Raw genomic sequence first — 65,291 nt, 5'->3', positions numbered from 1 at the left:
TTTTGAAACACGCAGCATATGGTTTTATTATGAGATACTCAGTCTCGTGGTTTTGTTATAATAAAAATCGAAATTTTTGGGTGGTATTTTTGGGTTGTTTCAAGTTGGTATCAGAGCCTTGGTTTGAGGGATTCGGATATACCTCCGGGTGCATCTGAACTCAAACTAAGGGAAAGATAAAAAGATTTTCAAAAAGAAAAATGTTTTCGAATGAAATTTTGAAAAGCACTTAGAAAGAAACGAATTTTCAAACAAGATAAGGGTGTGGTGCATGCGATCAGCCGAGCTCAAGTAAGTACCCCCAAATTACCAATACAAGTTTTATTATTATGATTAATTGTTCCAGTTTCAGTAGAACAGCATGCTAGCATAGGACTAAGGATCTAGGAGGATGCCTTATGTGCCTGCTATATGTGTTACAGCTTTATGAGAATTGCATGCTAGTATTGAGTAGACAGTAGTAGGATAGCCTGTTTAGGTTATGCCTGGTAGCGCAAGCTTAGCATTGTATGCTAGAGTAGCTTCTCGTTATTAGAATAGTTTTGCCTGAGTATGTTTCCTTTATCCGAATGCGGCTTGCTTTGTGCTTTGTGGGACTCTGAGTGGTGGGAGTTAGCCATTAGGTGAATACGTCACATCACATGTGACCAAGGTTGAATAATCTCGGAGTGCTGGATTTGGCCCTATTGCGCAGCTCTTGTCTGAGTCCAACCGTTGTAGGGACGAGTCTTTTACTCGAAGGATTATCCGAGCCTCATTGCATGTGATGGTATTCAGGTGGTGGCTAATTAGCATTACAAGGAGGCCTTTAGCAGCTGAGGACTGGTTTGAGTGGAGTCAGAGATTTCCCTAGGGCAAGCCTAGGATGAGAGTAGCAGAGATCAGTAGTAGTAGAAGTGACTTGGTGGAGTCAAGGCAGTTCTTGAGGAAAGTACGGATAGATGTGGAAGGTAGTATGGGCCCGTACTACTGAAAGTAGAGGATCCGTACTCGAATCAAGGAAGGCCGAGACAAGACCAGGAAGCTAGTAGTAGTATCAATGATCCCTTGAGATATTTCAGTTTTCTGATATTGCTATGATGTGTTTCAGAATGGTGGTTTTGCGTCCGAGGACAGCAGCCGACAGTGGAGGTGCCGGGGAGGGATCAGGATCAGGCTCGGGGGACGAGCGCATGGATGAGCAGACCAGAGAGTTTCTTTCTTCAGAGATTACTCGTATCATTTTGGAGCAGACTCCTGTGATCTTCGGTTCGATCAAGGAGGGTATCCTAGAGCTGATGGATGAGAGATTGGGCACCTTCCGTGCCGAGATGGCGGCCATGATGGGGTCGTGTACACTTACATTCAGAGAGTTCAGGGCATGTGGATCTCCAGACTATCACGGGGCGTGGAACCCCATAGCGAGTACTAGATGGTTGGTGGATGTGGCCAACACGTTCCGCACTAGCAGGTGTCCCGAGGGGGACAAGGTCAGGTTGGCGTCCTGTCTTCTGAAGGACAAGGCACGGGATTGGTGGGAGGAGGTCGGACATACCATTGGAGATGATGCAGCGTTGGATGCCATGACCTGGGCTGATTTCTCTACCAGGTTCAGGGTGGAGTTTGCACCAGTCATTGAGGTGCAGCAGTTAGCCAGAGAGTTTCAGGACCTCACCCAGACTACAGAGACCGTGGCGGAGATCACCGCCAAGTTCAGGGAGAGGGCTCTTCTTGTTCCTCGGTATGCAGCCGATAAGGAGATGAAGAAGGCCCGCTATCATGAGATGTTGCGGAGCGATATTCGCCAGTTTGTGAGCCGGTCCAGCTGTAAAACGTTGGACGACATGATTGCTAGGGCTCGAGAGAGGGAGATTGATCTTGAGATGGAGAAGAAGAGGAAACCGGAGACGGTTTCGGGTTCAGGAGGTTCGGGCAAAAAGCCCAAGGTTTCAGATCACAGATCCAGGTTTCAGCCTAGCCACAGCCGATGTGGCAGGTGTGGGAAGATGCACGATGGGGTGTGCAAGGCAGGGAGTTCCGGCTGCTTCAAGTGCGGTCGGACTGGGCATTTGAGCAGGGATTGTACGGCCCCTGCTACTGCCGTTGCAGCATCAGATCTGATTTGCTTTCAGTGCAATCAGAGGGGACATAAAAAGTCCCTGTGTCCGAGTTTAGCTGCAGTAGGGAAGGTGGTTGCACCTGCCCCTGCTACTTTGAGGATTACAGATGGCCGGCAGGGCCGAGCCAAGGCGCCAGTGGCGAAGAGTAGGGCGTTTCAGATGACAGCAGAGGAGGCGCGAGCGACTCCTGATGTGGTGACGGGTATGTATCTTCCCTTCATCTTTATATTATTATTGATTGATTATTGCTTATGATTGTATGTTTTATATAGGTTCGTTCTATGTGAACGGCATTTCTGCTATGGTATTATTCGATTCGGGGGCTACCCGATCATTTGTATCGCTTGCGCTTAGCAAGAGATTTAGCAGAGCTCCAGGGGAGCTGGATTGTCCACTAGAGGTTGAGATAGCAGATGACAGGACCGTGAGGGTCGCCAGAGTGCATAGAGGGTTTTCTCTTCAGTTGTTTGACGAGCAGTTTTCGGTGGACCTGGTTCCTATTCCCCTGCGAGGGAATAAGGTTATTGTAGGCATGGATTGGCTAAGCCCCAATGGGGCGGTGATTGATTGTGAGCTTCAGCTAGTGAGGGTTCGCACTCCCAGTGGGGGAGAGTTAGTGATTCAGGGCAAGAGGCCACAGCGCGGACCGACCTTTTGTTCCGCCGCAAGGGCGAGGCGCTATTTTCAGCAGGGTTGCGCTGGTTATGTAGCTTATGTCTTGGATGCCCGGGAGAAGGGCAAGACGACAGTTGATGATGTTCCGATAGTGCGAGACTTTCCGGATGTATTTCCCGAGGATTTACCGGGAATACCTCCTGAGAGGCAGGTTGAGTTTGGGATCGACCTGATTCCTGGTGCGGTTCCGATAGCCAAGGCACCGTATCGCCTAGCTCCCCCTGAGATGCAGGAGTTGTCTATGCAGCTGCAGGAGCTGCTAGACAAGGGTTTCATTCGGCCGAGCAGTTCGCCTTGGGGAGCGTCGATTTGTGTTTGTGAGGAAGAAGGATGGGTCGCATCGTATGTGTATAGACTACCGGGAGTTGAATAAGGTAGCGGTGAAGAACCGTTACCCACTTCTGAGGATGATTTGTTTGACCAGCTTCAGGGAGCGTCTTGGTTCTCCAAGATCGATCTACGCTCCGGGTATCATCAGATGCGGGTTAGGGATGAGGATGTGCAGAAGACTGCTTTCAGGACCAGGTATGGTCATTATGAGTTTGTGGTGATGCCATTTGGTCTCACTAATGCCCCAGCCGCGCTCATGGATCTCATGAATCGCGTGTAGGCCGATGCTGGATCGGTCAGTGATAGTATTCATAGATGATATCTTGGTATATTCCAAGACGCAGGAGCAGCACGAGGAGCACCTAAGGGAGGTGCTGGAAGTTTTGAGGAGGGAGAGACTTTTCGCAAAGTTCTCCAAGTGTGAGTTCTGGTTGCGCGAGGTGCAGTTCCTTGGTCACCTCGTCAACCAGAAGGGTATTTTGGTAGATCCGGCCAAGATAGAGGCCGTGATGCAGTGGGAGGTCCCGAAGTCTCCATCTGAGATTCGGAGCTTCCTAGGGCTGGCAGGGTATTACCGGAGGTTCATTCAGGATTTCTCCAAGATAGCAGTGCCGCTCACCCGACTGACCAAGAAGTCGGTGGTATTTCGTTGGGGGCCTGAGCAGCAGGCGGCGTTCGAGACCCTCAGGCAGAGATTATGCGAGGCTGCGATCCTTACCTTGCCAGAGGGAGTAGAGGACTTCGTAGTCTACTGTGATGCCTCAATCACAGGTATGGGAGCAGTGTTGATGCAGCGAGGCCATGTGATAGATTACGCCTCGAGACAGTTGAAGCCTCACGAGGCTAACTATCCTACCGATGATTTAGAGCTGGGGGCGGCTGTGTTTGCCCTCAAGATTTGGAGGCATTATCTTTATGGGGTCCGTTGTACTATCTACACGGATCACAAGAGTTTGAGGTGCCTTATGGATCAGCCGAGTCTAAACATGAGGCAGAGGAGGTGGTTGGATGTGCTGAAGGATTATGATTGTGAGATCCTTTACCATCCAGGGAAGGCCAACATGGTGGCCGACGCCCTAAGCAGCAAAGTGTCGGCAGCCCCTATCAGAGATTTGTGTTTGAGGATGACAGTGATTACTCCGTTGTTGGAACGGATCAGGGAGGCTCAGGTTGAGGGCCTCAAGGAGGAGAGGCAAAAGTGTGAGAGGATAGTGGGCCGAGTATCTTCGTTTGATTATGATAGTCGGGGATTGCTGACACTTCATGGGAGAGTGTGGGTACCGTACTAGGGAGGAGTACGGCAGGTGTTGATGGACGAGGCTCATAAGTCTCGATTTTCTATCCATCCAGGGGCGACGAAGATGTATAGAGATCTTCGACCCGATTATTGGTGGCCCTGCATGAAGCGGGATGTCGCTTGGTATGTTGAGAGGTGCTTGACCTGCAGGAAGGTCAAGGCGGAGCACTAGAGGCCTCACGGCAAGATGCAGCCGTTAGGCATTCCCGTGTGGAAATGGGAGGACATCACCATGGATTTTGTCACCAAGCTTCCCAGGACCGCATGAGGAGTAGATTCGATATGGGTAGTAGTGGATCGGTTGACGAAGAGTGCTCATTTATCCCGATCCAGGAGAGTATATCAGCAGAAAAGTTAGCCGATATCTATGTGCGTTAGATCGTGGCACGTCATGGAGTGTCGGTATTGGTAGTGTCTGACCGAGATGTCCGTTTTACATCCAGATTCTGGAAGCGGTTTCTCGATGAGATGGGTACTCGTCTTCATTTCAGCACCGCTTTCCACCCTCAGACGGACGGGCAGAGCGAGAGGACGATTCAGACTCTCGAGGACATGCTCAGGGCGTGTGTTCTAGACTTCGGTGGCAGTTGGGATACGTATCTTCCGTTAGCGGAATTTTCGTATAACAACAGTTATCATGCGAGCATTGATCGACCTCCCTTTGAGATGCTTTATGGGAGGAAGTGTAGGACCCCGATTTCTTGGGGCGAGGTTGGGCAGCGAATCGTTGGGAGCACAGAGGTGGTGCTCAAGACGACCGAGTTGATTCAGCAGGTCCGTAGTAGACTGCAGACTACGCAGAGTCGGCAGAAGAGCTACGCCGACAGGAGGCGTTCAGACTTGGAGTTCCAGGTGGGCGATATGGTCCTCCTGAAGGTCTCACCCTGGAAGGGTGTCATCAGGTTTCGGAAGAGGGGCAAGCTGGGCCCCAGGTTCATTGGTCCTTTCAGGGTTTTGGCCCGAGTGGGTCGGGTTGCTTATCGGTTGGATCTTCCTGTAGAGCTTAGCCAGATCCACAACACTTTCCATGTGTCTCAGTTGAGGAAGTGTTTGGTGGATGAGTCAGCAGTTGTTCCCCTAGAGGATATCCATGTTGATAGCAGCCTGAGTTATATTGAGAGGCCGGTCGCGATTCTGGACCGGAAGACAAAGACCTTGAGGAACAAGGAAATTCAGTTAGTGAAGGTGCAGTGGCAGCACCGGAAGGGGTCTGAGTGGACGTGGGAGGCTGAGGAAGAAATGAGAGAGCACTACCCAGAGTTATTTGCAGATTCAGCCGTAGCAGACTTCGAGGACGAAGTCTGAGACAAGTGGGGGAGAATTGTAACGCCCCATCTCTGGTATGTTGTTCCTGTGGTATTTATTTAAAAGTTTTATTGAGGGACTCGGCGAGTCTATGGCCTGACTCGTCGAGTAGGGTCGAGTTTTCGTGCACGTGTTAGTCGGCGACTCGGCGAGTCCATATTCGGGACTCGGCGAGTCTGCCTGCCTGGAAGAAACCCTAAATCCCCGGGTTGCTCACTATTTAAGCAATGCTATGTGCCCCAAACTCGCCTCCTTCACCCTCAGAGAGCTGTGAGAAAACCCTAATCCATCCCTTAGTTTGTTTTAAGTGCTTTTGTGTGTGGATTTTGAAGGCTTGAAGAAGAAGAAGAAGAAAGGAGCAAAGAGAAGAGGTGTAGAGCAAAGATCCAAGGGCAAAATCAGAGTTCATTGAGGTATTTCTCGGATTCCTTCCGTTTTATGCTTTAGACCTCCATTAGAACTCTTCTAGGGCTAGTTTGATGCTTTTTCCAAGCCTTATAGTTGTATGGATGCCTTAATAGGTCGAGATATCCTTAGATCTGTTCATTTAGGAGTTGTAGAGCCCGGATCTATTGCCTTTTTGATGATGCTTTGCATAAGAACCCTAGATCTAGCCTTTATTATGCTTTTTGAGCCTTATTACCTTCTTGGTCGCTTATGGGCACGTAAAGATAGAATCTTTACGTGCTAATCGAGTTAAGGAAGTCCAGATCTATAAGTTTCAGACACTGGATTCAAGCAGAATCGAGTTTAGAGTAACTGCATGGATGTGACTCGGCGAGTCGGAAGAACGACTCGGCGAATCAAGTCGCGAGTCCCGTTTTCCCCTTTTGAGTGATGTCGAGTGGAAGCCTGTGAGTAGTAGAGTGGACTCAGTGAGTTGGAGGGCAGACTCAGTAATGTTGGGACTCGACGAGTTGTTCATACAACTCGGCGAGTCCAAGGCAATCTTCTTAGATCGAAGAATAACTCGTCGAGTTGTTCATATGACCCGGCGAGTCGGATGAAGATTGTCTGAGTTCTTGGATCGAGAGGGTACTCGTCGAGTCGATGCCATACTCGACGAGTAGCCACGAGTAGGGTTGAGAAGTGAGACTAGAGACTCGGCGAGTTGGCGGCCCAACTCGGCGAGTCAGGTCAACTGTGGATTGACTTTGACCGAGAGAGTTGACTTTGACCAAGGGTAAAAGAGTCATTTTACCCCAGTGCAATGTTTAGCATTTGATTGAGTGTGTTTATGGACTTGTAGCCGGGGAGATACCGGAGCAGCAGCAGTTAGCTTCCAGAGCCATTCACACAGCATCCAGTTCACGAGGTGAGTTTCCTTTCAGTAGGAACGGGTCTAAGGCCACAATGCCGGCCCGTTCAGTTAACTGTAGTTTCTGGACTTCGGTCCAATGCAGTAGCTAGTATGTTTGACGCCTCCGTGGCTCAGACAAGATTTTATGTGTTTATGCTAGTTGATATGTTTATGCTATGTTCAGTCAGCTTCGAACTTCGGTACGATTTAGGGGACAGAGGTCCCAGTCAGCTTCGGACTACGGTCCGATGTAAGGGACGAAGGTCCCAGTCAGCTTCGGACTTCGGTTCGATGTAGGGGACAGAGGTCCCAGTCAGCTTCGGACTTCGGTCCGATGTAGGGGACAGAGGTCCTAGTCAACTTCGGACTTCGGTCTGATGTAGGGGGCAAGGCCCAGTATGTGCTTATATGTTATTATGTGGTATGTGGTAGTTTGGAGGAGCTCACTAAGCTTCGTGCTTATAGTTTCAGTTTTGGTTTCAGGTACTTCCGCAAGTAAAGGGAAGAGCTCGGGATGATGGCATCGCACACACCACAGCTTCAGTTTTGTCCTGGGAGTTGATTTAGTTTTCTTGATATGTTTGGATACAGTTGTGATACAGTTTTTCTCACAGTATTTTATTATGGTTTTTGAAACACGCAGCATATGGTTTTATTATGTGATACTTAGTCTCGTGGTTTTGTTATAATAAAAATCGAAATTTTTGGGTGGTATTTTTGGGTTGTTTCAAGATAATTGGTGGAGGAGATTTTGATAGTGAGCATGTGCAGAATCGTATTTAGAGGAAGAGTGCCATCTGTGGGTTTAGAAGTAGAAGAGGCGTCGCCTGCCATGAAGAGGAGAAGAAGAGAAGGAGGCGTGACCTAGACTGATACCATATAAGGATTATAATGTTTGTCTTGAATACTTTTAATTATTGTTCACATATATATAATACAGATGATACAAGGATATACATGCCAATAAACTAGCCTAAACATAAGGAAAATAAATGTTATCAGATTATCTTAACAGATGTCAAGAGTTATCGCTAATACGCATACCATATAGTTTTTACTGATGGGTTCAATGAGGTATACCGGTCATTATGTTAGTTTCAGTCACCTGCACCTTCCCGACGACATTGGTTGCATATGCCTTTGACTGGTTACTTGATTGCCAACAAGTTTGGTGTAATCGTTCATTGCTTAAGCCACGAACAATCTACGACATGCTTCCCTCTTTGGAGAGGTCCCGAAGAGTTTCAACCCCATCGAGCCATTACGTTGGTACTTATAAACGATATTCATTATATGTCGGTGTTCTTGAAAGGAAATTATCCAATGCCTCCTAGCACAACATATTGGAATGCCTATAGAAGTCTGTCTACATCTACACGACAAACTATGTATTGGTCGCGTTTTGATTTATACAATCAACTTACGTCTCGTACTTCTGAAACACATTTGATACATATTAAAGACTAAGTGCAAATGTATTTGAACCTTTTTATTATTTTTTGCATCAAATATTATTTTATATTTGAACTTTTTTTATTATCTGTTGCGTTAAAATCTTATTTTATTATTGTTGTGTCTTGTTTTAACTTTATTTTTTTAAAATTGAATAAAAAAATATTTACATATATTTTATAAAAATAGTATTATAAATCATCTATTTAATAAATGAAATAAATAATATTTTAGTAAAAGAATATTACATCGACGATAATATATTTTGTAGTAAGCTGATACAAATGAATTATATATATTATTATGTATATATTGTAAGCTTAATAAAAATGAGAGTGTTAGAATTGAAATAAAAATAATATATTAAAAAACTATTAATAATAACTATGTAATCATAATTTAATTAGTAATGATTAGTAAAGAAAAGTAAAATGAATAATAAAAATAATAATTGAAAAAATGAATAGAAGGCAGATATAAGAGATAAGTGATAAAGGTGCAGGAATAAATGAAGTCCTAAATATACTAGAACAATCATTTTGTTTTAACAACTTTACCATGACCGAGATATTATTGCAACAATCATTTTCTTTTGACTTTTCACCATGATTTGAGGGATTACACGCATAGCATAACACTGTCTCAAGTTTAGATAGTGTCCATTACGATAGGTTATTAATAATTTGACTTCAAGAAAATACATGAAGATATGGCTTTAGATTTTTTTTTGAACTACAAGCAATTAAAAATAAACAAACGGATAATAAGCAAGAAGCTCAAGCTAGGGATGAGCAAAAGGACCGAACCGGTCGGAACCGGCCCGAACCGAACCGGGCCCGGGAACCGGCTTCGGCCAAAATCAAGAACCGAACCGGCCCGGCGGTTCTACCGGTTCCCGGTTCTTGTCGTGTCGTCAAATGTTGGAACCGGTCCTCGAAAAATAGCATCATACGGTTCCGGTTTTTGCCGGTTCTACCGATTTTTGCCGGTTCTACCGGTTCCGGTTCCTATCGGTTCCCGGTTCCAAAAATCCACAAAAACAACGTCCCGGTCCCGGCCCGACCTGTTCCATCGGGGGTTCTGGTTCCGGTGCCGGTTCCCAGGTCCATATGCTCATCCCTAGCTCAAGCTATATTACAACAAGAAGTTTGATAAGGGGTGCATACATTATAACGACCAATCAAGCCTCGAATAATTACACCTATTTTTAATCCAGTTATAGGTATTAATACTAATATCATCTTCTTTTACACCCAGTACTCAAATTTAGAATCTCTAATAACTCCAAATAGGAAGAAGGTTGCTTAACAAGAATGCCAGACCATTCCACTGTGTATAAATTTGAGTTTATCGATAAAATAAATAAATAAATAAACAAAGCATTGTTACATGATTGCTTTAGAAAGTTATTTCTTATATCCGTTAATTGTGGTTCATCGGTGTAAAAAAGGAGACATTTTTATGATGTTTTGCCACGGGCATTAAATTTTTTAGGATGGACCATAATTGTTTTAAACATGCTTGATAGAAGCTACTACAAAAAGGTTAAAAAAACCGTGTTTAACGCAAATTTTATAACTATAATGATTCGAATAAATTTTCAGTTATGATTTTTTTTGCTAAGAGACATGAATTTTTTTTTTGTCGACCGGTGGTATAATTGTCTCTATTATCTACAGAATAAAGAGCTTTTGGTGCTATCTATTTTAAAAGAGTTTGAGGCATTTATACTTATAAACTCGCTTCTCCAACCCCGTGGGATGATATAAACATAATAAACTATCGTATCTAATTCATCCAACTACCTAACTTTAATGATTAAATTCTCATTCATTCCGAGTCCATTGGACATGTGATATACTAAAACAAAGGTATTATTCTCCTAGGAGACACAAATATATAGCCGATCATCTATGTCCATATTGAATTAGGTTATGAATTTGTGTTCAAAACGAGGAAATCCATTTTTGGAAAATGGGTAAACCCTTTTTTTCCAACAAGAGGATTAGGTTGGAATATGTGTACAAGTAATTGTTCGTGAACCAGTCACGTCACAGGAGTGATAGGAATGGAAACAAGGAGCGGAGTTTTATTAACTTGCAAGTTTGGGTCATGTGAGGTGATCATTAATTTTTCGATGTTATGCTGATGAGTAGTCACCAAAGCCACAACAATAATTGTCATGATATATCTAGGCTCCAGCAGATAAGGCTTTGTTGAAGCCGGGTTTAGATCCAAGTGATTTTTCCATCAATAACTTCATTAATGGCTGAAAGAGAGAGGGCCGTTTGGTTGGATGCTTTTTTCTGGTGAAACTTGAGATCCGGCTGAGAGCTTTATGAACTTTCTGGCTAGAAGGAGACAATGACATTCATATGTAAGCATAAAAGAGAAGAGATATATAAAATCGAAACGAGTCTTTCACGCATGATTTTGGTTATGTATGATTGTATTTATGATGTCTAGTTCAAGGAATATAACGGATTGGTATTTTGTTGTTGAAGTTACTTCTTATTTCCATGGTGTTACTGAGTTATATTTAAAGAGAATTTGGTTATGAGAGGACTTCTCTCTTGCATCGTTATCTTGTTGTTTTATCTTGAATATATTTGATTATCTATTTATATATAAAAAAGGATCAAAGATGACACAACCCTATTAAAGAAAGGAAAAATATGATTATGTATGTGCATGTGGAAAAGATTTTCAAACGTGGACATCCATGTTTGATCTAGATACATGCTATTTCTTTATGCACTTAATGGCTAATTCACTAATATGGCAAGTAATTAGCATATATTTTTGGATCTAATTGGTCATGCATGAATTTATTGAACTGGAAATTAGTTTATGAAATTAATTTGTAAGACGATTGGTCCATATAACAACTACGGGTTTACCTGAGATTTGGTAGTGATTATGGAGAAGGTAACGATGTGCCTGATTTGTGTAATAGGTTGGACTCAATCTTTGGGTCAATTTTATAGATCAAACGACTAATCAAAATATGAAAATAAATATTAGGCTACTAAACGACTATTATGATGAATTAGACACCGTAATTAGATGAAAATGTGAAACAAAGATATCTTTAGACTACATATTTATGTTTAAACATTTGATCTTATTGTGCTATAACATGATGAAAGAGGAGATGATGTCTAGCGTTATACATTTTGTTAGACATGACTATATTTTGAGGATTTGGTATTGACTTTTTATTGGACATCTAGGTTAGTACTTTACCATAGAGAAATGTACCTTAATATGGCATCGTACTTTACCTTGATTTCATTTCTGATTGGAATAGTATATGAATATTTTGTTGTATTTATTCATGCACTATTTTTATAAAGAAGTATTTGAAATGGGGACATTCGTATAATGGTTTCTAAATGAAGTTCAATTTTAAAAACATTATTTTATGCATCCATATTGGGTAATATTTAGACTTGTATGGTCCGGATGACCGGATGCTTGATGACGATGTGGACAAAATGACATTGTGAATGACATTCTATAACACCTTTCACATGGGGAATGAATGATCTTGCAAACTCTTTCTAGGTTTCATGTGTGATGGTCCACATGTTATCTAATTGATTATTAAAGATGTTGAGGCATATATGTAGTCTTGTTATTTGTGTTATTTCTATTTATGTTTCTCTAAACATCTTTTTCCTCGCTTTACCTTAGGAATGACGAAAATCTATGGCATGATGATGTGGGTTTGGAGTTTCGATTCCATATCATACATTGTGTTTTACATTGTTTGTTTTCCTATGATGTTTATTGAGTTTTATGATATTATAACACTTTACTTTGTGTTATGAAATGTTTTCCCAAAAAAATGAAGTTTATTGGTTTTAAGAAGTATTGATGAGTTTACAAAAGTTCTAAAGAAGTCCTCCAAAGAAGTTTGAGGTTGAAACACTTGTATATAAACCATGTTCATTTATATAGTTTTGATATAGTGTCCAACCTCGGTATGACTCACTAGGCTCCCCAAACCTAAGTTACTATTTTGACAAAAAGTCAAGTTACTAGCTGACTTTGTAGTTTTGGAGATTGAAGATCTTGCGGACTTTTAGAAGAATACTTACTGTATTGTTTGGAATAACAGTTACACTTTATCTTTTTTCTTACGTTGGTTATAATGTCCTCATATACACTTCTGATAAATTATTTTCATTTTTAAAATATTTTATGTTTTGGTATATTTTCTGCAAAAAAAAAAATTAATTGTTTTCAAAGTGTTCCAAAATTACATTCCTAACTATTCATACGACAGGTGTTTCATTTAATGATTTCACCATGTAACTCCAATATTAAGTGTGCCTTTTTGACAATTTTAAAAGGGTTTTCATTGATATAAGGTACAACATTTTTATAACTTAATAAAACATATATTTCAAGTGGATTAATCAATTTATTAAATAAAAATCACTTTTCAAAAATAAGGATGTATAGTAGGGGTGTTCACGGGGCGGTTCGGTTCGGATAGTAATAAAATTGTGAATCGTGACCACGGGGCGGGTACCTCATGCGCACTAACCGAAACCGAACCGTATTGACAAAAAAACCGAACTGAACCGAACCGTATGAAAGCGGGTAACCACGGTTCGGTTCACGGGTACCCGGTAAAATATAAAAAATTAAATCAGTTGAAACTACAAACTCCATTTTAGTTATCTATTTCTTAAAATTAGTAAGTCAAAGATTTTTAAAAAACATAATGAAGTTTAAAAAACGTAATGAATTTCAAATATCATATATTATAAGCTGTATAATAAATACAATAATAAAAATAACAAGAAAAACAAAAGAATTTAGAATTACAAAATTGGAATTGTCGATATGGATTTTTGTTTAGGTTATTGGACTCGTAGATCGATCAAAACAATACTAATAAAATAATATTTTTTTACTTTATATATATATATATATATATATATATATATATATATATATATATATATATATATATATATATATATTATCAAACGGTTCGGTTCGGGTATCCGCGGATACCTAAATATGAAAACCAAAAACCGACCCGTTGATATTTGGTTTTTTCGGTTTCGGTTTTTTTCGGTTTCGGTTTTGGATTGACCGGTTCGATTCGGTTTTGCGGTTTTTTTGCACACCCCTAATGTATAGTTCAATACATTAAACTTATTATTATAAGTTAGGTTGAATGAATGAGGTTTATTAAATGGTGGTATGGAGTTTTTGGTTTTTTGTTTTTTTACCCAATAATCCATGAGCATATCCTTCTTAATTTTTTTTAAGCCTAACATTTAATTCTTTTTGTTATAGAGAAATTATATATCAATGTTTTTTATTTATTATCTATTTATAATTTATTTTAATTTATATTTAATAATTTAATTTATTAAGTAAATTTATATGATGATGTCTAAACAATAAAAAAATATTTAAACCTTAAAAACATTTTATATTTATTATATTAACGGCAATATATTCTAGTTTTATGTATTAATATTATTTATAAAAAATATAATAAAATGTTGATGCGATAATTCATTAAATTCTAATAGAATTTAATGGAATATAGAATTTAATATGTAAAATTATAAAGTTAGTGAAATGTTAATGTGTCAATTCATTAAACTCTTAAGGTTCAATGCACCGAAGATAATCTTAATTCATATATTCTTCTTGTTAAATATGATTATATATTTTGTTTTGTAAGCTATTTTTTATTTATATATTATATGTAAATTCAAAATAATATATATAGATTTGTGTGACAACCGTCAATTTCTGGTCAAGTCAAAGTCAACGAGTCAAACCGGTCAACTCAACTAGTGCTTGTATGTTAGGGTTTACTCTATGTTTACTAATGTACAACTCTCTATCTTAATACAAAGTATCACTCGGAAGTTTCAAATATTCCAAAAACCTAAACCCTAAATAGGGTGAGTGACGTAACGACTCGATAAAACACTATTACGTACCCTTCGGGGTGTATAACACTCATAACAATGCATAGTGGAGTTTACAAACCTAGCACTATAGGGCAAAACACTAGCGAAGGCTACAAACAAAGTCTTTCTCAATCTCTCTCACTCTATCTCTCTCTCTCTTCCAAATCTCTCTCAACTTTTTCATAAACATCTGTGCCATCCCGACTCTTCAATTAGTTGAAAATCACTCGAAACGCAAAGATAATATGAAAAACAACACTTTGGATGCGAACCCCTTGGATGCGAACCTTCTCGGATACGAACCTCTTGGATGTGAACCTTCTCGGATGCGAACCTCTTGGATACAAACCTTCTTGGATGTGAACCCTCTCGCTGCGAACCTTCTCTGCAACGAACCCTCTCACTTCTTAAGTCTGGTTTTTGACCAGTTTCGCATTTTGAGTCCGTTTTTGATGGATTTTGATGTGGGATTTTCACCCAATTCGTATTTTTGACATATTAGACCCTCTAAACTCATATATTATCCACATCTTGAAGATTTATTAAATATACATCTTATTTTTGTTTAAGATAATATCAAGAGGACATAAAGACACTCTTTGACTTTTTCCCATGAAGTTATGACACAAGTCACCTTTATATCTACTTTGTGTCACTATTCACACTCTACCTAGTCAAATCGTTGTGCTTTTTATGCTTCTCCCAACACTCCATCAAATTTCTTTAAACAAATCCACCCAAGAAATCTTCATTCATCTTCTCCAAGATTTCCCTTTCTCTCACCAAAAACAAACTTCCCTCTCTCTTTTCTCTCTCAGACACGATTTTTGCAAGGGCTGTGCTTGAGTATTTCCTCAATTTTTGGTAAGTATCTTCTTTCAATTTCTACACAATCCTCACATCTTGATACAAATCGTAAACCGTTTAAACAAATATCTATATATTTGTTCTTTGGATCTTCAAATCTTCAAACATCCTTCAAGTGTTCTTGACTTGAAACTCCTCATCCCCAACCTTCCTCCACAAGAAATCACAAAAGGTGAGTTTATACCCCTACATTTTCATGTTTTCTTTAAGTTTTAGGGGGGGGGGGATACAGGTTATAACACCAAACACATAATCTAAAATTAAACATCAGCTTTCAACAGAAAAGTTATGGTCTATTCACAGACTGTTTTGATACCCTCAAATGTAATATTTTTCAATATTATTTTATATACAAGTAGTTCAGGTTTATACATTTCTAAGGACTACTCGCATGCGTTCATACGACTTTTCTACAATTTATGGAGATTTTTACAAAATTGTCTATCATTTCAGAAATGATTTCGGACCGGTCTGTGAATATGAAGATTTTTACACTGGTTAGAAACCACTAAAAATTATAATAAAAATTATGAACAAAGTAGACTCATTTTCTAAACTCTCAGAGTTTACGGATTCAGATTTTGACTTTCGATGAATTTTCTATAAATTTTCTAAAAACAGGAATATAAAAGTTAAAACTAGAAAACTGTTTACAAGTTCATTAACACTTTGTAACATGTTGAGCAAAGTGTGTAACAATATAAAGATACATGTTGATTATATTACATGCTATTTTACTTTCATAAAAAGGTAATAATCACACACATAAGGATTTTTCACCACAACAAAACATTTGTAATAAACTATAATAAATATAGTTTATGGGTCTTTCATACTACGGACTTACATACTATTTCACTAAGTCGGGAAACAGTACAAACACAATCATATAAACCGTAATAGGTATGGTTTAAGAGACATACATTACGATTTCACTGTGAAAAGGGTAATACATACAATTTATCATTACAAAATGGTTTTTCATTATTCTACACGTAACCGTCAATATAGCTTTGTGAGACACGTCTTCAAGTACTTATCTAAGTGCCAACGAAAGTCCTGACTTTATAACCAGAATCTCCTGGAGGGAGAGCGTGATTTTGTGTATAGATCTATATTGGGACTAACAATCCCGCACCTAAGCTGCATGCAACAGCTAGACCGGCAGGTCTGGGGTGACAAATGTCATAACAATTCTGACACCTGAAGAACGTCGTATCAGGACATCTGTCATATTAGTATGGTTATAATAACTCACAATTCAGTATTAACAATATGATTAGTGTATGAATACATAAATAGCTTCACATACTTTTATTTTATAATAAGACTACAACACAAGACTTTACAAACTAGTAGGGCATAAAGGACCCTTATTGCAAATTCTATGATTCCTTAGTTTATACATCAAGGTTATTTATAAATAATACCCGATAGGTAGTGGAATGCGTGATTTCCGCCTGACTTCCTGTTCCTTGTTTGGTTGTGGGCTTAGGTTAGAACCACACAATTGACTGTTCGTTCGATCTTATTTATATATAACTTGTATACACCAAGTGATCAAAGGACGAACAGATATGGGTTATACCTACATACAAGTACAGTACACTATTTTCTAACATAGAAACTTACGTTTCTGGAGGAACATTATCCAGGTGCATACATACATAAGGGTTGCATACAAATATAACTACATTATACTACTTTTCTAGTACAACATAAATTGCATTTCTAAAAGGGCCAATATTGTTAACTCCGTAATTACCTAGTGAATATGTTAGCGTTATACATAATGAAGATCCGATAGGTAGTTGAATGTGTGACTTCTGCCTTACTTCTTGTTCCTTGTTTGGTTGTGAGCTTAGGGCAGAACCACACATTTGACTGTCCATTCATTCTGGATTATATATAACTTATATTCACTAAGTGATTGTAGAAGGAACTGGTATGGGTCACCTTACTTACATTTCATTTACTAAGAAAATATTGGATTTTCTCGAGGAACACACTAACGTCTTCAAGGAACAAAGAGCATACTTTGTAATACAAAAAATGCTTATGAACTCACCAACTTAAATGTTGATACACTTTTGAAACCACTTTTATTCTCAGGAAACCAGTAGGCAAGTACACGCATAGGTTTCAAGAAGACGGATCATAGTAGCTTCTAGTCTTAGTTTTTGCTATTTACCTTTGAAATCAATCATCTGTGATTCGATTACAATGTAAACACTATATTATTTATACAATGGTTCTTGTTGCTTTGATTACTATTATTCATTTGTTATGATACTGTACATGACGTCCTCCGCCCCCGAACGTTTCCGTCGTTCCGATTTGGGGGTGTGACAATTTGCACGGATAAAAGTTTAATAAATAAAAATTTTAATTTAAATAAAATTTTAATATTTATTATTAGAAATAATAATAAGTTATAAAAAATTAATAAAATAATATTTTTATGGTATTACATAATTTACATTATAATTACTTTGACAAATCTATAAAAAGATAAAAATATATTACATTTACTTTCAATCAAATGCATAAAATATTCTGCTTCATTTAATTATGTAAGGACTCAAAAATCACATAAATTAAAACTTTTTAAAAAGAATTCATAGTCATAAAACTTTTACAAAATCATTGTTTCCAAATTGTTTATCCATATCACAGTATCCCAAAATCATAAAGTCATAAACAGAGGATATGTAGGGTCACGCCTTCGCCTTCCCACAATTATCAGAAGTACCTAAAACAACAACTAAAAACCATAAGCTAAAGCTTAGTGAGTTTTCCCTAAAGTACCAACATACAAATAAATAATATATATATATATATATATATATATATATATATATATATATATATATATATATATATATAACAACATGTTGGGTGAAATCAACCATCCGGTTGGAATACCCCAATCCCAGTCAACCTTCAGGTCCAATCATCACCGGGATGGAATACCCCAGGTTGGAATGCCAATATATAACGGGTCCACTCAGTCATCGGACCGGAATACCCTCAGGTCTCCAGTACGAGTCTGGCATGCCAACCAACCCTCAACTCGTATCTGGAATACTCCTGAGCCCTCAGTATGAGTCTGGCATGTCAACTGGCCCTCAGATCATATTTGGAATGCTACCAGGTTTGTTGGCTACAACACAAAGCGGTACAACCTCAACCCAACACAATATGTCGACATAGAATAGATAACAAACATAAGCAACCAACAGATAATCATAGGTAGTCCTACAAATCTACCAGTCTAAGTAGATCAGCAACTAGCATATAATCACGTAGATCTATCCTATACTCAACATATCAATGTATAGCATGATATCAATCTAATGGATCGACCTTGGCGCCTTCGACCCACAAGTATAGTGAGGAAAACTCACCTTATAGTATGAACAATAGATGATTAGATCCTGACTCTGAATCTCAACTCTAACCGTCACCTATTCATCCAAATGACCAATTCTCTAACACCATTCAAAATACCCAAAATACCCCTTGGCCAAACATGGTCAAAGTCAAAGTCAAATTGGTCAAACTCAATAAGTCAACTGAGTCAACTCAGCCAAGTCGACACATAATGCGTGGTGGTTGTCGAGGCCAACAAAATTAATAACCTTAAATCTTCTACACTAAAATAGTGTATAGTGGTAAAGGGGTCAAATCCACGGAGATTGGTTCAATTTTATAACTCTATTAAAAAACTCTTTGTAAAAATACTTGTAAAACGACAATAAAAGTAAAAAAAGGGGGGGTTTTGCTATTTTCAAATACTTGAAATAAACTAGAATTAAACTAAGATTTGAATAGATAATTTCAATAAAAACAAGGGTTTGATGTAAAATCAATAAGGGAAAGATGGTTGACTTAAGGTTTGCTTACTTTGACTTTTTGATGAATATATCATTAGAATCCAATTGTACAATACTTGTTTTAAATCCTTAATTTGGCTATAATAATCCAAGAAGCTTGAGATTATCTAGACTTTTCTTAGTTATTAAAATGGTTAGAGAAACTCATAACAATTTATGTAGTAAAAGTCACAATTTCCATTAAGCATGTAATTAGTGAAAGTCAACTAGCATTAAGAACCAAAAAGTCACCAAATTCAAGAGGAGTCAAATGCTTTCACTGCCATATTGGAGAAAATGTTTTCATGATTGTGTGAAGCAAAACTAACACTAAAATCATTTGTTGCTTGCTAATTTGAAGATCCTTTACTTAATCAACAAATTAGCCAACTAATCACCACAAACACATTTAAACTCATGAATAAAAACATATAAGTAGTGATAATATGTTAAAAACCAAAAACATTCCATAAAGATTCAAGAACAAGTTTATGGGGTCTTCAACATTCAACAACTAGTCAAAGGATTTCACCAAAGTCAACCAATTTTGGTTTAGCCTAACATGGCTAAACAAAAGAAAAAAAGTTAGAAGAGATTGTACCAAACATTCAACAAGATTAAGAGCAAAAATGATGAAGTTCTTGAGGGTTTTTGGTCTTCAAAGTGCTCCAAAATCTCCAGAGAATTGTTGTATTTTCGGATGTGCAAAAGTGGGCTAAAATGGCACACCAACCTTCCCAATATAGAGCTTCAAATGAAATTCCGAAAATGCCCCCAGCAGGAACCCACGCGGGCCATGTGGGTATTTTACACGGACCGTGTAGGAGTGACTGGGAGTTGTTGTTCTTCAAGTGTTGGGCCTCCACAGCTTAACTCATTTTCCCAGCTCGAGCCCAATCAACTTCTTGGCCATTTTTCTTCAAGATTTCTTCATTTTGAGCCCATTTAGCTTTTTCTAAACGATCCATGGCTTCTGTAATCGGCCGATCATCATTCTTCGCATACTTTAAAAATCCCCCGCATCTTTGCAAATTTAAACTTTAACTTTTCCAAAGCTTCAAATAATTGACACGCCCACTCCATGCATCTTCTTCATAATTATTAAGCCCAAAATCCTCGTTGTCCTCCAAGTCTAATTGTTTCCCAAAGATCCCGCTCCGTTAGTCTCCTTAAAATTTGCAATTATACTAACGAAACTAGAAAGTACCCGAAGGTGGTCATAAAATAACAAAAAGGAAAATATGCATGGAAATAACTAAAATGTGAATGAAATGTGCTAATATAAACTATAAAAAGAAGTAAATAAAATGAAACTATCAACGCGTACACGGAGCATACCCAAAACTTGACCATAGATGGGAGAGTTGACCTCGTACGCGCTGCCTACTCGAGTTACACAGGGCGTACACCCAGACTTTTTAAGACTTCGTTAAGAGCTAATGCCTTAAGCTCTTACGTCTAACTTTCAGATCCAAGGCTAAATCATCCTTAAGAGTAATAAAGTTTTCAACTTTATGACTTTGCATGTCCATTAAGTTCTTAACTCAACATCTTGATACATTAAGACACTCTAAAGAATACATGGAGCAAAACCAACCATTAAGACCTATTTTTATGACTTAATACCCTTCCTAAAGTTTGAAAGGATGGCTTAATGGGTCAAGAACAGGCCATGCTCAAGAATTACCATTTTGGGACCAAAAAGTGTCTTAAAAGAACAAAATCTAGATCTACAAGATGGAGTGGTAAAATCGCAAGCTTTATACTTCCTAGAGATTCCAATCAAGGTAGAAATCATAGATCCAAGGTGCTTCCAAACTCTAAGCTCTTCACACTTCTCTCTTCACCTTCAAGAACTCCTCTAACCATTCCAATGGGCTCTAAAAAGGCACTCTTTCACTTAGGGTTGTGTGGGGGTCGTTCTCACGGAGGGTGGCTGAAAAAGAAAGGGGACATGAGGTTATAATGATGATTATACAGGGCCAAAACCCTAAAAATTAGGGTTTTCATGATCTTCACATACGCCCAGCATACTAAGGCGCGCCTTAGTATGCTTAGCATACACACATACGCTCACCGTACTCCATAAAGTCCAAATTTACCAAAGTGCCACTATGGGACCCTTTTGCACTCTTCTTTTTACTTAGGGGCCAAAACACAATATAATTCTATTATTAGGTCAAAATTAGAAGTACATCATCATTGGGATGTTAAAATTCTCCCCTAATTGAATTAGACTTTGTTCTCGAAGTTGGCTGTGGTGATAACTCAGGGTAATGCTCCCGCATTTCAGCCTCCGGCTGCCAGGTCCACTCGAAGCCTATCTGATGCTGCCACTGAACCTTTACCAAAGGTATCTCCTTATTATGTAGTACATTCATCTTTCTTTCCAAAATAGCCACCGGTCTATCGATGTAATTCAGGCGCTCCATCAACCTGAATATCATCCAAAGGAACCACTGCCTTGCTTTCCAACACACACTTCCGCAACTGAGAGACATGGAAAGTGCTATGGATTTGACCGAGTTCACTCAGCAAATCCAACCGGTAAGCCTCCATGCCTACCCTGACGATCACACAGAAAGGTCTAATATACCGGGGACCCAATTTTCCCCTCTTCATGAAGCGTATCACACCCTTTTAGGGAAAAACCTTCATGAGCACCATATCGCTAACCCGCAACTCCAACTCTGATCGGCGCCGGTCGGCATAGCTCTTCTTCCAACTCTGAGCGGTCTGCAGTCTCTGCCTAATCTACTGAATAAGCTCCATGGTCTGAAGGATTACTTTGGTCCTTTCCATGACCCTATGAACAACCTCTCCCCAACATATCGGGGCACGACATCTCTGACCATACAAGAGCTCAAAAAATGGGGCACCAATGCTGGAAATTTCTACTCTTACTGCCGATTGCCTTATGCATAGGGGTGTGCAAAAAAACCGCAAAACCGAAAAACCGAGCCGAACCGGTCAATCCGAAACCGAAAAAACCGAAACCGAAAAAAACCGTAACCGAAAAAAACCGTAACCGAAAAAAACCGAAACCGAAAAAACCAAATATCAACGGGTCGGTTTTTGGTTTTCATATTTAGGTATCCGCGGATACCCGAACCGAACCGTTTGATAATATATATATATATATATATATATATATATATATATATATATATATATATATATATATATATAAAGTAAAAAAAATATTATTTCATTAGTATTGTTTTGATCGATCTACGAGTCCAATAACCTAAACAAAAATCCATATCGACAACTCCAATTTTGTAATTCTAAATTCTTTTGCTTTTCTTGTTATTTTTATTATTGTATTTATTATACAGCTTATAATATATGATATTTGAAATTCATTACGTTTTTTAAACTTCATTATGTTTTTTTAAAACTCTTTGACTTACTAATTTTAAGAAATAGATAACTAAAATGGAGTTTGTAGTTTCAACTGATTTAATTTTTTATATTTTACCGGGTACCCGTGAACTGAACCGTGGTTACCCGCTTTCATACGGTTCGGTTCGGTTTGGTTTTTTTGTCAATACGGTTCGGTTTCGGTTAGTGCGCATGAGGTACCCGCCCCATGGTCACGGTTCACAATTTTATTACTATCCGAACCGAACCGCCCCGTGAACACCCCTACTTATGCGTGCAAATTATTCACAAAACAGTATCACATAGGGTGTCGAATGAATGATTCTACCCTAAGCCCACAACCAGACAAGGAACAGGAAATAAGGCAAAATCAATACTTATAGGGCTATATGATCCTAATCGTATACAATTTTTAAAGCCTACACTTAGCAATGAATTCTACCAATATAGATTCCAAGTCTAGAATAGCATCCAATTCTCCTAGGCTACAGGGCATCACTTATCAGGACAATCTATCATGCAATTCCTGAAAGTATCCCTAGCCTCATCCTATCATGCAAACATTCATATAACATATCAACATGTATGGGTATTCTAGGAATCACTTACTTGAGCTCGACTGATTGCACGCATCACTCCCCTTTTTATTTATAAAAAATATTTTTAGAAAAACTTATTTTCATTCAAAAAGATTACCAATTCCTCAGTTTGAGTTCAGACACACCCGAGAGTGTGCCCAAATCCCTCAAACGAAGGCTATGATACCAACTTGTAACATCCCACAAATACCGATTATAATTTTTCATTTTAATTAAGTCAATACCATTCATTCATCATCCCAAAAACTGATCATGGTAAAAGTATTTTCAAAACATTAGAGTAAATCATAAACACACATTGCAGAATAAATATTCAGGGGATGTTGTATGATCAAGCAAGGGCCTTCCTTTTGGAAACAGAAATACTTGAAACCATAAACATAAACTGTAAGCACAAAGCTTAGTGAATTCCCCAAAGTACCACATACCAAAACATACAATTAGGCTTAACCCTGGGGTATATTCCAAACCGATATACATACATGGGCCCAGCCCTGGGGCCTCGCCCTGGAGTGTATTTTAACCCGATCAACATATATGGGCCCCGTCTTGGGGCCTCACCCTGGGTTACCTTTCAACCCAATCATACAACAGTGGGCCTCGCCCTGGGGTCTATTTCAACCCGCACATACAATAGTGGGCCCCGCCATGAGGTTTATTTCAACCCATCATACAAAGCCTTATAAGCCACATAACACCTATAATCCTAAATAACACAATAATGGGCTGTCATTGGTGCCTTCGATCCATGGATACGGTTAGAAGACTTTCCTCATAGTCTGAAAGAATAATTCTACTTACCGGTCACCTATACAATTAACAGGGACCCAAATCTCAAACTATAAATCAAATCACCCAAAATGCCATTGGGTCAAACTTGGTCAAATCCCGGTCAAAGTCAAAAGTCAACCGAGTTGACCGGGTCAACTCATTTGAGTACGTTGGACGTACTAAACACATACGCGGGGCGTACTACGCTTTGAACAAAAGTTGAGGGACTGACCACGTACGCGCAACGTACCCTTTGGTACTCCCAGCGTATGCGGCTATGATCCTCCCAATCCATTAAAAAACTTAATTCTTTACGCTCTTTCATCCAAAATCCAGATCTAACCCTCAAATGATGTCCTTAACCATAAAGTTTCCAACTTTATGGTCTTGCATGGCGGAAAACTAGGGACCAAGGTCACTTTTTTAACTCATTAAGAAATCCAAGACCATGCATGGAGGAAAACTAGGGACCAAGGTCACAATTTTATGATTTCTAATAGCTGCATAATGGATAAAGCTTCCAACTTTCCCATCAGGATAGTCCAAACAATCAATATCTAGTCTTTAAGTCTCAAAGGGACCAAAAATGCATCTTTCTCATCTGAACCCTTTAAGTCCAAGTCTCCAACCTTCATATATGAATTAAAATGATTTTTAGATGGATAAAGTTTCCAACTTTATCCGTAACAATGTCACAAACTTTCAAGATCTAAACTTTTATGCATTAAAGTGACCAAAGAGCTCATAAAACCCAAAACTAGCTAGATCTAACAAATGCATCATCGAAATTTAATATTTATGCCTTATGGAGTTGAGAAAAGAAATATAGGCTCTGGACTCACAAGCTTGAGCTTCACCAAGCTTCAATGGTGGACTTCTTCTTCTTTAAGATGAACCCAAAAGCAATCATAAACACTTAAGAAGCTTAAAATCTTCAGAAATAGGGCTAGGGTTTCGAGATGAAGCCTTGAAGAGGATTGTTAGGTTTTGAGCATTCTAACATTCTTAAGGTGTACATGCAACCCTAGAAACCTTGGATCTATGTTTTACTATGATACATGCAAAATTGATTTTCCAAGGTTCTTAACCTATCTAGCATATTATGGGGAACTTTTAAACATAAATGCTAGAAGAAGAACATACCTTTTGTAGTTTGGATTCCTTGAGAACCTTGTGAGCCTAGTACCTCAAGTGTGATGCCTCAAATGTCTCACACAACACTACAACTCTTGGAATAGGCTTGAGAGAAGTTCACTGAACCTCAAAATCGGCTAGCCCTCTATCTTGTACAAGTAGTGCCGATTTTGCTAGACTAGGGGTCTTTATATAGTTGTGGCACAAGTAGTGTTACACCATGTAAACCCTAATTGTCATGCTTTTCATATTCCATGATCCATGGGTTTGTAACCTCCATGGATTATCCATGGAGCACCTTATGGGTTTTAGCCCAATCCATACAAACCGTGGATCATTAGCCCACTATATAAGAATAGATTATTTACACAATCAACCCTATATATTTAATTAGTCTCTTTTTGATCACTTAATTAATTTCAAATCAATTCTTTGATCAATACTAATTAAATAATATTATTAATATATTAGATCTTATAATATATTAATAATCCTTAAGTGTCCTTTATCTCATTTAGTCTATCCAAGTGTTGCAATGCCATGCAACCCAAATGGACCATGCCAACCGGGTCAAGTACATCCCATAAATAGTTATGAACTTAGACACCTAATCCAATAAGGATGGAGGCTGAATATGGACAGAGTTTCTAGGATTTAAGTTGCTTAATTAAATATGGCTTAACCTCAAAAAATTAGGGTTTCCACCCTGTGTAATTATGCCCAACGTAATTAGGTACACCCAGTGTACCAGATAAGATCCATTTTTCATTTAAACTTTGAACGGCCATAACTTCTTCCCCCTGTACACCCTTGGTTCTCACTCATGATTCAAAGGCTTAGATCTCACAACCAAACCTATCAACGACCTAAACTTTACTTTCTTGTAGCCCTAAAGTCTTCACATAATCAATTTACGGCCCACGAGCCCTGGATTACAGAATGATCCAAACAAAACAGGGTGTTACATGATCCAAGGAGGAGAAGGAATAAGGGAAGGCTACCAATCAAGGGTGGAGGTAGTGTTGGGAAGTGGCTAGCAAGATCAATCATGTAAGCATTTAAACCCTCATTCTTTTTCTCTTCTTTGTGACTCGAAAATCACTATTTCTCTTCATTTGAAATCACCACCACCGCCTTCGTGATGGAAACAACGACTGCCATGGTGGTAGTGGGTGGTGGTACTCCATGTATGTTTAGGGTTTGGGTGGTGGTAGGGGTTGTGGTGTGAGAAACCCTAACCCCAGTTGATGGATTTACTTTCTCAACATTATACTTTGTTCCTTCAAAAAAAGGAATATACTATGGAGTGTGGGATTAGAACTTTTATGGATATTTTGACTCAGTGGCTTGGCATTTCTGTTAAGAACTTATTTACAGAAATTGAGCCATTTTAGATTGGGTCTTAGTGGGTTAAGAAGCTAATTAACCCGAAAAAGCCAAAGCTGTGAATTTCTGGAAATGCTCTAATCTGTCCAGGTCTTTACAAGATCATATCTTGGTCATGGAAATCCCTTTTTGGTCGAAATAAGTGCAATAACTTTCATATTTGAGTCCTCTACATTTCATAGTTTTGACCGGAAGCCTGTAACTAGGGTAAAAACGACCATTTACCCAGACTGGTCCGGAATGAGCTGCTATGCGTGACAGTTTTGTAAAATTTGCCATAAATCATAGAAAAATCGTATGGAGGTGTGAAAGTACTACTTTTAAATTTAAGAACATAATCTATGTGGATGTGATACAGTTTTGAAAAATACAGAGTTTAAGGTGGGAAAAACAGGTCTCGAACAGACCCTAGTTTTTATGTAGAAATCAAGAAATATACCTATTAGTTTTATTACACAATTAAGGCAATTTAATAACTAAAATGAACTCAATTTATTATTATTATTAGGAAGTGTAATGGGAAAGCAGGATTAAGTGAGTTTCAGGTTGCTTTGAAGGTTGATTTGTTTTTGGAGGTGAGTTTCTCACTACACCGTGTTGTGTTATATCTTCTTTATATTAGCTAGTGTATGTTATGTATTGTATTGCTTTTGCGAGTATAACTAGGCGGGGTAGAGTCTAGTGGTTTGCCTCACGTATTGAGGACTATGCATGATAGGACTCGACGCATCCAAGTGGGATCGGGCATAGCCAATGTGTCCCAAGGGCTCGACGAACTGAGTAAGGGGGATCAGGCATGGCCAATGTGTCCCAATGGGTTTGGGTACAGGGGATCGAACATATCCAATGTGTCCTAAGGGCTCGATGTATTAAGCAAGGGGATCGAGCCTAACCAATGTGTCCCATTAGGAGTATGTTTTGTACTAATTTTTTTTTGACATGCATGTGTTGTTATGTGTTTGATACCATTGTATCTTTGAATAAGGGTAAGGTTGATATGATATGATACTGTGTATGTTTGGAATTCAGTAAGTTTTGTGCTTACCCATTTTCCCTTCAGAAGTCTGTTTTAGGTACACAGGATGACCGAACATGATCGTACACATTGGCTCGATGCAGGATATTGAATTTTTGATATTGGACAGAATGTATTTTTCATAAATTTTAGAATTGTAATTGATAATGGTTTTGGTAATTGAATTGATCTTGAGTTTTGATTTTAAATATATTTTGAATAAAATATATTAAATGGATGATTTATGTTATTTAAAAAGTTCAAATTTATTGAAAATTTTAGGATGCTACAACTATAGTCACGGTGGAGATGGGCTCGATGGAGAATGCTTCTAAACGAGATGTCAAGGGAACGGACAAACAACAAAGGACATAAAGGAGAAAAGACCCGACCAACGTACTTTCAACCCCGAAGCTGCACAAAATGCTCACCGAAACACTCTTGTGAGACCAAAACATAAGTTTTTCTTTGACACGATGCAGTAAAGTTTATTTCAAGTATCTTTTAAAATCAATCAAAATAGCTTATTTGCAAATATACAAAGAACCAATTTTTTGTATTATCATTAATCTTAAAATTTTGATAATTTTTGTTACAAAAAATTTACATGGAGAACTTAAAACTTTTTTTTTCACTGCTTTGGGCTAGGAAAAATACTCAACAAGTTCAAAAAAACACAAAGTAACTTATGAACATTAGTTAAATAATGAAATAATCATTTTATTTCTCCTTTGTACAAAAAATAAAATAAAATAAAAAATAGATTGCGTTCTTAATATGGGTGGACGTTCTTGCTTAATCCACCGTGAACATTTGTGAAGAACCCCATAAGTTCCGGCCGGTAAGGCAGGTAAGACCGCCGGCGTTCTTCATCCGTGTGTCCTCCTTTACTCTTCAAGTAAGCCTCGTGCGCCGACACCGTTGGTTTTTTGGCTTTTGTTACTTGCTTAACAACTCTAGTCTTCCCTCCGGCAGCGTTGACCTTTATAAATGACCCATCACCGGTGACTGCCTTTACAGAAGACGAGGAGGAGGTTGCTGTGGTTGACGTCGACGTCGACGTCGTCGTTCTATCGGAACTTTTTAGGAACACGAAAGCATCTCGGCCGTCGCTGTTGCTCCGACCGACTTTCTCTCTTAACCTCCAGAGCTTCGAGAAACCGGTGGAGTTGCTCTTTTTACTAAGCTCCGCGGTGGTGCCGGTTGCTGAATCTTTTGACCACACACAGTAAGGTCCAGTCGCTGAATCCTCGTTTTCTTCATGTCCTGACGCCGTAGACGACGGAGATCTATGGGGCGATTCGATGAATACGTTATCCACCGGCGGGTTAATTGGCAACCGATCTATTTCTTCAAGATCATACTCACCGCCTAACAACAATTTCTGATCAAACAGAGGAAACACCGGCCGGATCTGACCGTCTTCCAACACTCCATCCGCATAAATCGGCAAATCATCGTCGCCTATAAACATAAACGTAAAATCACCATCACTATCAGCATCTTCTTCTTGTTCTTCCTGTTGTTCTTCCCCTTCATTCTCACAATCTTCATGAACTTCCGAATCTGGCAATAACTGTGAAGAAGACTCCTCATTGCTTTCAAGCTCAAATTGTCGTTGGAATTCAGAGCTAATCAGATCAATCGATTGATTAACATCTTCATCTGTATCCCTACTGTGATGATCACCATCCGAAGAAAACAAACTCGCATCCATCTGGATCTAGATCTCAATCGAACCAAATCAAACCAAAATGTCAGCTCCGAGATCGAAAATCTGTTGAAGTTGAATAGATCAAAGCGTCCGCGTTTCGTTATGAGAAAGGAGTCTTACAAAATAGGAAATGTGTGAACTGATGTGTAATCCATGGATCTTGGTGAATATATATAGAAGCGTTTAGGAGTCAAACTTGGGTTCCTTTCAGAGTCGTTGCCCCAAATGTTTGAATTGACTTTTCTGGTTTGTGATTTATGTTAGCGTGATTATGTTTTGGATTTAAATTTAGAGGGGTGTTTTCTGGATAAAAATAATACTTAGGGGTGAAAATGTAATATAAATAATCTAGAGTTCTAGACGTTCTAGATGAAAGGCCAAATGGTCGCTATTACGCTGTGTCGTGAGTTTCAAGAAAAGTAAGAAACAACTGAAACTTGCTTTTTTCAAAAGAGAAAGTCGTGTTTATTTATTTATTTATTTATTTAAATCATAACAAAAACATAGTAAATAAAATAATGTTCGTATTTGATAATTTGGCTTAAAATAAGAATAATTAAGTAATAATTTGATATGTAATAGATTATCTAACTCTTATATAATCATATAACTTCAAATTACGACTATTCGAGGGGGAATTTACATGTTTACAGGAGATCCTACATGTTGATAGCTTTCTATCTATGTAAAATGGACCTCAAAAATGGACCTCAAAACTCCCACAGATCAAATGCCATGGTCATTATGGTCATTTGAAGTTGGCTCTCTTTCCATCCTGTTTGTCCTTATCATATTTATCCATGAAGGACTCAACTATGTCCTCTATATGTTGCAAATCATATTTTGTTTAAGATTAAACTAATAAGCCATATTTGAGGAATCACAACTCAAATGTAAAACCGATTGGTTAACAATTAACAAGTTATTCTATTTCAGAGATTTACTACTCGCACCATTATAACTTGATGTATTTTATACGATCATATGTATTTAAACTTGCACCATTATCAACTTGATGTATTTTATACGGTCATAGGTATGTAACTTCAAGAAAATACAATTTGTTTTAATAAAATAACACAATATTATTTGATTCTATGGCTTCTATGTGTCCAAATAAGTATTTTCAAGCATGTAAAATGGATAAACTACTAAATTGGTTAAGTTATATTCAGGGGTAGACGTATGATTTCATAATAGATGTTGCACGGGAAAGTCAGGGGTTGCATAATAATAGAAAAAAAAATCGAAAATTTTGCACTGTATCCAAAAAAATCAAGGACTACACGGGCCACTATGTGCCCTATACTAAAACCGTCACTTATTATATATATCCCAATGAGTTGTGAAAACTATTTTGAGCACTTAAATAATATCTTAAAAACCATATTGTGGATGTGTCTAAAAGATGCAATATTGAATAACTTGAATAGAAAGGTAAAGTTGTTGAAGATGATGATAGAAACAGACAAAAAAAATAATATATATATATATATATATATATATATATATATATATATATATATATATATATATATATATATATATATATATCCAATAGTATATATCTTCTACTAAGTTATTTCGATCCATTTATTTTGTCACCTTAATTAAATTAGACATATATATGAGTTTAAATTCTAAATTCACCGCTGTAACTATTTATATTGATGAAACGTAACATAAACTAATCGCACAAATAAACATAATATTAGTTTAACAAAATTAGGATGAGAGGTGATTGAATTTATTTTCACATTTTTAAATTCTTTTAATCAAAGTATAGATGCTATAACAATTTTTCTTACGAATTGAAACAATACCTATAAATGTTAACAGAAGTTAGATTCATATAAAAATGTCAAACAAATCTATCTGATCAAGTTTAATCCAAATGGGAAATGGATATTGTGAATGTACTGACTTCATACTTTTGTAATATCTTTTTTTTTGGTTTACTACATATATAGTCTCATATAGCTAGATAATGTAAACAAGTTATTTTGACATTTTATGCTTCAAATTTTTTTATACCCCCCACTACGTGTTTGATGTGAAAGTTATAATACTTTTGACAATTAGTCGAGTATCGAAACATCACATGACTAAATCTATGGTTAAGATTATTTTATGATAAATTCTTTATTCGATTTTAGTATCATAGTTTAATAAAAACGCATGACATAATTGCTTATTTGTCAATGAAAAATTCGATTTTTTAAATATTTTCTTATTAAATTCGCCTTTGTAGTTTGCTTAAGGGTTGTTTGGATGCATGTTTTGGAGCTTATAATCCGGTTCCTAAATTAAATTACTTCTTATCTTTTACGTTTATAAACATTTCTACCTATTAATATTATTATACGTGTCATAATTCCATATTTTATTAAGTATCTCATTAAGAGTATATTTGGAATATATCAAATCAAATTAAATTGAATGGTGGGATGATAACACGTGTTATATATAATATTAATGGATAAGAATAGTTGTAGGCATAAAAAATAAGAGACAATTTAATTTCTTTTTAGCTTATATGAACAACTTATTAGTGTTTGTTATCTATTCAAGCTACTCTAATTATCTTTAGAAATATTTTTGAGTCAACGAAAAAAAAACACACTAATTTGTTATTTAAGGTACAACATGAAAACCGTGAGTTATTTCCTTTTTTATAATAATGATTTTGTAGTTGGTTAGAAATGACAGAATGAATATTTATATGTTGGGTTTTGAGGTTAAATTTGTAATATTAGTAAAAGTAAAGGGGGTTGATTTGTACTTTGGAGGTATTGACTATTGACGCTTGACGATTTCAGAAGTCGTGTGATGCAAACAAAGGAAAGGGAGGAAGGTGGTTGGTTGCGTGGTGCACGTGTAACCGGATATATGCATTCATTACTTCATACAAATACAATAGTCATAGTCCTAAAGTTCCATCATCTAGTAGGTTTGACAACTAAAATGCATTTGTTTAATGTTCACTCATTGCACCATATGTTTACGCTTCATTTATCCATACCCTTTTCTTACTTAACCATACCCTTTAATCATTGTTTTTAGTAATTAGCTTATGATTACACTTATAATTGTAAGTATGTAATGATTAATGTTTTTTAAAATCTAATATTAATTGCTATTTATGTTTTTTTATGTTATTAAAAAATGAATTAAATATAATTACAAAGTTATAATATGTAGTTATCGAAAACTAATTGGATTATTAAAATCATTTTGTAAATAAATTTTGTAAATTTTTTCGTCACCCAAAATAATAGTCAGCTTAAAAAATAATATAAATATTAATAACATAAAAACGTACATATATTTCTTGTTTTACAATGAGAAAGTAAAATGTAATTATTGTGAATTGTTAACGGTCCATTTTCAATAGTTAATGAACAAATTTTAATTAATTTATTATGTTAAAAACCAACATATATTTTTTGTTTTATATTTTCAATAGTCTAATTTAATGTATTAAATTGTTCGATGTCTTCATAAAATTTAAGAATGAATAATAAAATAATATTTTGACGCAACAAATAATAAAAAAATCAAATACATTCGCACTTAATCTTCAATATGTATCCAAGGTGTTTCAGAAGTACGAGACTTAAGTTGATTGAATAAATCAAAACGCGGCCAATACATAGTTTGCCATGTAGATGCAGATGCACTTTTATGGGCGTTCCAATACCCTGTGGTAGGAGGCATTGGGTAATTTCCTTTCAAAAACACCGACATATAATGAATACCGTTTACAAGTGCCAACGTAATGGCTCGGTGGGGTTGGAACTCTTCAGGACCTCTCCAAAGAGGGAAGCATGTCGTATTTTGTTCGTGGCTTAAACAATGAACGATCACGCCAAACTTGTTGGCAATCAAGTAACCACTCAAAGGCATATGCAACCAATGTTCCTGGAAAGGTGCCGGTGACTGAAACCAACGCAATGACTGGTATACCTCATTGAACCCGTCAGTAAAAACTCTTTGGTATGCGTAATATTGACTCTCTAACTCTTCAAGCAATTGTTTTCGAATATAAAGCCACTGGTCTTCATTATACCCCAAACAAACAGCTATTGCTCGAAACCCACAATTTCCATCACCTTCTACATCATGTATATCGTCGATGTAATCATGAAATATATCTGGAATAGCATTCATTTGGAATGGATAATGCCTTTGGGGTTCATCATTTAAGTTAATCCCACACGAAAAGCTATGTCTTTCAGGTTCTTTATTTAAATTCACCCCATTAAACTCTGATGTGGTTGAGAAGCTGCATCTACGGGGAGCATGATTTGGAGGATTAACTTTCTTTTTCTGTTGTTTCTTCACACTTGGTCGTCCACGCATGTTTTTTTGAACCGTAGGTTCTCCAACATCAGTTTTTTGCGGGTCATATATTTCTTCTATCTTTCTCCTATAAAACATTTTCCCGGCTTTTGATTGTTTGTTGAAGTTTTCTGTAAATTTAATCACTACATCATCGCAATTAATATCGTCGTCTGTTACAGACGTCGTATCTGAAATATCAAGTTTCCTCCAAAAGATATCTATTGAATCCAAAGGTATATTTTCACCTGCATTGAAATATAAATTAATTATTTATCTAACATTTAAAAATCTATATGTATGTTTTAGTAGAACATACAAACCTGAAATCGAGTAGAAAGAAAGCATGCAAGCACATGGTAACCCACAACTGTTACGTAGTTTGCAACCACAATTTGAGGAGTCTAACATTAAATCACCCAACCTTTGGATCTCTCCTAATATTATATCTAAAGCTTCGTTTGAAACATGACCCCGCAACAATTGGAAACACAACAAGTTGTGGTGATTGTAGCGAACAGTCAAGCTATTTTCAAAGCTTTCTTTGATTGAAGTTAGTTGTGATTGAACGACTTGATTCATCCGTTGCACAAACTTATCGAGATTAGAATTTGCAGAGTTCAAAATTTTTTTTAACTTTGAATGTTGACTCTCGGCTCTATTGGTGGTGTGGTTTCCAAAATTGAGATGTTGATCAACCCAGACAGATACAAACATTTCCCTATACTTGTTTAACCATGTATCATCTATGTATCTCATAACGCCTGTGAAGTAAAATAAATTAACAAATAAGTACATAAACAATAATATGAAAGTTATGATTTAGAAATATAGTTAATAAACAAGCTTATGTGGATATTTTATCAACATTGATTGAAGTCGTTGGTAGTTTTCCGTGTATGCCATCAATGTCGGAGACCCAACTAGTAAATTCCATAGTATTCTAAAAGAGTTACGGTCGTCATCCAACGTGATAATTTTGCTGGAAATCTTTAAAATGTTTTGCTCGATATGCCATCTACAAAGTTGTCGTGTCGCATCCGGAAACACTGTTTCACATGCATTGATTAGTGCCAACTTTCTATCTGTGATTATTACACGTGGGTGCATACACTTATCGAGTATTGACTTTACACAGTTTAACACCCAAGTATAGTTGGTCTCCTTTTCTCTATGTATAAAGGCAAAACCTACAGAGAATGTTTTTCGAGTTGAGGTCACACCAACAATTTCTACAAGCGGCTTATTATATTTGTTCGTTTTGTAAGTGGCATCTATCATCAACACATGTGGAAATGCACGCCATATCTTCCAAGACGTTGGATGAACGAAAAACAGATTCTCCAACTCATTTGAATCGCCTGTAGTAAACTCATATAAATAATTATTGGTGTGCAAAATGGACATAAGAACCTGCATTGGAGTTTTTCCTGCTTGCTCTTGCCTGCGAATCTTTTGTTGTGCGTTATATATCGTTTGAATTACCGATACATTATTTTCGTTTTGCCCCTTCAAGGTTGACAGAATATCACGTGGTGGCAAGTTCTTTCTTGTTAGATCTTCCACCAATCGAGTCTCGTCAACAGATAATCGTCTTACAAACGGATGACCCTCCATATGTTGTGCAGGTGGATGATTATGATCATCACATATCACCCTCAACGTCCATTTATTATGTTCTTTTGAATACTTTCCTTCCAGTTCAAATTTACAATTAGTTTTTCTGGTTCCAGATGCTCTAACCGTGTTAGTAGCTTTATATTCACCCCCACGATCACACATAAGTACGACATTATACACAAAGTTGTTGGCATACGCCTTTGATCTTTTGGTGACAATTACATATCCTAGAGAACGTGCTTTGTTTTGTGTCCACTCAAACAATTCCTCACGAGACTCGAACAACTAAAATTGAATTTTACGTGTTATGGTTTATATGAAAAATATAAAATGTTATAATGTAGTATAAGTATGTAACCTGTTTCGTGGAAAATGCCGAATTTTTGATAGAAGTATCTTCATCTCGAGCAAATATGTTGATTCCAAATAACTTAAACATCACTGTATACTAAAAAAAAAGCATCAAACAATATAATATTTTTAAAATTAAAAAAAGATGTATTAACGAAAATTAAATATGTACAATTTAGAAAATTTACATAAACTATATTAAACAATTTTTTGATAAAAAAAATAGATAGTATTTTGTTACAATAAATAAATATATGTAACAACTATAAAAAATTATTATAAAATTTGATGAAAAAAAAAACTATTATAAAATTTGGTGTTACGATAAATTATAAAAGGTATAAAGCTCTTCAAAATAGGTTGTTTATTTTGATATGTTTACGTCAAATCGATATGTTTATTTTGATTTGCATGTTTTATATATTAAGTTTTAAGTTGCATAAATAAATATAGACAATTATTAAAGGTATATATTTAAAGGGTAGAAATTGAAATACTTCTAAAAAGATAGGTTGTAAACGTAAAGTTATAGGATATAAATCGCTTACTTTGTCTTTTAACCCTAGCAATACATCGGCCGCAAATTCGCAAATTGAAAGAAGCAACCAATAAGTGACTTTTGGCGATTTCCAGTGATATCATATAATGTCCGGCGAGTTTTTTTTAGCATCTCCTTCTTTTGTTCTTTTTCCGACGATGATGGCAAGGTTTCAGGTGACAATTCAGCCTCTAGATGAGAGATACGTGACGATTCCGTCGACTTCAGCGATATCCGATGACTTCAGGTGATTTCCGTCGAGTTTCCTTTAATTTCTCTTCTTCTCGTTCTTTGTCCCACGGTGATGGCGGTCGTTCAGGTGATGATTCATCCGCCAGGTGAGAGGGAGGCAGCGATTCCGTCGACTTTAGGTGGTCCTAGTGACGTTTCAGACTATTTCCGGCGATTTATCACGCTTTAGACGACGATTTCCGGTGACGTTTTAGATTTCTCGTTCTTTTCGGTCGCTATTTTCTTTTTCACGTTCCTCCCCTCTTCTCCGGCGACACCAACACGGTTAATGGTGGCAGTATATCGCCGGCGGTGGCGGTGGTTGAAGATAATGGTTCCGGGAAGCTATTAGATATTAACAGATTTTTTTATTAGTTGGGATTATTACTTAATCATTTTTATTGCATTTGTTTATATACATGTATCGTGTATTATTGTTTGATTAAGAAGAAAAATGATCTTCAATTTCCTATGTAAATGTTGGTTGTTGTTGGTTGCAGTATATAAATTGTTTTAATTTACGAAATATTGAACACGCTTTTCAAAGATGAAGTTGCGGTCTTCCATAAAAAAGCTTAAATTACACAGTGGGTTGTCTTGTATGAAGAATGAATATGGATTGGTTAATGACTCTGAAATTTTAAAAAAGCTGCAATTGAAAAAGTCAACTACCTAAAATATTATGATTACCGGGGTATGAAGATATAATCAAGGGTATTAATAACAGCTCCGATTGGTTAATGACTCTGAAATTTTAAAAAAACTGCAATTGAAAAAGTCAACTACCTAAAATATTATGATTACCGGGGTATGAAGATATAATCAAGGGTATTAATAACAGCTCCCATCCATATTCATTCTTCATACAAGACAACCCACTGTGTAATTTAAGCTTTTTTATGGAAGACCGCAACTTCATCTTTGAAAAGCGTGTTCAATATTTCGTAAATTAAAACAATTTATATACTGCAACCAACAACAACCAACATTTACATAGGAAATTGAAGATCATTTTTCTTCTTAATCAAACAATAATACACGATACATGTATATAAACAAATGCAATAAAAATGATTAAGTAATAATCCTAACTAATAAAAAAATCTGTTAATATCTAATAACTTCCCAGAACCATTATCTTCAACCACCGCCACCGCCGACGATATACTGCCACCATTAACCGTGTTGGTGTCGTCGGAGAAGAGGGGAGGAACGTGAAAAAGAAAATAGCGACCGAAAAGAACGAGAAATCTAAAACGTCACCGGAAATCGTCGTCTAAAGCGTGATAAATCGTCGGAAATAGTCTGAAACGTCACCAGGACCACCTAAAGTCGACGGAATCGCTGCCTCCCTCTCACCTGGCGGATGAATCATCACCTGAACGACCGCCATCACCGTGGGACAAAGAACGAGAAGAAGAGAAATTAAAGGAAACTCGATGGAAATCACCTGAAGTCATCGGATATCGCTGAAGTCGACGGAATCGTCACGTATCTCTCATCTAGAGGCTGAATTGTCACCTGAAACCTTGCCATCATCGTCGGAAAAAGAACAAAAGAAGGAGATGCTAAAAAAAACTCGCCGGACATTATATGATATCACTGGAAATCGCCAAAAGTCACTTATTGGTTGCTTCTTTCAATTTGCGAATTTGCGGCCGATGTATTGCTAGGGTTAAAAGACAAAGTAAGCGATTTATATCCTATAACTTTACGTTTACAACCTATCTTTTTAGAAGTATTTCAATTTCTACCCTTTAAATATATACCTTTAATAATTGTCTATATTTATTTATGCAACTTAAAACTTAATATATAAAACATGCAAATCAAAATAAACATATCGATTTGACGTAAACATATCAAAATAAACAACCTATTTTGAAGAGCTTTATACCTTTTATAATTTATCGTAACACCAAATTTTATAATAGTTTTTTTTTTCATCAAATTTTATAATAATTTTTTATAGTTGTTACATATATTTATTTATTGTAACAAAATACTATCTATTTTTTTTTATCAAAAAATTGTTTAATATAGTTTATGTAAATTTTCTAAATTGTACATATTTAATTTTCGTTAATACATCTTTTTTTAATTTTAAAAATATTATATTGTTTGATGCTTTTTTTTTAGTATACAGTGATGTTTAAGTTATTTGGAATCAACATATTTGCTCGAGATGAAGATACTTCTATCAAAAATTCGGTATTTTCCACGAAACAGGTTACATACTTATACTACATTATAACATTTTATATTTTTCATATAAACCATAACACGTAAAATTCAATTTTAGTTGTTCGAGTCTCGTGAGGAATTGTTTGAGTGGACACAAAACAAAGCACGTTCTCTAGGATATGTAATTGTCACCAAAAGATCAAAGGCGTATGCCAACAACTTTGTGTATAATGTCGTACTTATGTGTGATCGTGGGGGTGAATATAAAGCTACTAACACGGTTAGAGCATCTGGAACCAGAAAAACTAATTGTAAATTTGAACTGGAAGGAAAGTATTCAAAAGAACATAATAAATGGACGTTGAGGGTGATATGTGATGATCATAATCATCCACCTGCACAACATATGGAGGGCCATCCGTTTGTAAGACGATTATCTGTTGACGAGACTCAATTGGTGGAAGATCTAACAAGAAAGAACTTGCCGCCACGTGATATTCTGTCAACCTTGAAGGGGCAAAACGAAAATAATGTATCGGTAATTCAAACGATATATAACGCACAACAAAAGATTCGCAGGCAAGAGCAAGCAGGAAAAACTCCAATGCAGGTTCTTATGTCCATTTTGCACACCAATAATTATTTATATGAGTTTACTACAGGCGATTCAAATGAGTTGGAGAATCTGTTTTTCGTTCATCCAACGTCTTGGAAGATATGGCGTGCATTTCCACATGTGTTGATGATAGATGCCACTTACAAAACGAACAAATATAATAAGCCGCTTGTAGAAATTGTTGGTGTGACCTCAACTCGAAAAACATTCTCTGTAGGTTTTGCCTTTATACATAGAGAAAAGGAGACCAACTATACTTGGGTGTTAAACTGTGTAAAGTCAATACTCGATAAGTGTATGCACCCACGTGTAATAATCACAGATAGAGAGTTGGCACTAATCAATGCATGTGAAACAGTGTTTCCGGATGCGACACGACAACTTTGTAGATGGCATATCGAGCAAAACATTTTAAAGATTTCCAGCAAAATTATCACGTTGGATGACGACCGTAACTCTTTTAGAATACTATGGAATTTACTACTTGGGTCTCCGACATTGATGGCATACACGGAAAACTACCAACGACTTCAATCAATGTTGATAAAATATCCACGTAAGCTTGTTTATTAACTATATTTCTAAATCATAACTTTCATATTATTGTTTATGTACTTATTTGTTAATTTATTTTACTTCACAGGCGTTATGAGATACATAGATGATACATGGTTAAACAAGTATAGGGAAATGTTTGTATCTGTCTGGGTTGATCAACATCTCAATTTTGGAAACCACACCACCAATAGAGCCGAGAGTCAACATTCAAAGTTAAAAAATTTTTTGAACTCTGCAAATTCTAATCTCGATAAGTTTGTGCAACGGATGAATCAAGTCGTTCAATCACAACTAACTTCAATCAAAGAAAGCTTTGAAAATAGCTTGACTGTTCGCTACAATCACCACAACTTGTTGTGTTTCCAATTGTTGCGGGGTCATGTTTCAAACGAAGCTTTAGATATAATATTAGGAGAGATCCAAAGGTTGGGTGATTTAATGTTAGACTCCTCAAATTGTGGTTGCAAACTACGTAACAGTTGTGGGTTACCATGTGCTTGCATGCTTTCTTTCTACTCGATTTCAGGTTTGTATGTTCTACTAAAACATACATATAGATTTTTAAATGTTAGATAAATAATTAATTTATATTTCAATGCAGGTGAAAATATACCTTTGGATTCAATAGATATCTTTTGGAGGAAACTTGATATTTCAGATACGACGTCTGTAACAGACGACGATATTAATTGCGATGATGTAGTGATTAAATTTACAGAAAACTTCAACAAACAATCAAAAGCCGGGAAAATGTTTTATAGGAGAAAGATAGAAGAAATATATGACCCGCAAAAAACTGATGTTGGAGAACCTACGGTTCAAAAAAACATGCGTGGACGACCAAGTGTGAAGAAACAACAGAAAAAGAAAGTTAATCCTCCAAATCATGCTCCCCGTAGATGCAGCTTCTCAACCACATCAGAGTTTAATGGGGTGAATTTAAATAAAGAACCTGAAAGACATAGCTTTTCGTGTGGGATTAACTTAAATGATGAACCCCAAAGGCATTATCCATTCCAAATGAATGCTATTCCAGATATATTTCATGATTACATCGACGATATACATGATGTAGAAGGTGATGGAAATTGTGGGTTTCGAGCAATAGCTGTTTGTTTGGGGTATAATGAAGACCAGTGGCTTTATATTCGAAAACAATTGCTTGAAGAGTTAGAGAGTCAATATTACGCATACCAAAGAGTTTTTACTGACGGGTTCAATGAGGTATACCAGTCATTGCGTTGGTTTCAGTCACCGGCACCTTTCCAGGAACATTGGTTGCATATGCCTTTGAGTGGTTACTTGATTGCCAACAAGTTTGGCGTGATCATTCATTGTTTAAGCCACGAACAAAATACGACATGCTTCCCTCTTTGGAGAGGTCCTGAAGAGTTCCAACCCCACCGAGCCATTACGTTGGCACTTGTAAACGGTATTCATTATATGTCGGTGTTTTTGAAAGGAAATTACCCAATGCCTCCTACCACAGGGTATTGGAACGCCCATAAAAGTGCATCTGCATCTACATGGCAAACTATGTATTGGCCGCGTTTTGATTTATTCAATCAACTTAAGTCTCGTACTTCCGAAACACCTTGGATACATATTGAAGATTAAGTGCGAATGTATTTGATTTTTTTATTATTTGTTGCGTCAAAATATTATTTTATTATTCATTCTTAAATTTTATGAAGACATCGAACAATTTAATACATTAAATTAGACTATTGAAAATATAAAACAAAAAATATATGTTGGTTTTTAACATAATAAATTAATTAAAATTTGTTCATTAACTATTGAAAATGGACCGTTAACAATTCACAATAATTACATTTTACTTTCTCATTGTAAAACAAGAAATATATGTACGTTTTTATGTTATTAATATTTATATTATTTTTTAAGCTGACTATTATTTTGGGTGACGAAAAAATTTACAAAATTTATTTACAAAATGATTTTAATAATCCAATTAGTTTTCGATAACTACATATTATAACTTTGTAACTATATTTAATTCATTTTTTAATAACATAAAAAAACATAAATAGCAATTAATATTAGATTTTAAAAAACATTAATCATTACATACTTACAATTATAAGTGTAATCATAAGCTAATTACTAAAAACAATGATTAAAGGGTATGGTTAAGTAAGAAAAGGGTATGGATAAATGAAGCCATATGGATTGGTTAATGACTCTGAAATTTTAAAAAAGCTGCAATTGAAAAAGTCAACTACCTAAAATATTATGATTACCGGGATATGAAGATATAATCAAGGGTATTAATAACAGCTCCCTATGTTTATTAGCATATTCACAAGACTAACTATTTATAATTTTTTTTTTGTAATGCATATTGGTTGCAAAGGAATCCGACATGATATCAAATTACCAAGTACTTTTTAAATAAATAAATTTATGAATACACTACATTATTAGTTAAATAAATGATAAGTCTATGTGAACATTGACTAGAATATATTGATTTTCGAAATATTTTTTTCTCTTAAACAATGGTGGTTGGCAGACATAGTCGGACGACAGGGACGATCGTCTAGGACCCATTGCTTCAAGGGGCCGAAAAATTGCATGGGTTATATATTACTGATATATAATCATTAGTCTGTTTTTGAGAAAAAAAAACAATAAATAACACCAAGCAACAATGAGCCAAATTCAAAGGCCCGAATTTGATACATTACTGGAATTAGAAAGAAACAACAACATACATATAGCTATCATATTTATCGTTGTTTATAAATAACACAGGTAGGTGCAACCAAAATTAGAGGATAACAAATTGACAAATTATATAAATTGACGAACTATGAAGCAATCAAACAACCATATAATGGATTAGTCGATTAGGTCCTATCAACTCCTAAGTATTAATGGTTAGAATTTTATTGCATATAAAATCTTATTAATACTCTTGCTATTCTAACATTGGTAGAGAAAAAAAATTTCAAAATTTAAGTTATTAAATAATTATTGGGTTATTTCAATAAAAGACCTTATATTTTGACCCGTTTTCTTTTTAGACCTATAATTTTTTTTCTTTTTCGAAAAATACACAACTTTTACCTGTTACTTGTTATTTTAAACCCTAGCAGGTCACCAACAGGTAAATTAGGTATTTCTGTTTTATAAAAGACCCTATATTTTGTAGTTTTTCTCAATTTTAGACCTAAAATGTTTTATTTTTCAAAATAAACTCAACTTTAAAATTAGTTATAATCTTCAAGACCAAATATATATGGTACTTCTTGACTACACCGAAAGAGAATGTATACATGTATAAACTAAAAAATGCTATCTAATCTATTATGTTTTGAACGAATATAACCTAGAAGAATTGCAAAATTTTATTTTTGTCTAAAAGATATAATTAAACTTTATATTGGATATATATTATATCATTAAACTTGATATATTGTTTATAAAAAATGTTATTATTACCGCTAATAAAAAGTTTGATGTAAATTTGATATTTTTTGGTAACATGGATAATATCATGGCTAGGAAGAATCTTTTAGCATAATAACAATTTTTTTATTTGTAGAAAAAAAGCATACCATGTAATCTAACAAACTGTTACAAAATAATTTTTTTTTAGTTTGTCTATTATACTTATTTCGTGAGCTTGGACATATTTCTCTCTCTCTCTCTCTCTCTCTCTCTCTCACTTTTCTGTATTATTTTTTCGTCGATTTTTTAATCAAATTTTTTTTTACAACAGTTAATAAACGCACTCACTATCATACTCCTAAACCAAAGCCATATAATATTTTGTAACATTATCCCATTATTGAATAATATATTATAATTATATCAAATACATACATAAAAATATTAATCATAAACATTCGTAATAGTTTTGTTTAGATATATTAGATTCAAGTTTAAGACATTCTTAAAAAATGTTAACATCACATATAAATGCATAAAACTATATTACGGGAATAGACTATTTGAGCATAAGTTAAAAATCCAAATAAAAAAAATGATACCGCACACTTAAATATCCAAATACATGGTGTTTGTATATCGCGGTTATTGATTCTTAAGTATAATCATAATAATTACCAAAATTAAATTTAGAATTTCATTTTAATTTAAAAATGCTTGAATGTGTTTGGTACTCAATTGGTTATTGAATTTATGATCTTAAAATTATATAAAATCTCTTTTGTGTTGTTAGGAAATTTGACTTCATATGCCTATGTATTCAACTCCTAGCTTTTGGTAATTGTTTTATGTAACTGAAATTGAAAAACTAATTAAACCAATAATATAAAAACAGGTTTTGGAGCTAGAAACTGTAAATTTTCCCAAATGTAGACAACATTTTTTGTTATTTATATTACACACGTGAAAAAAAATTATACTATACAACTTCATTGTATATGTTGTGGTTTAAAAAAAATGTTTCATGCGTAAATCAATACGACGCCAAAAGATGCAAAAGTTAAATCGTTTTCTATTATTTAAACTAAAAGAATATAAGTATGTTTTTTATGCGTAGACGAAATTAAGCTACATAAACATGGTGTAGTGAAGAATTAGCTTTTACAACTACTTTTTTTTTTTTTGTATAAATATACGTGGACAAAGAATTGTCCAATCATAAATAAATGTAAGTATAATAATTACATTGTTTAAATCGATGTTTATGTTTAAACTAAAAGGATATAATCACGTTTCTTTATACAACTAGGTGTAAGACCCATGTGTCACATGAGTTTATTTAAAAAAAAATTAATATAAAATTCAAAATATTTGAGAAGTTTGAATTTATAAGAAAAGTGAGAATTGAATTATAAAAATTAAAGTGTTTTTTTTTTTTAAATTTAAACAAATAATTTAAATAAATAAATATAGGAAATTAATGAAACTTTAATTTAGTAATTTTGAAATTAAAAGGGAAATCGATTAATGAAATTGATATGCATTTATTATTAGATTTAAATCATATTTGACATTTAATAAAACAGAAAAACCATAAAATGACAAGTGAAATAAAAATTAATTTAAAATTACCATAAAATTACATGTGACAAATTGAATGAGAGTATGACAAGTGGCAAAAAAACCTTCATTTATTAGAGTAAACTAGTCTTAAAATAAAAAAAACATTTTAGGTCTAAATTGGAAAAAAGTATTAAATGTAGGATCTTTTATGAAATAAAAATACTTAATTTCCCTTTTGGTGACCTGTTAGTAGGGATGAACAGTTTGTCTCAAGTCTCGATCCCGTATCGGTACCGTACCGGAACCGGTACCGAACCGTACCAAATCTAAAAATACGGGACGGTACTTGGTACTCCAAAAATATGAAATTCGGGAATCGGTACCGCCGGTACCGGTACAAGTACCGAAAACCGGTACCATTCCCGGTACCGGTACTGGTGATGTTAATTCGGTTCGGTACTCGGGATTGACTTTCGACCAAATTTGGTTTTCGGGAAATCGGGAACGGTACGGGTCGGTACCGGTTCCGTCCCACACTCATCCCTACCTATTAGGTCTAAAATAACAAATAACAGGTAAAAGTTGAGTCTTTCGAAAAAGAAAAAAAGTTTTAGGTCTAAAAAGAAAAAAAAAAGTCAAAATATAGGATCTTTTATATAAATAACCCATAATTATTTAAGGTCATCGATGTTACAAGGAATGGTTGAATAGTTTGACTAATCTACTTTAATAAATGAATGTTTTTTTGCCACATGTCATATTCTCATTGAATTTGCCAAATGTTATTTTGTGTTTATTTTGAATTAATTTTTTTCCACATGTCATTTTATGGGTTTTTTTTTATTTTAATAAATTCTACATAATACTTTAATGTAATACTTATAATAAATGTAGTAATAAATGAATATCAATTTAATTAATAGACTTACCTTCTTATTTCAAATTTCTCAAATTAAAGCGCATTAGTTTATTTTGTTTATTTATTTAAATTTAAAAGATAAAAGAATCAATTTTAATAATTAATTAATTTTCTTATTTTTTATAAATAAAAAGTTCTTAAATATTTAGACCTTTATAGTTATTTTTTTATTTAATTCATGTAATACATGAGTGTTACACCTAGTTTATGTATATATATAAAGATACGCTAGACACAATTGATCTTAATACTATCATTAATAATTTTGTAATTAAGAAAGGTACAATAAGTTTTCTTTCTTTAAATTAATGGATTTTTATAAGTGTTTGACTATATTTGTGTATTTGATACTATTATTCATGATTTTGCATTTAAAAATGCTAGATTGTTTTTTGTTTATTTTTAGTAGATTTTTAGAATTTGTTGTGAAACCTCTGAAAAAGTCCTAATATTTCACCCTAATTCATGAAAAAGTCCAAGACAAAAATTTATTTACGAAAAAATTATAATTACCGGTAAAAATGACGATTTGACATTTTTTTTTTTTTTTCAGTTTATCGATCTCTATATTTACCCGATTTCATTAAAGTCGTTTTACCATAATTTGGGACTTATTCTTAAATTATGGTAAAATAATGGTACTTAAATAAAACCAGGTAAGTATTAAAACCGATAAACCGGAAAAAATGGGTCAAATCGTCACTTTTACCGGTAATTGAGACTTTTTCGTAAATAAATTTTAATTTGATATTTTTTTCGTAAATTAGGGTAAAATATTGGGACTTTTCCATAGATTTTTCTAAATTGTTTGGTTATACTTAAGTATTGAAGGGCCCATTTATTTTTTCTCGCTTAGGACCAAAAATATGTTTGAATCAGCCTTAAGTGGGTGGTGGAAAAAAAGATTTTTATGAAAAATGACTTGTTAATATTGCATGAAATCGACAAATTGGTTGATGGTGGGATACCGGTACCATACGGATGAAAGGGAATGTATTCATGCTCAATTAATGGATTTAGAGTGTAAAGAGATGAAAGACAATGCTCAAAAAGCTAAAATCAAATGGACTATTATTGGGATGAAAACGTAATATTTATCATGTCGTGCTAAACATTAAACGTATAAATCTTAATATTCAAGATGTGAAGTTGGAAGGTGAGTGTATCAAGGAGGTTGATAGAGTTAAACAAAAGTATTTTTGGAGCATTATGAAGAATTTTTTAAAAAAATTGATGTTATTCTTGTGGAGGGTAGGAGCTCTTTGTTCTAGATGCTCGTCATGGAGTAATCTCAAAGTCTCGAGGTTGCGATTTTGGAAGATGAAGTTAAGTTGGTTGTGTGGGCTTGTGGTAGTGAGAAAGGTCCTGGACTGGATCGTTTAATTTTTCCTTTGAAAAAAGATATTCTTGACTTCGTGGTTGATTTTTTTTATTCATCTAGAATCCCAATATGGTTGCAACTCATTGTTTATTACCTTAATCCTAAAGGTCAAAAGTCTGGTAGTAGTTAATGATCTTATACCAATAAGTTTAATTGGTGTTCAATATTAAATTTTGGCCAAGATTTTAGTTTTGACGTTTGTCTAAAGTTATTGGATAGGTGGTTAGTGGTGAGCAAACAACTTTTATTAAAGATAGGCAAATCCTTGATGGTCTATTATTGGTTAAATAGGTTGTTGAGTGGTATAGAAAGAAGATAAAAGAGATGATGGTTTTTAAACTTGATTTTGCTGAAGCCTATGATTCCGTGAGCGTTGGTTTTATTAAAAAATAGTCCATAATAAACTACGAGTTTAGCAACTGAATAATTTTAAAATGAATAAACTTAACACCATTTGAACCAACCAATGATCATTTTGCAAAATATGGAAATATTAAAACAACCATATGAAGGAAAGAACTACAACATTTGAAGACTTTGATTCCTCAGGAGGTTGGAAGTTGATGAAGATGAAAAAGAATAAACCACTTCCAGATGCTAGTCTTCACTTGGAATAAGAACTTCTTAAGCCATTAAGAACTAATACCAAATTAGTCTTAGCAAGAAACAACTTATATGAACCTTAACTATACACTACACACTACAAGAAAGGAGAAGGGAGACCACCATCTTGCTCATGGATTTAAGAGAAAAACAAGAGAAACATGAGTGAAAAAGTAGCTAGTTTTTGGTCGTTCTCTTTTTTTTATATACTAAGAAAAGTGAGTAAAGGGACCATAACTTCTAACAATTTAACGCATGAAATCAAATGACAAGTATCAATGAAAGAGGAAATACAAAAAGAAACATCCCGTTCTCTTAGGAAGCCCACAACTTTAGGAGAGATAATGGGATGTTTGTGTTGGATTAAGGTGTCTAAGGTCTTAACTAAATTGATATAATCTTAATGAATAAAAATAAAGTCATTTTTGGGTTGCCCTCATAACCGTAAATAATTAGAAATGATAACAGAAAAGAGATAAAATGATTTGTTAATATATTATAGGATTGATATATTAATTATAAATAGTTAATAATTACTTTTGAATTAATTAGAAATGGTTGGAATTAATAATTAGTTATTAATCAGAACTATTTTGAAATTAATTCGGGATTAACTGGAATTAATTAAAAATGCAAGGGGTGAATTGTAATTGTTTAATAGTTGAACAAAAGAAGAAATTTTAAAACCCTCCATGACATAGATAGTTATGGAGGAGCTTCTAGGGTTTATGGAAGCCTCCTGGTAATAGATAAGGAGAGGATTTGAACTGAGAATTAAATCTATTATTTAGTTATTCAAATCTAGCTTTGTCTGCAAGTGACCTAAACTATAAATAGGACCCTTGAGCACCTAATTTTCATGGATCTCTCTTGTTATGAGGTTGAGAACGAAATTTTATTTTGTCATGTCCCAAATTTTCAAACCAAAATTTTCATTTTTTTATTAAATATTCAAGTACATTAGAGTATAATGCGGAAAACATGATTGTGAATGCGCATGTGTATAGTTGAACCTTGCCATTCTCACTAACCAATGTAGTGTCCGAAAAACATTTATAACAATTGGGTAAGCGTTAGGCTTAGTGAGTTCCTCCAACATACTATATACCAAAATACACATACATGCATACAAATAATATATGTATTTTAGACTTACGACCTAAACACCATTTTGTGTTCAACACGAGTATGTGTACTTAAAGCCTACATGTCGTTTTGTTAACACATATCAATGTGTACTTATGGCCTACATGTCATTTCGTTAACATGTAGGCCTATAGTCTCCCAACCTCTTTATCATTCCACCATCATCCCCTAACTAATTCGTAATAACTTATAAGCATATCAACAATCATACACATAAATACTACATATTCGGCTCAACAAGCACATAGAAAACTATACTATGGGCTCTACACTGCTAGTTCCTATATTGTAACATACATGGATATATACTGGAATACATAATATAATGAGATGAACTCTCCTGGATAGTTACTTAGACGATTGACATGATCTGAGCAGTCTGATTGGTGATCCAATAGACGAGTAACACGCCTATCGAGTATGAACCTATAATATTATAACTTGTTAATTTCTATGACGGTCTGGTAACGTAGGATAGACATATCACTAATCCCAATGAATATTGGTAGATCTATCAAGTAAGAATCAACCAGGCAGGATAGTTGGGATGTAGGATCATTTTGGCATATAGTTTATAAGAAATCCAACAACCAAGCCAATGTGACCATTCTAGACACCTCTCCTGTAAGTAGATTAATCGGTATAACGAAATGGAATCAGTGAGAAATCTTATTTATATGTTTATAATAACAACTTATGACTATAAATATAAGTTACACTGAAAAGACTAGAGTGTAGCTTAACTTACAGAGGTTCTTCCTAACAAAAGTTAGGAGATGGCACTCGCAAAGCTTCTACTCGCTAGCTACTACTACTTCAAGGATCGCAGGGCTTTGCCGAAGGCTAAAACTAAGTGAAAATGGGCTAGGACTGAAAGAAATCCAGAGAGAGTGTTTGGGAAGTTGTGGGAGAAAGAATGAGGCATAGCCTCCTATTAATAGCCGTTTTGGGGGGGTGCATGATGTGCAAAAGGGGTGCACGTTACGCATTTTAAGGTGACGTCTCCCTAACCACTTTGTCCCACGTATTAGGCTCTCCATGGTCTGTGTTTTCACATTCAAGAAGCGCGCTTCGCACACCACAAAATACAAATTTTGTAAATTCCATAACTTCTTCATACAAACTCTGTTTTTGATGCTATTTTTTTTTCACGCATAGCTCTCAACGAGTACTACAACTTTCCTTTAGGCTCCATTAGCTAATTTTGACTTTATGTTTAGCCCTTATTTTTATATGATTTCGTGATTTTGCAAAAATTATAACTCTCTCGTACGGATTCCGATTTTGGTGTTCCTTTTACCAAAATTCCTATCTTAAAGAGTACTACGATTTTCATTTAGTGACTTTACCCAAAAGTCAACCATTCTCTTCGTACCTTTTGACGTTAATAATTTTTTAATTATGCGGTAGATTTTTAAATCTTATAAAACTCATATCTTGACTCTCTCTCTCTCTCTCTCTATATATATATATATATATATATATATATATATATATATATATATACACACACACACACACACAGAGAGAAATAGGATCCGGTGACGACTCATTTTAAAAAGAAGACTCGTGAGAACACCTTAAAAAAATTTAAAAAATCTAAAAAAATACAAATCATAAAATCGAGCATAGATCTATGTTTAGGAGAAAAAAAAATTGGATTTTTTTTCGATCATTAAAATTGAATTATGGATCATAACGATGCAAAATAAAAAATTAAAATAGAATCATGGATCAATTTTAATGATGCAATTTTTTTTCTCCCGGACATAGATCAATGTGTGATTTTATGATTTGTATTTTTTTTTCGATTTTTTTAAGGTGTCCTTACGAGTCCTCACTTTAAAATGTGTCCGCACAGGAACCAAACCCAATATATATATATATATATATATATATATATATATATATATATATATATATATATATATATATATATATATATATGTTTTGGCTTACTCATTTTTATGTTTTTCGGACAATTCGATTTACTTTTCTTATTTTTGTTGGGCTAAATATATTTCTATTTTGAATTTCATAAACATTTGTTTATACCGAATCCTATGGAATGGTAAAAAAATGATGTGTTACCCTGAAATCCTACTCCAGCACACCTAGACGTTATCTTATCGGATTTAAAGAGATCAATTCGTGATTTATTCGATGTTGTCGCATTTATATGTCTCATAGAATTTCATTTTCTATATTGGACGTTTGATCTCCTCGCAGAGTCTTCCAAAAACTGGGAGCTTGTCGGTTTGGACTATACACTATGACGAATGATGTTCTTCAGACGAGAGATGTCAATTGGTTCCTTTGGCTATGAATACATGATGCCTTATTGAGGTTCAAACTACGATGCTCTAAGCGGAAAAACATTTAAAAAAATAAATTCTAACGTCCCATTTCACAAGCTAAAATTTTCTTTTTATTAAGGTAAAATTTCCCAATTTATTAATCCATTAATTAAGAAAACCATTTATTCCGAATTATATTTATTAAAAATCAGAGAATTGTAGAAACGTGAAATCTTCAATGTTGCTGATGAGTGTGTACAGTCCTGCATTCGTCTCCCAAAAATAACCGATGATACCTGAAACCATAAACAACTGGGTAAGCATTAAAGCTTAGTGAGATTCCCCCAAAGTACCACATACCATAAATATCAAAATATACTAGGCCCGCCCGTCATCGGGCCTCGCCCGACATTAGACCTCGTTCGACATCGGGCTTCTCCCGACATCGAGCCCCGCTCGGTATACATATCTGTTAGTCATCAGGCCCCGCCCGATATAAACATATAAACACATAACACATGCCATAATTACATAGATAAATAGTATACACACTAGCCTTCAGGCCCCGCCCGACATCGGGTCGTACTCGATAACCATAAAAACACATATAGATAACTAGCATACAATATGCTTATCAGGCCACGCCTGGCATTAGGTCGTACCCGGTAATCACAAATACACATACAACCACAGGTTATCATAGAACGCAGCATACTCGATACCAGAACACAGATCTAACAGATCACTACAGCATAACATCATACTCGATACCAGAACACCGATCTAACAGATCACTATAGCGTAGCAACATAATCGATACCAGAACACAGATCTACCAGATTACTATAGCATAACAACATACTCGACACGATAACGTAGATCTAAAAGATCACTATATCATAGCAGCATACTAAATTTCAACAATCCAAGGAATGCATGGCCGAATATACTCATAGGTGAGATAGTCACCCGGATAGGTGATCCTACTCTAGAACCAAAATCAAACAAGGGACGGGTAAGAGAGCTTAGATCAAAAGTCCTCATTCTATCCTACATGACTATATACAGTCCCTAAGGTATCCCTCTACTAACAGATAACCAAAATTAGTGGGGCCGGCATTAGTGCCTTCGACCAAAGGTATAGTGAGGTGAAACTCACCTCGATATGCATGTAGATAACCACTATAGCAACAATGAACTCTACTAGCTGCAACTCACTTCCAATCACCTACAGGAAGATACTTGAGTCAATACCCGATCACAGGTTATAGTCACTTGCAACAATGACCACCTCACCTGAAATGATGATTAGGTTTTCACATAAAATGACGATTAGGGTTAAGTAGGAACACTTAACCCACTAAAGACTTAATTACTTAAGGGTATGACTGATTAAGGTTTGACTTAGCTATTTTCGGGTGTTATAATAATCTAATCAATAGCCCAATTACGAGCCTGATCATTGTCCAAAATAGAGCTTCCCAATTCTAGGGTTTTTCACATAAAACGATAATTACGGTTATGGTTCCACATTTAACCCCTTAAGGACTTAATCCATTAATTCCGATATTGAATTAAGTTAATTGTAAGGGCATTATTAAGTATTATTTAAGTCTAATTAACAGCTTTAATGCGGGTCCCAACCAACACCATACTAGGGTTTCTTGACATTAGGGTTTTCTAAACCCTAATTAGGGTTTCTAACCCAAATACTAGCCAAATAGGTTCTAGGTTAAACTTCTAGGTTAATTAGTGTTTAATAAGCTGGGCACCACCCACTACCACCCCGGGCGATAGTGGTCAATGGTGGTTCACGGAGGCAGTCACCACCTCACGGTGGTGGTGGTTATGATTTTAGGCCAGAACAATATCAAAAGCACTCAAAACATCAGTCCAATCACACAAATATGCTCATAACCACCAGAGATTGTGGCTAGTTATCGCAGAATGGCTGAAAGGTGGAAGCCACCACCTCACGGTGGTGGTGATGGGTTTTTCTTTGATTTTTCTCCGGCCAAGAACACCCATACAACACTTTATCTAAAAGGAAACACACACACACACACACACACACCATATAACACACACAGCCACCCACACACGGTGGTTGGTAGTGGCAGAAAAGCATTAAGGGCGAGAACCACCATTGTTGTGTGACAACCCGAGATTTCCATTCGGTAAACCCTAAAAAGTCAACCACTTTGTATCATAAGTCAATGTCATTATTTCTTATTTTTATGAAATATAAAGTGCGTTTGATTATTTTAATATTATTTTTAAGCGAACGGGTGAAAGAAAGTGCCGTCTCGGGTTTTGAATTTCAAAAACCGCAAACACCTCGCGTCTTAGAATTTCCCGACCAAACTTTTATGTTTGGGGTGAAAAATCACCTAAAAACCGTAAACTCATACCTATGTATGAGTTTACTCCCCAAAAGTCTAGTCATTTGTGTTTACTCCCCAAGTTCATAAAAGAGTAAACTCCAAAAACTCTTTCAAGTATCATCCTAGTTTTGATTCCAAACCTTCAATCTTGTAAGTGTTCTAACCCTTTCAAGTTAGTAAAACACTTCATCTAGTGTTTATACATCTAATCATCCACTCATATGTGTATTTTGTCTAGAATTCCAAAACACCAAGAACACACACTAAGTGTTCTTGGCCTTTTAACTCAAATCAAGCCTTCTAATAGTAAGTGTTTCCATCCTTGAGTATTTTAAGCTAGTATTACATTTAAACATCAAGAATTTCTGTCAAGAACACAATATTAGAGGTGTTCACGGTCCAAGAATGTTCTTGGACCGTAAACACCATAAATGGAACCAAAGTGTACCTAAGCCCCTAATCTAAGTCCTAGTTGACGTGTAAACCATCCTTGACATGTTTAAACCTTTCCTTATTGTGTTTAAGCCTTGAAAAACATCAAAAACCAACAATTATAGGTGTTTACGGTTTGGGGATCTCCCAAAACCGTAAACACCCTAAAGTGTGTTTAAGTTGGTCATTTTCCTTCCTTAGGCTTAGAAACTAGCTTATACACTTACCTAATTGTGTTAAGGACTTGAAAACATAGCAATACCCATATCCATGAGGGTTTACGGTAGTAAACCCGAAGGGAAAAGTCCAAGAGGCCGTAAACTCCTCCAAGGAGTGTTTTGAGGCCCTAGTCCCTTCCAAAGGCCAAATCACTTAGTAGAAATGCTTCAATAGGCTTATTAAACCACAAAACAACACATGGTCATTAGGACTAGAGTTTACTGCCGTAAACTCCCTAGGTCATGACCATAAAAACCGTAAACTCCAAGGGAGTTTACCCTTGGACTCCAAACACACTAGCTTTGCCCTACCAACACTCGGATGCAATCCTTGTGATCTTTAACACTTGAAACAAAGTGTTTTCATGTTCTAGGGTGTCCCAACTTAATTTATTAGTTATAAATTGGCTAATTAGTTATACATATGTTCATTATATGATAACTAGGCTCGTGCGTGTGTACAAGTCTTCATTTGTCACCTAGCACCATACCCGACACTTCAATCCAATCCACTCACCACAAGTGAGTTCATACCCCTTTAACAAACCTTTGAAATACTTTTAAATGTTTTAAATGATTTAATAGGGGGGGGGGGAATACAAGTTGAATACTTATAGTTATTACATCAATCACATGTGATTAATAACTACATAACCAATGATTTTATTACTATTCAAACTTTTTATCAAACTGTTTTACTTCAAACTGCTTTGCAAACTCTTTTACTTATCAAATGCTTTTACTTAAACTTTGTTATACTTATTATAAATTGCATGCCCGTATATGTATAGTTATATAAGCAATGTTTAAAAGGCTTAGGAAGGCCGTCCGCCCGATTTCCTTTTCCTCGATTTGGATGTGGTCTAGTGGGATATCGGGTAGCCGACCGAAGGTCGTTTCAATATTAATTATATATCATGTGTACATATATAGTCATAAAAGTTCTTCCATATTCATGCGTACTAGTTACATCATTAGTAAGTTACCATCGGGGGAACACAGGATCATACTTATTCTATTGCTAGATTAATGAGTCAGTTCATTCATGAGTCAGTACTTATTACTATGAGAACATATACAACTATACTAGAAGAAGAACATATACAACTATACTAGAAGAAGAACATATACAACTATACTAGAAGGAGAACATATACAACTATACTAGGAGAAGAACATATACAACTATACTAGAAAGAGAACATATACAACGATACTAGAACGAGTAACAATACATTACATATACATGAATACGTTAACAAATTGTGATCCACTGTATCGGAGCATGCCTTCAATGTCATGGCCCAAGTTGTAGCCAGAGTCTCTTGGAGGGAGAGCATGGCTTCAAACGTTTTAATACAAACACCGACACTAATATACTTATGAACTCACCAGCTTAATGCTGATAAACTCTTTCAAAATAACTAGTATTCTCTGGTCGACAGTAGACAGGTACCGAGGCCAGCTTTTGAGAAGATGGAGTGCATCCAAGACTCATCTTATTATTTTGATTTACTTTTTGGTGTCTATAACTGTACAGAACACACTTGCATTAAAATTATATATTTAATGCACTGGATGATGTTGTTTGCTTATTTACTGTTATACTGTGTTGTGATACTTTACATAACGTCCTCCACCCCAGAACGTTTCCGCCGTTCTTGGTTTTGGGGTGTGACAGATTGATATTAGAGCATTGTTTATAGTGAATTGAGTATATCAACCCATAAAAGATATACTAACTATAAACGCATTTGGGATTAAAACACTATGACCAAGAGTCTATGCTTTAAATATTAAAATATTTAATTAAGTATACTAGTATGCATTCATACTAAAATCAGTGTCACAATGACAAGAACAAAAGTATTACGATTGTTAAATATCACAAGTGAGCTCGGGGATGTATTGTCACTCCTGGAAATGGCATAGCCTGATCAACTATGCTGGTTCAGGGAGTGATTAGCATATGCCCTAGAATGGTTGTGATATCTTAACAAGTCTAAAAACTTACCAACAATACCATAAGGAGAACAATAGATCTTAAATTTAAAATACTATAGGGGTATTTTGTGCTGCTACATGCTATTTATACACTATATTCTTATACCTCTCTTCTTGTGTAGATTAAATGGTTGGATTTCATCATGGCGACCTGTACTTTCCAAATGAAGGCAATGCTGGGTGGATCGAAGAAGAGCCCGAAGATGAGCATCCAATCCCTTTGGATGATCACCTCGCAGAAGGCTTTTCTGATGGATCTGACTCTGAGCCTGAAGTCAACAACCTACCGCCAGTAGGTCAAGTCCCAAACAACAACCCCCGACCAGCTTTTCCAGGTCCTACACCTTTGTGGGCAACCAACTTGAATCGCTGGAGCGATGAACATAGTCAACCCTTACCTTACTTTGGGGACCGAAGATTTTATAACCTCAGCGAAGGTGGCTCTGCGGATCGAGCTCTGCCCGTCATTATCCGCAGGATAGCTCGTAATAGTGAACAAGGTCGAGCAGCCATCGACCGAGTCATGGAGATTGATGCCAACTCTGGTATCAACACACTCCGCATCCGCCATCTGGAACAATAAATGGAAAGGACCAGGAGGACCAATGAGACCCTGCAGCAACAGCTGGCTGCCTCCCGAGCCGAAGTCATGAAACTTCGAGCCCATCAGAGGGCTCATAAGCGACACCTGCAAGAGGTTGTTCGTCAAGTGGCAGACCTCAGGGTTTGCCCGAGGAATTCCCATCGCCGTTAGAAGATGTCTAGTACATCTTTATATTTTGGGTTAAGGATTAGCCTTTAGTATCTGTGCTCTAAGTAGCACTTGTCTGTAAAATATTCCTAACTTTCAGTACTCTAATTAGGAATCTAGGAACTGTCAAACTTTCTGTATGGTATGATGTAAGACCTACTATTAGGTCAATTTTCCCTGAAACTTGTTACATCAATAATACCAGTAATTTAGACAGCTATCTAATATGTGGGAGAAATCTGTACACTTGTGTTTTCCTACTAACCTTCTTGTTTGTGATCTCAAACACTCATTCAACTGTTAGGCTATGGCTAGTTAGTCCAGGTGTCACTCTCAGCCCACTTACAATTGATTCTTACCATTTTGTTTATCTTTATAAACTTATAGCTGAAAGATGCTTCCTCGCAAATCTCCCAGGAATAACCTTGCACCTCCACCTCCTCCTCCTCCGGTCATCGATACTGTAGCCCTGAATGCTGCCGTAGCTACAGCAGTGGCCACTGCCATGGCACAATATCACTCTACTGATGCCAGTAGAGGTGGAACCCCTGTTGACTCTATTCCTGCTGAAATCCCTGTGCGCTTGAGAGAGTGCTCCTACAAGGATTTCACCAACTGCAAGCCGAAGTCCTTTCAGGGAACTGGCGGAGTCATTGCCCTCTCACAATTGTTCGAGAAGACTGAATTAGTCTTCGAAATTTGTTCATGCCCTGCTTTGAGCAAAGTCAAATATGCCGCATGCACCTTTAAAGGAAAAGCCCTGACGTGGTGGAACGGCCACGTTAAATCGCTAACTCTAGTAGTGGCGAATGACATGGGTTGGGAAACCATGAAGGACCTCATGATTGAGGAATACTGCCCGAGGGGCGAAATCCAGAAATTGGTGCAGGAGCTTTGGAGGCTAACCATGAAGGGCACCAACGTGGTCTCATATACCGCCAGATTCAGCGAACTGGTGGCCCTTTGCCCCAATATGGTTCCCACTGAGGGAAAAAGATCGAAAGGTAGATATGGGGGCTAGTGCCTCCGTATTAGGGGAATGTCCTATCATCAAACCCTGCTACCTGCGACAGTGCCAAGCGACTGGCACAGCGACTCATTGACCATGGAGTCAAAACCCCTACAACAACAACCCTAGCTATCCCGGAACCCTCCAAACCCGCTGACACTAAGCGGAAGTTCTAGGAGGAGAAGAAGAAACAACGTGCTGCCAAAAAGCAGCAAGTTGTGGCAGTACATGCCGCAATAACCCCTGCTGCTGCTACTGCTCTGGTGGGGCAGTATGCTGGAAATTTGCCTAAGTGCGGCAAATGCAATTACCACCACAACGGCCCCTGCCATGAAATGCAGTGCACTAACTGCAACAGATATGGACATACAGTCCGTTTCTATAAATCTCCGGCGAGGCCGATCACTCAAGTCCCTGGCTACGGCGCGAGCCAGACCTGCTATGGATGTGGCGAGGTGGGCCGCTATAAGAGGGACTGCCCCAAAGCGAAGAATGCTGGTGGAGCAGGGAGGGTACTAGCAATAGGCCATGGGGAAGCAGTTGCTGACTCGACAGTGGTGACTGGTACGTTCCTCCTCGATAACTCCTATGCATGCATTTTGTTCGATAGTGGAGCGGAGTGAAGCTTCGTGAACCATAAATTTGCTCGCATTCTTAAACAACAACCACACACACTTAAAGAACAATTCACAGTAGAAATGGCTAATGGAAAAACTGAAAGCACGAATAGAATATACTTAGGTTGTACCCTAACTCTAGATAACCATTTATTCCCAATCGACCTTATGCCGGTCTCGATTAAAAGCTTCGACGTTATCATCGGCATGGATTGGTTAAGCCTTCATCGCGCCGACATCATGTGCTATGAGAAAGCAGTCCGTCTAAACCTCCCGTCTAACGAAACTCTTATCGTCTACGGCGACAAACCCGGTGCGAGTCTTCGTATTATATCAAGTATTCAAGCACAGAAGTATATGCATAAAGAATACCATGCATTCCTTGCTCACGTCGTCGATACGAGCCTCGAAAAGAAAGAACTAAAGAACATTCCAGCAGTGAGCGACTTTCCCGACATCTTCCCAGAAGAGCTACCAGGATTACCTCCGCAACGACAGGTCGAGTTCAGAATCGACTTAATCCCAGGAGCTACCCCAGTAGCCAGGTCGCCCTACCGATTAGCACCAGCAGAGATGCAAGAACTATCTGGTCAACTTAATGAACTGCTCAGCAAGGGCTTTATTAGACCAAGTTTCTCGCTTTGGGGAGCACCGGTCTTATTCGTTAAGAAGAAAGACGGATCATTCCGTATGTGTATCGACTACAGAGAACTCAACAAACTAACGGTCAAGAATCGTTACCCTCTGCCTCGCATAGACGATCTATTTGACCAACTTCAAGGGGCGAACTACTTTTCCAAAATTGATCTAAGATCCGGATATCACCAGTTAAGAGTGCTAGAGGAGGATGTTCCGAAGATAGACTTCCGAACTCGTTACAGACACTACGAGTTCGTGGTGATGCCATTCGGATTGACCAATGCGCCCGCAGTCTTCATGGATCTGATGAATAGAGTATGCCGACCTTACTTGGATCAGTTCGTCATTGTATTCATTGATGACATCCTGATCTACTCCCGAAGTAAGGAAGAGCATGGCGATCACCTGCGACAAGTTCTAGGAACCTTACGAACGGAGAAGCTCTATGAGAAGTTCTCTAAATGTGAATTTTGGATCCGAAGAGTCGAATTCTTAGGAAACGTGGTAAGCGAAGAGGGAATCCACGTGGACCCATCCAAAATTAAGGCCATTGAGAACTGGTCAGCACTGAAGATGCCTATAAAAATTCGTTAATTTCTAGGTCTCGCTGGCTACTACCGCAGGTTCATACAGAACTTCTCCCGAATTGTGAAACCTCTTACAACACTGACTCAGAAAGGCGTGGCCTTTGACTGGGAAGAGAAACAGGAGAGAGAATTCCAAACCCTCAAGCGAGCTTTGTGCACCGCACCAATACTATCCCTCCCTAAAGGGATAGAAGACTTCGTAGTCTATTGTGATGCATCGAATCAAGGACTCGGGTGTGTTCTGATGCAGCGAGGTAAGGTCATCGCCTACGCCTCGTGACAGCTGAAAACACACGAAGTTAACTACACGACCCACGATCTTGAGCTAGGAGCAGTTGTGTTTGCTCTGAAGATCTTGAGACATTACTTGTATGGAACGAAAAGCACTATCTTTACTGACCACAAGAGTTTACAACACATATTCGATCAGAAGGAGCTCAACATGAGACAACGACGGTGGGTCAAGCTATTCAGTGACTACGAATGCGAAATTCGTTATCATCCGGGTAAAGCCAACATAGTAGCAGACGCCCTAAGTTGGAAGGAATATTCTAGTCGAAGACTCAAGTCGTTGACAATGACTATCCATTCACACTTGTCTAAGCAAATTCAGGCGGCCCAGCTTGAAGCCATGAAACCTAAAAACGTGACGAGTGAATCCCTTAGAGGAATGGAGAAAAATTTAGAAGCCAAGGGTGGAGGAGCCTTATATTTCATGAACCGGATTTGGACACCGAGACACGGTGGTTTCCAAGACTTGGTCATGACCGAGGCACACAACACTCGGTATTCCATCCACCCAGGTTCAGATAAGATGTATCTGGATCTTAAAAAGTTATACTCGTGGCCTGATATGAAAGCAGAGATTGCTACCTTCGTAAGTAAATGCCTTACTTGCGCAAAGGTTAAGGTCGAGTACCAGAAGCCCTCCGGTTTACTACAACAACCAGAGATTCCATAATGGAAGTGGGAGCGGATCACTATGGATTTCATAACCAAGTTTCCCAAGACAACGGGTGGACTTGATACCATATGGGTCATCGTCGATAGATTGACCAAGTTTGTACACTTCCTGCCTATCAAAGAAACTGACAAGATGGAGAAGCTTACGAGGACATACATAAGGGAAATCGTACGACTACATGGTGTACCTATATCCATTATCTCCGATAGAGATAGCAGGTTCACATCAAGATTCTGGCAGTCGCTACAACATTCCCTGGGAACAAGGCTGGACACGAGCACAACCTACCATCCACAGACTGACAGACAAAGTGAGAGGACCATCCAAACACTAGAAGATATGTTAAGAGCCTATGTGATTGACTTTGGAAAGGCATGGGATACTCATTTACCCCTTGTCGAATTTTCAACAATAACAGTTATCACACGAGCATCAAGGCTGCTCCATTTGAAGCCCTCTATGGCCAAAAGTGCAGATCCCCTCTGTGCTGGGCTGAGGTGGGTGATACCCAATTAGCTAGGGGGCAAGTTTTGGATAGTACTCTCACAGGCTTGGAAATCATTCGGGAAACGACAGAGAAGATCATTTAGATCCATGAACGATTGAAAGCCTCTAGAGACCGACAGAAGAGCTACACTGATAAGCGAAGGAAACCTTTGGAATTCCAGGTGGGAGACCGAGTCCTTCTTAAAGTCTCACCCTAGAAGGGCTTGATACGCTTTGGTAAGCGTGGAAAGCTTAATCCGAGATATATAGGGCCTTTCGAGATTCTCGCAAGAATCGACCCTGTAGCTTACAAACTCAATCTACCCGACGAACTTCGTAACGTACATTATACATTCCACGTATCTGACTTGAAAAAGTCTCTGTCCGACGAGACTCTTGTAATCCCACTCGACGAGATCGAGATCAACGAGAGCCTCAACTTCGTGGAAGAACCAGTAGAGATCATGGACCGAGAAGTCAAGCAGACGAAGCAAAGCCGTATCCCGATTGTGAAGGTTCGCTGGAATGCCAAGCGAGGACCAGAATTCACTTGAGAGCATGAGGATCAGATGAAACTGAAATACCCTCATCTTTTTGCTTAGTTATTTGTAACTACTTTATTTGTTTAGACTTTAATTTCGGGACGAAATTCCCTTTAACAGGGGGATGATGTGACAACGCGAAATTTCCATTCGGTAAAACCCTAAAAGTCAACCACTTTGTATCATAAGTCAATGTCATTATTTCTTATTTTTAAGAAATATAAAGTGCGTTTGATTATTTTAATATTATTTTTAAGCGAACGGGTGAAAGAAAGTGCCGTCTCGGGTTTTGAATTTCAAAAACCGCAAACACCTCGCGTCTTAGAAATTCCCGACCAAACTTTTATGTTTGGGGTGAAAAATCACCCAAAAACCATAAACTCATACCTATGTATGAGTTTACTCCCCAAGTTCACAAAAGAGTAAAATCCAAAAACTCTTTCAAGTATCATCCTAGTTTTGATTCCAAACCTTCAATCTTGAAAGTGTTCTAACCCTTTCAAGTTAGTAAAACACTTAATCTAGTGTTTATACATCTAATCATCCACTCATATGTGTATTTTGTCTAGAATTCCAAAACACCAAGAACACACACTAAGTGTTCTTGGCCTTTTAACTCAAATCAAGCCTTCTAATCGTAAGTGCTTCCATCCTTGAGTGATTTTAAGCTAGTATTACATTTAAACATTAAGAAATTATGTCAAGAACACAAGATTAGAGGTGTTCACGGTCCAAGAATGTTCTTGGACCGTAAACACCATAAATGGCACCAAAGTGTGCCTAAGCCCTTAATCTAAGTCCTAGTTGATGTGTAAACCATCCTTGAAATGTTTAAACCTTTACTTATTGTGTTTAAGCCTTGAAAAACATCAAAAATCAACAATTATAGGTGTTTACGGTTTGGGGATCTCCCAAAACCGTAAACACCCTAAAGTGTGTTTAAGTTGGTCATTTTCCTTCCTTAGGCTTAGAAACTAGCTTATACACTTACATAATTGTGTTAAGGACTTGAAAACATAGCAATACCCATATCCATGAGGGTTTACGGTAGTAAACCCAAAGGGAAAAGTCCAAGAGGCCGTAAACTCCTCCACGGAGTGTTTTGAGGCCCTAGTCCCTTCCAAAGGCCAAATCACTTAGTAGAAATGCTTCAATAGGCTTGTTAAACCACAAAACAACACATGGTCATTAGGACTAGAGTTTATGACCGTAAAATCTAGAGTTTACTGTCGTAAACTCCCTAGGTCATGACCATCAAAACTGCAAACTCCAAGGGAGTTTACCCTTGGTCTCCAAACACACTAGCTTTGCCCTACCAACACTCGGATGCAATCCTTGTGATCTTTAACACTTGAAACAAAGTGTTTTCGTGTTCTAGGGTATCCCAACTTAATTTATTAGTTATAAATTGGCTAATTAGTTATATATATATATATATATATATATATATATATGTTCATTATATGATAAGTAGGCTCGTGCGTGTGTACAAGTCTTCATTTGTCACCTAGCACCGTACCCGACACTTCAATCCAATCCACTCACCACAAATGAGTTCATACCCCTTTAACTAACCTTTGAAATACTTTTAAATGTTTTAAATGATTTAATAGGGGGGAATACAAGTTGAATACTTATAGTTATTACATCAATCACATGTGATTAATAACTACATAACCAATGATTTTATTACTATTCAAACTGTTTATCAAATTGTTTTACTTCAAACTGCTTTACAAACTCTTTTACTTATCAAATGCTTTTACTTAAAATTTGTTATACTTATTATAAATTGCATGCCAGTATATGTATAGTTATATAAGCAATGTTTAAAAGGCTTAGGAAGGCCGTCCGCCCGATTTCCTTTTCCTCGATTTGGATGTGGTCTGGTGGGATATCGGGTAGCTGTCCGAATGTCGTTTCAATATTAATTATATATCATGTGTACATATATAGTCATAAAAGTTCTTCCATATTCATGCGTACTAGTTACATCATTAGTAAGTTACCATCGGGGTAACACAGGATCATACTTATACTATTGCTAGATTAATGAGTCAGTTCATTCATGAGTCAGTACTTATTACCATAAGAACATATACAACTATAGTAGAAGAAGAACATATACAAATATACTAGAAGAAGAACATATACAACTATACTAGAAGAAGAACATATACAACTATACTAGAAGGAGAACATATACAACTATACTAGGTGAAGAACATATACAACTATACTAGAAAGAGAACATATACAACGATACTAGAACGAGTAACAATACATTACATATACATGAATACGTTAAAAAATTGGGATCCACTGTATCGGAGCATGCCTTCAATGTCATGGCCCGAGTCTCTTGGAGGGAGAGCGTGAGTTTGTGTATAGATCTATACTGGATTGACTATCCTACACCTTGCTGCTAGCTACAGCCGGACCTGCAGGTCTGCGGGTGCCAAACGTCATTTCTTTTTACGACCTACATTAGTCGTTGTTACCCAGTCGGTAGTATGGTACAATTAATCACATAATACCTTAATATAAATCCGGTTTAAGGTAGTTAGTACATCAGTAGTTCCTATAATACAACACTACAGTACTACAATAATTTACCCTTTACATATATTTAGTGATTATTTCACTTAACCATTTATGTACAGACTATATTTTGTTAATGATAGTTACACTTGGGAAATTACACACTTTTACAATAAACAAACATACAGAACAGTTACGCCTTGGTAGAAGGCTGATTTTCATAGAAAATATAGGTTTTTCTGAGAGATTCAAACTTTTACAAACACTTACAAACATTCACATACTTTTATCACCAATGTTTACAAACTCATACTTAAAACCATGTTCAAACGTTTTGATACAAACACCGACACTAAAATACTTATGAACTCACCTGCTTAATGCTGATAAACTCTTTCAAAATAACTTGTATTCTCAGGTCGACAGTAGACAGGTACCGAGGCCAGCGTTTGAGAAGATGGAGCGCATCCAAGACTCATCTTATTATTTTGATTTACTTTTTGGTGTCTATAACTGTACAAAACACACTTGTATTAAAATTATATATTTAATGCAATGGATGATGTTGTTTGCTTATTTACTGTTATACTGTGTTGTGATACTTTACATGACGTCCTCCGCCCCAGAACGTTTCCGCCGTTCTTGGTTTTGAGGTGTGACATGTTGGCTGCCATGGTGGTTCTTCTTGACTTCCGGCCAAACAAAATACACAAACACGCCTCACAAAGTGGCAACTACATCACACACGCACACATGAAATAAAAGCACAATCGCAGCCACCTTTTTGGTGGTAAACGATGGCAAGAGGCAACAACAACGTGACGAACGTGTGGAACGGCGATGGCAAACGTGAGCTGAGGCATAGAAGCAAAAGAAATAGGGAAGAGGATGAGTGTAAATCAACGGCGAATAGCAGAAACATCCGCGAACCTCGAACCTCTGATCTCCTCGACTGACTTAATATCGCTTTCGTGACTGTTCATCTACGCTGGCAAGGAAATAGTGATGATTGTTGCTCCGGTGTTTCTTCGGTGGCGACAAAGGGGTGGCAGCTAGAGAGGTGGAGTGATAAAGGTAGTGGTTGAAACGATCTCTAGGATTAGGGTTTAGGGCAAAAAAATTAAACGAGGAAAAAGGAAGGGTGACGGGTTTAAATCCCATCCCCAAAATCAAACTTCTATCAAAATTTACTGTAACA

The 65,291-nt window shown here is 36.5% G+C and overlaps 4 protein-coding genes across 6 annotated transcripts; 2 read left to right on the top strand and 2 right to left on the bottom strand.

The window, feature by feature from the left end:
- Window positions 1-28,139: 28,139 nt before the first annotated feature.
- Window positions 28,140-29,364, bottom strand: LOC145069337 (uncharacterized). The gene has a single exon (XM_079016268.1). It carries the CDS (start codon window positions 29,155-29,157, stop codon window positions 28,213-28,215), a length of 945 nt encoding a protein of 314 aa, XP_078872394.1. The 5' UTR covers window positions 29,158-29,364; the 3' UTR covers window positions 28,140-28,212.
- A 3,336-nt stretch (window positions 29,365-32,700) lies between these two features.
- On the bottom strand, window positions 32,701-37,903 carry LOC145070114 (uncharacterized). Of its 3 annotated transcripts, XM_079017059.1 has the most exons (5): window positions 36,015-37,903; window positions 35,474-35,563; window positions 34,364-35,400; window positions 33,819-34,259; window positions 32,701-33,743 (listed from the first exon to the last, which is right to left on the bottom strand). In XM_079017059.1, exons 4-5 carry the CDS (start codon window positions 34,252-34,254, stop codon window positions 32,728-32,730), a joined length of 1,452 nt encoding a protein of 483 aa, XP_078873185.1. In that variant the 5' UTR covers window positions 34,255-34,259; window positions 34,364-35,400; window positions 35,474-35,563; window positions 36,015-37,903; the 3' UTR covers window positions 32,701-32,727. The 3 variants fall into 3 exon arrangements, with proteins under 3 accessions (XP_078873185.1, XP_078873186.1, XP_078873184.1); XM_079017060.1 differs by lacking the exon at window positions 34,364-35,400; XM_079017058.1 differs by lacking the exons at window positions 34,364-35,400; window positions 35,474-35,563; window positions 36,015-37,903 and having other exon boundaries at window positions 33,819-34,357.
- LOC145068197 (protein FAR1-RELATED SEQUENCE 5-like) lies at window positions 37,829-39,608 on the top strand. Its single transcript, XM_079015173.1, has 4 exons — window positions 37,829-37,922; window positions 38,279-38,283; window positions 38,375-38,446; window positions 38,538-39,608. Exons 1-4 carry the CDS (start codon window positions 37,829-37,831, stop codon window positions 39,606-39,608), a joined length of 1,242 nt encoding a protein of 413 aa, XP_078871299.1.
- LOC145068196 (uncharacterized) lies at window positions 38,916-41,210 on the top strand. The gene is made up of 3 exons (XM_079015171.1): window positions 38,916-39,574; window positions 39,679-40,119; window positions 40,195-41,210. Exons 2-3 carry the CDS (start codon window positions 39,684-39,686, stop codon window positions 41,208-41,210), a joined length of 1,452 nt encoding a protein of 483 aa, XP_078871297.1. The 5' UTR covers window positions 38,916-39,574; window positions 39,679-39,683.
- The last annotated feature ends 24,081 nt before the right edge of the window (window positions 41,211-65,291 follow it).

This window comes from Lactuca serriola, chromosome 8 (genome assembly GCF_051521515.1).
Source record: "Lactuca serriola cultivar US96UC23 chromosome 8, Lser_US96UC23_V15, whole genome shotgun sequence".
In the NCBI taxonomy this organism is placed as follows: domain Eukaryota; kingdom Viridiplantae; phylum Streptophyta; class Magnoliopsida; order Asterales; family Asteraceae; genus Lactuca; species Lactuca serriola.
Note: the sequence above shows the minus strand (reverse complement) of the source record. Positions and strands in the feature narration are given on the sequence as shown.

Coding starts and splice junctions, on each gene's coding strand:
- LOC145069337 (XM_079016268.1), bottom strand. CDS start 29,157: ATGGATGCGAGTTTGTTTTCTTCGGATGGTGATCATCACAGTAGGGAT.
- LOC145070114 (XM_079017058.1), bottom strand. CDS start 34,293: ATGTACTTATTTGTTAATTTATTTTACTTCACAGGCGTTATGAGATAC. Junction 33,744..33,818: donor TTCTTTCTACTCGATTTCAG/GTTTGTATGTTC, acceptor ATTTCAATGCAG/GTGAAAATATACCTTTGGAT.
- LOC145068197 (XM_079015173.1), top strand. CDS start 37,829: ATGATATCACTGGAAATCGCCAAAAGTCACTTATTGGTTGCTTCTTTC. Junction 38,447..38,537: donor ATACTTCTATCAAAAATTCG/GTATTTTCCACG, acceptor ATTCAATTTTAG/TTGTTCGAGTCTCGTGAGGA.
- LOC145068196 (XM_079015171.1), top strand. CDS start 39,684: ATGAGATACATAGATGATACATGGTTAAACAAGTATAGGGAAATGTTT. Junction 40,120..40,194: donor TTCTTTCTACTCGATTTCAG/GTTTGTATGTTC, acceptor ATTTCAATGCAG/GTGAAAATATACCTTTGGAT.